The sequence below is a fragment of the Choloepus didactylus genome, chromosome 4 (assembly GCF_015220235.1).
Source record: "Choloepus didactylus isolate mChoDid1 chromosome 4, mChoDid1.pri, whole genome shotgun sequence".
Classification (NCBI taxonomy): domain Eukaryota; kingdom Metazoa; phylum Chordata; class Mammalia; order Pilosa; family Megalonychidae; genus Choloepus; species Choloepus didactylus.
Window position 1 is genome coordinate 75,023,348 of NC_051310.1, and position 72,089 is coordinate 75,095,436.

Sequence of the window (72,089 nt, forward strand, 5' to 3'; positions counted from 1 at the left end):
TCTATTTTAGGTGAGGTTCTGGGATTTTGGAGTGAGGCTCATTCCATAAAATGCTTTGTGCACCTTGACATGGAGGTCCTCACTATCCTGCTTCAGAGAACCTCACCTGATTCTCTGACCCAACTCATCTTGGCATGGATTTTGGGGAATAGGCCAGAGTCACTGCTCCTCACCATGTCTGTAAAGTGTAGCAGCCTTGGCACTGTGAAGAGGATGACAGGTGGTGTAATCCAGCCTTCCATTTTAGTGGCCTGCAGAACAAAAGTGTTAATTTTAATTTATTTTTTCCTTTCACAAAACAGCAGCACCGTTCTTTAACCAAGAAACTTTGCTATCACAGGGAAGATTTGTTTTGTTTTTTAGTTTGTAATATTCTTCAACATTATTTTATGTGTCCAGTTCCTTCCTAATCTTCTTCTCCCCATTCTATTCCTTATCCTACTCATTCTCTTCCTCTTTCTTTTACATCATTGTCATTATTATTGTTATACTCTTGTTCTATACTCTAAATGTTTGTGTTATTCAGTGCCACAACCTAGACTCTCTTCTTCTCTTCTCTTCTCTTCTCTTCTCTTCTCTTCTTTTCTCTTCTCTTCTCTTCTCTTCTCTTCCCTTCTCTTCTCTTATCTTCTCTTCTTCTCTTCTCTTCTCTTCCCTTCTCTTCTCTTCTCTTCCCTTCTCTTCTCTTCTCTTCTTTTTTTCTTCTTTTCTCTTGGTAATTGCACTCATGTCCACATCTGTATTTATTATTGTTATTTGCCAGCAATACCAAAGTCATAGCTGAAGACCATTCCTCACATCCAAACCCCAAACTCATTGATATAACTTTCTAGCTAACATAACACTTGGAATTTTTCTGGGCATTTCATTCAACAGTCTAAATGTACAATTTTACTGTTCTCAACCCCATCTAGTTCTAAGAATCACAATTACTGAAAAATTCTTGAACTATTCCCTAGACTCTTGTATCCAAAATAACCTCAAATTCAATTGATTAAATCTGAACATCTGCATATATGTCACTTCTCCCATCTCTAACACTCACCCAAAGATGCTGTAGCAACCACTTCCACCTAGTCTGCTTACATATATTCTTCTTCCCCCAAGATCAGGTTTCTGTTCTGGATCCAGAGTTACAGATATCACAGTGTATTATAATGAAAGATTTCAAGTATATAACAAAGTTGAAAGAATTTTACAATGAACACTTAAGTCCTCATTACCTAAACTCTACCATTATCTTGTTCCAACAGTTGTTTTATAACTTAGCTATCTACCAGTCCATCCAACAATTCACCTTGTTTTATGAATTTCAAAGCACATTTCAAACATCAGTAACTCTTCTCCTTGAATACTTCATTGTGATTTTCACTAATTAGTATTCAGCTTTTGTTTATAGTTTCTTATATTTTAGGTAAAATTTTCAAATAAATGTTTTAAACAAAGTGCACATTTTTCTGAGTTTTGATAACTGCATACAGCTGCATGACCCAAACTCTCATCAAGATATAGGATACACTTCCTACCCCAGAAGGTTCCCTCTTCCCCTTTTCCCATCAATCTCCACACCACTGCTTGCTGAAGTCATCATTGTTCTGATTTTTCCCCTATAGATCAATTTTTCACATTGTAAAACTTTATATCAATGGAATCATAGAACACATGAGGTTTCTTTCACTTAGGATACTGTTTTTGAGATTCCTTCATTCTGATGCATGTATCATTAGTTTCCCCTTCATAATTTTTATTAGTATGCTGTTGTATGAATACACAACATTTTATTCATCCATTCACCTGCTGATGGACATTTAATTTTTTCTAACCTTTGGCTATTAAGAATAAAACTGCAATGAACTGAGGGCAGGGCAAGATGGCAGAGTGATGAGGCATGGGTTTTAGTTACTCCTCCAGGGAAGTAGGTGGAAAGCCAGGAATTGCATGGACCAGCCACCACAGAGCAATTTGACTTTGAGTATACTTCATACAACACTCATGAACATGTGGAACAGCTGAGATCAGTGAAATCTGTAAGTTCTCATGGCCAGTGGACCCATGCCCCTCCAAGCCAGGCTCAGTCCCATGGGAGGAGGGGCTGTCAGTGCTGGGAACCATGAGGGAGAGCAGCAGTTGCAGCTCTGATTGAAAACTCAGACTGCTGATCAAAATCTTCAAACATAGGTAGACTGAGACCAGACCCCAGGGAATCTGGGAGCAGTCAGCCCAGTGGAGAGGAGATAGGGCTAGCAAAAACAGCAAAGAAAATCCAAAAACAAAAACAGAATTTTTGGACTTCCAGTGAAAATAAAATGGAGAAGGACAGGGATCAAACAGAATCAGGTGCATATGCAAATCCAAAAGGCAAGGACCCTTGTCTGAAGAGCTGGTTTCTCTGCTTTCTTGATTGTTCCTTAATGGCCCTAATCTCCTTGCCTATTAGCATTTCAAGAGCCTATTAAATCTGCAAGGAGAGCTCTTCTTTTCCTTTTTTAAATCTTTTTTCTCTTTTTCTAAAACAATTACTCTAAGAAGCCCATTACAGAAAGCCTTAAACACTTGCAATTTGGACCTAGGCAAGAGCAGAGGTAAGATAGCTCTGAGGGACAAAGTAATAAGTCTAGTGGCTGAGAAAATTTGCTTAACACCACAATTTCCCAAGAAAAGGGGGGCATCCCCTTAGAACCATCTTCCCAGAAGGCTGGGAAAGCTTCTACCTGGCAACATCACTCCAGTACAGAGCAGCCCAAAACAACCCAGAGTAATGGGAAGTGTTTCCAGCAGCATGAACACATGCCACAATATCTTGCATGGACAACAGTCTTTTTTGCACCTACAGCTAATTGTCCCAGAGCTGGGAAGGCAGAGCTGTGTGAAAAGGGGGAAATTAACATGCCCCATTCAGCCATCCTTTCAGCAGGCTGGGAATGCCCCTATATGGCCCTATGGCCCAGAACTTCCCTTGGGGAATGGCAGTCACCTGTGACATAGCCCTGTCTTCTTTCAGCAGAGGCCCTAGGAGGGCAAGTCTTGGAAGATGTATCCACTTGCAAGTCCCAGGGACCATATGCCAATACCAAGGACATGTGGGTCAGTGGCAGAGATAAACTGTGGTGAGACTGAACTAAATTATTAGACTATTGCAACAGCTTTAAATCTCCAAGAACACCCTGGGAGATTTAATTATTAAAGCCCCCCTCTCTACCTAAACACTCAGACCCAAACCCCACATACAGGGCTAGCAAAACCAAATACACATGCAAACTTGGTGCACTAACTGGACCTCCACAAGACTCAGACACCCACTCATCACAAAGGCAAATTTGGGGAGAACTGGCTTGAGGGGAATAGATGGCTCATGGAAGCCACCTGCCAGTTAGTTAGAGAAAGTATACTCCAGAAAGCTGTAGATTTGACAAATTAGAGATAAGGGTTTGAATCAGCCTACATATCCAAAAAGAACCCTATCAAGTTAAGCAAATACCAAGAGGCCAAAAACAATAGAAAATTTTAAAGCATAAGAAAAAACCAGAAGATATGGATAACCCAAACCCAAACACCCAAATCAAAAGATCAGAGGAGATACAATATCTGGAGCAATTAGTCAAAGAACTAAAGACAAACAATGAGAGCATGGCACAGGATGTATAGGACATGAAGAAGACACTAGAAGAGCATAAAGAAAAAAATTGCAAGAGTGAATAAAAAAAGATGATCTTATGGATATAAAAGAATCTGTTGACCAAATTAAAAAGATTCTGGATAGTCATAGTACAAGACTAGAGCAAGCTGAACAGCAAATCACCTACCTTGAGGCTGACTGAACAGAAAATGAAAAACAAAAGACAGAATGGGGAAAAATTGAAAAAATCAAAATGGACCTCAGGGATATGATATATAATAAAAATTTTCCAAATTTAAGACTTATTGGTGTTCCAGAAGGGGAAGGGAAGGTTAAAGGTCTGGAAAGAGTACTCAGAGAAATTGTTGGGGCAAACTTCCCAAAATTTCTAAACACCCAGTGTTTAGATTATAAATGCCCAGTGAACTCCAAATAGAATAAATCAAAATAAACACACTCTGAGACATACTCTGATCAGATTTTCAAATACTGAAGAGAAGGAGCAACTTCTGAAAGCAGCAAGAGAAAGCTATTCACCACTTACAAAGGAAACAACATAAGACTAGGTAGTGACTACTCAGCAGCCATCATGGAGGTGAGAAGGCAGTGTCATGGCGTATTTAAAATTCTGAGAGAGGAAAAGTGCCAACAAAGAATTCTTTACCAGCAAAGCTGTCCTTCAAATTTGTGGAAGGGCTTAAATTTTGCACAAACAAATGCTGAGAGAATTGCTAACACGATACTTACCTTACTTGAGATGCTAAAGGGAGACCTACTGATAGAGATACAGAAAGGAGAGAGAGATATGGAGAAAGTTCAGTACTAAAGAGACTCAGTGTGGGTACATTAAAGGACATTAAGAGAGAGAGGGAAAATATAATCTGACAAACATAAACCAAAGGATAGGATGGCTGATTCAAGAAATGTCCTCACAGTAATAGCATTGAATGTAAATGGATTAAACTCCCCAATTAAAATATATAGATTGGTAGAATAGATAAAAAAAATATGAACCATCAATATATTGCATAAAATAGACTTTAAATGCAAGGATGTTATGAGAGACAAAGAAGGCCACTACCTACAAATAAAAGGGGCAATTCAACAAGAAGAAATAACTATCATAAATGTTTATGCAACCAATCATGGTGCCACAAAATACATGAGAATAACACTGGCAAAACTAAAGGAAGCAATTGATGCTTCCAGAATAATTGTGGGAAATTTCAACACATCACTCTCTCCTGTAGATAGATCAACCAGACAGAAGACCAATAAGGAAATTGAAAACCTAAACAACCTGATAAATGAATTTGAATTAACAGACATATATAGAATGTTACATCCCAAATCACCAGGATACACATTCTTCTCTGGTGCTCATGGAACTTTCTCCAGAATAGATCATATACTGGGACATAAAACAGGCCTCAATAAATTTAAAATTTTGAAATTATTCAAAGCACATTCTCTGACCATAGTGGAATACAATTAGAAGTCAATAACCATCAAAGACCTAGAAAATTCACAAATACCTTGAGGTTAAACAATGCACTCCTAAACAATCAGTGGGTTAAAGAAGAAATAGCAAGAGAAATTGCTAAATATATAGAGATGAATGAAAGTGAGAACACAATGTATCAAAACCTATGGGATGCAGCAAAAGTGGTAGTGAGGGGGAAATTTATAGCACTAAACACATACATCAAAAAACAAGAAAGAGCTAAAATCGAAGAACTAATGGATCAACTGAATAAGCTAGAAAATGAAGAGCAAACCAATCCTAAACCAAGTAGAAGAAAAGAAATAGCAAGGATTAAAGCAAAAATAAATGACATAGAGAACAAAAAGCAATAGAGAGAATAACACCAAAAGTTGGTTCTTTGAGAAGATCAAGATTCAGAAGCCCCTAACTAGACTAACAAAATAAAAGAGAGAAACCCATATAAACAAATGAATGAATGAGAAAGGTGACTTTACTGTGGATCCCAAAGAAATCAGAAAAGTTATAAGAGGTATCATGAACAACTGTATGCCAACAAACTGGATAATGTAGAGGAAATGGACAATTTCCTAGAAACATATGAAAAAACTAGACTGACCAGAGAAGAAGTAGAAGACCTCAACCAATCAATCACAAGCAAAGAGATCCAATCATTCATCAAAATTTTTCCCACACATAAATGCTCAGGGCCAGATGGCTTCATAGGGGAACTCGACCAAACTTTCCAAAAAGAACTGACAATCTTACTTACACTCTTTCAAAACATCAAAGAAAACAGAACATTACCTAACACATTTTATGAAGCTATCATCAATCTAATACCCAAACCTGGCAAAGATGCTCCAAAAAAGGAAAACTATAGGCCAATCTCCCTAATGAATATAGATGCAAAAATTCTCAACAAATTACTTGCAAATAAAATCCAAAGACACATCAGAAAAATCATACACCATGACCAAGTGCAGTTCATTCCAGGCATGCAAGGATTGTTCAACATAAGAAAATCAATGTAATACAACACATTAATAAATCCAAAGAAAAAAATCAAATGGTCATCTCAATGGATGCCGAAAAAGCATTTGATAAAATCCAACATCCCTTTCTGATAAAAACACTTCAAAAGGTAGGAATTGAAGGAAACTTCCTCAATATGATAAAAAGCATATATGGAAAACCCACAGCCAGCATAGTACTCAATGGTGAGAGACTGAAAGCCTTGCCCCTAAGATCAGGAATGAGAAAAGGAGGCCTGCTGTCACCACTGTTATTCAACATTATGCTAGGAGTGCTAGCCAGGGCAATCCAGCAAGACTAACAATAAAAGTTATCCAGATTGGAAAAGAAGATGTAAAACTGTCATTATTTGCAGATGACATGATCTTGTATCTGGAAAACCCTGAGAAGTTGATGATACAGCTAGTAGAGATGGTAAACAAATTTAGCAAAGTAGTGGGATACAAGATTAATACACATAAGTCAGTAATGTTTCCATATGCTAGAAATGAACAAAGTGAAGAGACACTCAAGAAAAAGATACCATTTTCAATAGCTACTAAAAAAATCAAGTACCTAGGAATAAACTGAACCAAAGACGGAAATACCTATACAAAGAAAACTCTACTAAAAGAAATAGAAAGTACCTTAAAAGATGGAAAATTATTCCATGTTCATGGATAGGAAGGTTAAATATCATTAAGATGTCAATTCTACCCAAACTCATCTACAGATTCAATGCAATCCCAATCAATATACCAACAACCTACTTTGCAGACATGAACAGATATCTGCCCACCAATGTTCATAGCAGTATTATTCTCCATTGCCAAGAGATGGAAACAACCTAAATGTCCTTCAACAGATGAGTGGATAAATAAAATGTGGTATATACACATGATGGAATACTACATGGCAGTAAGAAGGAATGATGTCATGAAACATATGACAACATGGAAGAACCTTGAAGACATAATGCTGAGCAAAATAAGCCAGGCACAGAAAGAGAAATATTATATGCTACCACTAATGTGATCATCAAAAAATGTAAAATAAATGGTTTATAATGTAGAATGTAAGGGAACTAGTGATAGAGAGCAATTAATGAAGGGGGAACAATAACCCAATAAGAATAGATAAGCTATCGTGGGTAAATTGAATGTTCTGGAAATGCCCAGGAATGACTATGGTATGTTAATTTCTGGTGGGTGTGGTAGGAACAAGTTCACAGAAGTGTTTCTATGTTAGGTTACTTTCTTGGGGTAGAGTAGAGTAGGTAAAGTGTGAAAGAACGGGAGCATAACTCCGTCCTCACTGTCCATGCAAAAAGAAAGTTTTATTCTACTTATTTCTAGAGGTCTTTATAGCATACAAGGTAGTCTTCTATGTGACTGTCTGCAGGTATATCAGGGAGGGGTACATTGTCTCCAAAGCCATGAGGTGTATTTACATATCTTTAGTCTTAAGGGACAATTTCTTTGGGAGCTAGACAGGAAACAGCAGGGACAGGGGGCAGGAGGCAGGAGACAGGAACACGGAAGGAGCCCAGCAAGAGCTCAGAGATTATTCCCTCATCTAAATTGCTGTCTGCTTTCAGATGTGCAAGGCTTTTGGCCTTTTCCTAGCTCCAGGGTCCACCTTCAGACATCTGTAGCTTTGGGGAGGCCCTGCTCTATAGTTTGTTAAGCCAGGGGGCCTTCTGTGTCTCCACAGTAAAGTAATTATTTTAGGTTAGTTCTCTTTTTCTTTCTCCCTTGTTATGGCTTATTTGAAATGTTTTTTATTGTTTGTTTGTTTGTTTTTAATTTTTTTGATATAGTTAATAGTAAATTAAAAAAAAAGAGTTAAATTAAAAAAACAATGAGGAAAACTGCTATGAACTTTTGCCCACATGTCCTTCTGCAGACATTTTTTTTTCTTGGGTAAATAACTGAGAGTAATTGCTGAGTCTTAGGGAATGTGTATGTTTGCTTTTATAAGAAATAGTCAGTGTCTCTCAGATGTCTCACCAGCAATAAATGAGCTTTCTAGTTCCCCACATCCTTACAAACAATTGGTGCTTTTTCCAGTTTGCTAATGCTGCCATTATGCAAAATATCAGAAATGGGTTAGGCTTTCATAAAGGGGGCTTATTTGGTTATAAATTTGCAGTCTGAAGGCCATGAAAATGTCCAAATTAAGGCATCAACACAAGTATATCTTCACTGAAGGAGGGCCAATGGTGTCCAGAAAACCTCTGTTACCTAGGAAGCCACATGGCTGGCATCTGCTGATTCTGGGTCATGTTCCAGCTCCTCTCTCAGCTCCTGTGTGTTCAAAATGTTGCTTTTGGGGTGTTTTTTCCTCTCTTAGCTTCCCTGGAGCAAAGTGTCAGCAAAAATCTGCTTTCAATGGCCATCTCCAAAATGTCTCTCTTGGCTTTAACAGTGAGCTCCTTCTGACTGAGCTCTTTTATATGATTCCAGTGATTTAATTAAGACCCATCCTAAATGGGTGGGGTAACACCTCCATGTAAACAATTCAATCAAATTCTTGCCCATAGTTTATTGGGTCACATCTCCATGGAAACTCCCAATCATTAGCTTCCAACCTAATCAACCCTAATATTTCTGCCCCTCACAAGATTGCATCAAAGAACATGGTATTTGGTGGGACAAAATGCATCCAAGCTGGTACATTCCACCCCCTGAACTTCAAAAGGACATGATCATAGATTCTGGAAATGGTGTTCTCCAACTGCCTGGAGGTCAGGCAGAATAGGAAGCATGAGACACTATATCTTCCTGGGACAATGTAAGTCACTCTCAGCACTTTCTTTGGGCAGTAGGGTAAAGCAAGGACTGATGTGCATACTTCATTAGGGGCCAGAAAGTGGCATTTTTTGAGTTTGTGGGCCATGCAGTCTCTGTTAAGACTGCTCAACCCTGATGCCACAGTGATGAAGCAGCAGAAGGCAACAGGAAAATAATGAGTAATGTTATGCTCCAATAACAATTTATTTATAGACATGGAAATGTAACTACATATAATTTTCCCATACCTGAGATACCATTATTTTGATTTTTTCAACCATTTACAAACATATTGCCATGGTCCAAGAGGGCTTTTGTAGCCAAAGGACTAAAGAAAGCACCAGACATGTTCTGAGACATGAGCTTTTATTATAGGGTTTACCTACTGGTTTGGGAAGCTGAGCCACATTGCCCTGAAATCAGGAGCTTCTCTGAATGGATACAGGAGCTGCTCTGAATGGTGGTGTGTTCAGAGCACAATGTGGAATCAGTCTGCCCTTTGGGGGGCTGAAAAAGATGGTTAAAAGGGCTCAACATTCCAATGGGTATGAGAGCATGAGAGAGGGAGTGGGGTTGTGCAATGTAGGGAGGAATTGATTGTAATCAAAGGGAGGAGGGGAGGATTACACAGATAACAGTATCTCAGGAAGTCTCAGGGAGGAAGTAGTTTTGGGTGTACATTACAGTTAACATCTGATATTACAAGGAGAATAGGTTAAACCTCAGCTGTCCTATGTCAGGGAAACTGCTGTGTGCAGTTTTCAAGACTCTTGGGGGCCAGGGGCTCCCACACATATAAACATTTTTTAGATAGTTCAACCCTACAAAACAGGTACAGACCAGATTGGGCCATGGCTGTGTTTTCCTACAATTGGCTAAGCAACCAGAATTGAACTATTGTTTTCATTCATTGAAGCCTGGATTAGCTTGCTGTGTGAAGAAAGCAGTTATGGTTGCAAAATACCTAAGAAGTGCCAGCAAAAAGCCAGGCATATGTGACCTTCAGTCCCTCCCTGAAGATGGACTCCAGTGAAGCTGAATTACCTGCTGTTTTAGTTAATGCTACTGGGATGCAAAACACAAGAACTGGATTGGCTTTTAAAAAGGGGGTTTATTTGATCACAAAGTTACAGTATTAAGGCCATAAAGTGTCCAAGGTAAGTCATCAACAAATGGGTACCTTCACTGGAGGATGGCCAGTGGTGTCCAGAAAACCTTTGTTAGCTGAGAAGGCACATGGTTGGTGTCTGCTCCAGGGTTCTGGTTTCAAAATGAATTTCTCCTAGGATGTTCCTCTTTAGACTGCAGATCCCTCAAATATGTCACTCTTAGTTGCTCTTGGGGTGTTTGCCCTCTCTTATCTTCTCCAGAGCAAAAGTCTGCTTTGGATGGCCTTCTTCCAAATGTCTCTGTAAACTGCAGTTCTTCTCTCTCAGCTCCTGTGCATTCTTCAAAGTGTCCCTCTTGGCTGTAGCAAGATCACTCCTGTCTGAGCTTATGTAGTGCCCCAGTGAACCAATCAAGGCCCATGCTGAATGAGCAGAGCCATGCCTCCATGGAAACTATCCAATTAGAGTTATCACCCATGGTTGGGTGGGGTGCATTTCCATGGAAACAATCTAATCCAAACATTCCAACTTAATCCCCACTAACAGGTCTGCCCCCACAAGATTGCATCAAAGAACATGTCATTTTGGGGAATATAATACATCTAAACCAGCACACCTGTCAGTCTGGGCTGCCCAGATGTGCTTCCATCTAAGCATGAGGACTGTGTTTCCCTAGGGAGAATTTCATTGCCATCTCACCAGATGGTTCATCAACTCAGTGCAGTGAGAACCTCAGTGACTGACCTGTGATTCAGGCCATAAATCCTCCTTCTTTAATGATGTTGTGGGACGGCAAGCAGCTGGACATCAGACCTTAATGCACCAACCAACAACCACCTGTTCCAGCCAACAACCACCCACAAGTGTCCAATATGTCATCATTTCTGACTCAGTGGTTAGATCTGTCCCTGAGACATGGTCACCTTCTCCAGTTATGCCTCATTAAGGTACACAGGGTCAGTGCTAATTGAATTCTTGGACCTAGAGCTGACTGAGTTTGCATCTCTGGGGCTACTTCAGGTGATAAAGGGACTCTATCCCCTGACAAAAATATTCTACAGTGATTCTTGGGATTGTAGAGATGGAGTGCAGAATGAGACTAATGAATCAAATTGTTACATAAATCAGGAGATGGGAAGGAAAGAGGCAACATACAGGACTTTGGAAAACCATGTTATGATGACTCTCTAAGGCTAACAGCAAAAAGAAATGCAGGTGGGGCAAGATGGTGGAGTGGTGAGGTGTGGGTTTTATTTAATCCTTCAAGGAAGTTGGTAGAAAACCAGGAACTGCATGGACCAGACAGTATAGAGCAATTTGCAGCCAGGGGACCTGTGCCTTTCCCTGCCAAGCACAGTACCATGGGAGGAGGAGCAATCAGTGCTGGGAACCAGCAGGGAGAACTGCAGTTGAAGCTCTGATTGAAAACTCAGACTGCTGATCAAAAACTCCAAACACAGAAAGACTGAGACCAGACAACAGAGAATCTGGGAGCAGTCAGCCCAGTGGAGATGAGATAGGGCTAGCAAAAACAGCAAAAACAAACAAACAAACAAACAAAACACCAACAATAAAAACAGACTTTTTGGGGTTTCAGTGAACATAATATGAAGAAGGGAAGGGCCCAGACAGAATCAGACACATATGCAAATCCAGAAGGCAAAGACTTTTGTCTGAAGAGCCAGATTCTCTGCTTTCTTGATTGTTCCTTAATGGCCCTCAACTCCTTGTCTCTTAGCATTTCAATAGCTTATTAGATCTGCAAGGATGGTAAATAGCTCATACTGGGCCCTTCTCTTTCTTTTTCTTTTTTTTAAATCTTTTTATCTTTTCCTAAAACAATTATTCTAAGAAGCCATTTACAGAAAGGCTCAAGGATTTGCAATTTGGGCCTAGGCCAGAATAGAGCTAAGATAGCTCTGAGATAAAAAGCAATAAGTTTTGTGGTGGAGAAGACTTGCTAAACACCATAACATCCTCAGAAAAGGGGGGATGGCCAAGCTCCAGTGGCAGCCCTCCTTCTGAGAACTCAACCATCAGGGGCTGGAATTCAGAAACCAGCTTCATTCAGTCACACCCCTGACAGGGTCAGGGACACCAGGAGAACTAAAGACTCCACAGCTCCTTACACTGGTGGGGTAACTACAGGCTGGCAAGTGCCACCTACTGGACAGCATAGGAAAAGGATAAACATTAAAGGTCTCACTGGAGGGTCTCATGCTCAAGGAAACTCCATACCCTCCTCCTGAGACCTGGACCTCTATAGACTGGGAAAACCTGAATGGGTTGACCATATCTGAGGAGACCATCACACAAGAAGGCTGTATAGAGGCAGCACAAGAAATGGAAAAACAAGAGGTGAAAAACTCTAATCAACTAAAGAGAATTTAAGTTAAAGTTCTAGAATAGGTTGAAATGAACACCATGGGTTAGAAAACAAAGCCAACCAACAAGAAACCCTAGGTAAAAGAATGAAAACAAAACACCAGAATAAACTATTTGAGAAAGTCAGATGCCTAGACAGCTTAAGATAATGAGCCATAATAGGAAACAAGAAAATATGGACCAGCTAAAGGAACAAACTAGTAGTTCAATAGAAACACAGGAGTTGAAGCAATTATTGCTAAATCAATTCAATGAAATGAAGGAAGAACTAATTTGAGACATTCAAACAAAGCTAAATTAATTCAAAAATCAAATCAAGGAACTGAGGGAAGACATAGCAAGGGAGATGAAGGATATAAGGAGGACACTGGATGACTATAAGGAAGAATTCATGAACTTAAAAAAGAGAATGACAGAACTTATGGGAATGAAAGGCATAATGGAAGAGATGAAAAAGACAATGGAGGGATACAACAGTAGATTTGAACAGGTATAAGAAAGGATCAGTAATTGGGGAGAATTCACACACATGAAGGAACAGAAGTTGAGAAGAATGGAAAAATATGAGCAGAGTCTTAGGGAGCTGAGTGACAACATGAAGTGCACAAACATATGTGTGATGGGTGTCCCAGAGGGAGAAGAGAGGGGAAAGGGGGCAGAAAGAATAATAGAAGAAGTAATCACTGAAAATTTCCCAACTCTAATGAAAGACAGAAAATTAGAGATTCAAGAAATACAGCACACCCCAAACAGAATAGACCCCAAAAGACCTACTCCAAGACACTTACTGCTCAGATTGTCCAATGTCAAAGACAAAGAGAGAATTCTGAAAGCAGCAAAAGAAAAGCAATCCATCTCATACAAGAGAGGCTCAATAAGGCTATATACAGATTTCTCTGCAGAAACCATGGAAGTGAGAAGACAGCTGTATGATATATTTAAGATACTGAAAGAGAAAAACTGCCAAACAAGAATTCTATATCCAGCAAATCCGTACTTCAAAAGTGAGAGAGAGATTAAAATATTTCCACACAAACACTGAGAGAGTTCATAAATAAGAGACTGATGCTACAAGAAATGCTAAAGGGAATGCTACAGGCTGATAGGAAAAGACAGGAGAAAGTGGCTTGGAGAAGAGTGTAGAAATGAAGATTATCAGGAAGGTTAAAAATAGGGAAAAATAAGGCATGACATATAATCTCCAAAAGACAAAATGATAGATAAAAGTACTGCCCTTACAGTAATAACACTAAATGTTAATGGATTAAACTCCCCAATAAAAAGACACAGACTCATAGAATGGATTAAAAAACAGGACTCATCTATCTCCTATCTACAAGAAACTCACCATAGATACAAGGATAAAAATAGGCTGAAAGTGAAAGGTTGGAGAAAGATATTTCATGCAAACAGCAACCAGAAAAAAGAGGAAGTAGCTATATTAATATCAGACAAAGTAGACTTCAAAAGTAAACCAATTAAAAGAGACAGAAGAATGCTATATATTAATAAAAGGGTCAATTCATCAAGGAAACATAACAATCATAAATATTTTTGCACCAAGCCAGAGTATCCCAAAATTAATTAGGCAAACACTGAGAACTGAAAGGAAAAGTAGATAATTCCACAATAATAGTTGGAGACTTCCATACACTGCTCTCATCAATGGATAGAACATCTAGAAAGAGGATCAACAAGGAAATGGAGATGTTGAATTGTATGATAAATGAACTAGACGTGATGTATTTATAGAACACTACAGTCCACAACAGCAGGATATAGGTTTTTCTCAAGTACTCATGCATCATTCTCTAGGATAGATCACATGCTAGGTCACAAAGCAAGTCTCAACAAGTTGAAAAATATTGATATTATAGAAAACGCTATCTCAGATTATAATGGAATGATGTCAGAAATAAATAACAAGCAGAATATTGTAAAATTCACAAATGAATGGAGATTAAAAACACACTCTTAGAAAATCAGTGAGTAAAGGAAGAAATTACAAGAGAAATTAGTAAATACCTCAAGGCAAATGACAATGAAAACACAACATACCAAAACTTATGGGATGCAGCAAAGGCAGAGCTGAGAGGGAAATTTATTGCCCTAAATGACTATATTAAAAGAGAAGAGAGAGCAAAAACTGAGGAAATAACTAGCCACCTGGAGGAACTTGAGAAAAAACAGCAAATAAACCCCAAAGTTTTATTCTTATTATTTTTATTTGTGTGGTAATGAAAATGTTCAAAAATTAATTCTGGTGATGAACACACAACTATTAATGGTACTGTGAACAATTGGATGTACACTTTGTATGACTGCATGGTATGTAAATATATCTCAATCAAAATGGATTAAAAAAAAAACCCCAAAGGAAAGAGAAGGAAAGAAATAGTGAAGATTAGAGCAGAAATAAATGAAACTGAGAACAGGAAAACAATATAGAGAATCAACAAAACCAGAAGCTGGTTCTTCAAGAAAATGAACAAAATTGATGGACCCCTAGCTAGGATAACAAAGAGAGAGAGAGAGAGAGAGACAGAGACAGAGACAGAGACAGACAGAGAGAGAGACAGAGAGGATGCAAACAAATGCAATCAGAAATGGGATAGGAAACATAACTACTGACCCTGTGGAAATAAAGGAGATAATGAGAAGATACGATGAGCAACTATATGCTAATAAACAGTACAACTTACACAAAATGGACAAATTCCTAGAAAAGCATAAATAACTAACATTGACCCAAGAAGAAATAGAGGACCTCAACAAAACAATCACAAGCAAAGAGATTGAGTCAGTAATCAAAAAGCTCCCCCCCAAAAAAAGCCCAGGACCAGATGGCTTCACATGTGAAGTCTACCAAGCATTCAGGAAAGAATTATTATCAATCCTGCTCAAAATATTCAAAAAAATTGAAGAGGAGTGAAATCTACCCTTCTCATACTTTGAAGCCAACAATACCATACTACCAAAATCAAAGATACTACAAAAAATAAAATAGCCCAAACTTTTAATGAATAGAGATACAAAAATCCTCAACAAAATACTCACAAATAGAATCAAAAAGCATATTAAAAGAATTATACACCAAGACCAAGTGGTGTTTGTTCCAGGCATGCAAGGTTGTTTCAACACAAGAAAATCAATTAAAGTAATGCACCTGTACTGGTTTGTATATATTATGTCCCCAAGAAAAAGCCATCTTCTTTGATGCAATCTTGTGGGGGCACACATATTAGTGAGGATTAAGTTGGAATGTTTGGATTAGATTGCATGGAAATGCCCCCATCCAACTGTGGGTGATGACTCTGGATAGTTTCCATGAAGGTTTGGCTCCACCCATTCAGCATGGGCCTTGATTAGATAATGGGGCACTATATAAGCTCAGACAGAAAGAGTGAGCTTGCACAACCAAGAGGGACACTTTGAAGAATGTACAGGAGATGAGAGATCAGCTTACAAAGACATTTTGGAGATGGCTGCTGAAAGCAGACTTTTGCTGTGGAGAAACTAAGGGAGGACAAACACTGCAAGAGCAATTGAGAGTGACATTTTGAAGAGGAGCTGTGGCCTAGAGAGGAATGTCCTGTGAGAAAGCCATTTTGAAATGAGAACTTGGAGCATACACCAGACATGTGCCTTCTCAACTGTTTTCCAGACACCATTGGTCATCCCCCACTGAAGGTACCCAATTGTTCATGTGTAACTTTTGACATTTTATGGCCTCAAGACTGTAACATTGTAAGCAAATAAACCCCCTTTATAAAAGCCAATCCATCTCTGGTGTCTTGTATTCTGGCAGCATTAGCAAACTACAACCAATTTTGGTACCAGAGAAGTGAGGTGCTGCTGAGATTGCAAATGCCAAACATGTTGGAATGGCTTTTTAAATGGATAAGGGGAATATTCTGGAAGAATTGTGAGAAGCTTGATAAAAAAGGCCAAAACTGAAGAGACTGTGGAAATATGGACTCTAAACATACTTCTGATGAGGCCTTGAGCAGAAATGATGAATGTGTTGTTGCAAACTGGAAGGAAGGCTATCCTTGTTTTAAAGTGGCAGAGAATTTGGCAAAAGTGAATCATGTTGGATGGAAGGTAGAATTTGAAAGCAATAATGTGGAATATTTAGCTGATGAGATCTCCAAACAAAATATAGAAGAAGTAGTCTGGCTTTCACTTGCAGTTTATAGTAAAACATGAGAGGACAGAGATAAGCTGAGAAATGAATTCTTTGTTTCAAAGAAACAAGAAATTGCTGTCCTGAAAAACTCTGGGCTTCCAGTGGGTGAAACAACAGAAGCTACAGCCCAACATGAGGATGTAACCAACATGGAACCCAGCCACCATTTCAGTACAAGCCAAGATTGGAGAAGGAGTTAAGCAGAAAGGATTTGTGGAAAGTCCTATTATCTGATGGCTTTGATCTCTGTGTGCTTCATTAGAAGCCAACAGAACTTTTGTGAGCTCTTTATAGACAGAGCTGCTGTTGGTTGCAACTGGAGGAGACAGATGAGGAACAAATTAAAGGAAAAATTTCTTCAAAGAGAGAGCTATGGAGGTTGAGGTCTGGAATCAAGTGGTCTCAAGCTGGGAGAGCAGAGTGGCCCACATGCATCAAAAGGGTGAGTTTGCCCTGGAGGTCGAGGGTGGGCCTTCCACCTGAATATTCAGGAAAGGTGTTGCCACTTCATGTCTCAGAGAGGGTGGAGTGCATTCCCAGTAGACTGAGAAGTGGCTGGCCACCAGTCCTCTCTTCTGAAGGGGTTGTGCATGTACCCCAGATATGGAAGAGAATCCAGGTGCAGCCCCAATATTTGAGAGGGGGGACAGAAAAGGTGGTCTCCTCAATGTGTAGGTATTTTGGAACACTCACCCCAGCATTTGGAGAGAAAAGGGATGCCACAAAAGCCCTTAGGAAGGGTTATACTCCCACTTTCTCAAGCCCCAAGGATACAACATCATTCTCTTAATGACTCTCAGACTTTGAAATCTAATGGTATTTGTCCTGTGGGTTTTAGGAATTATTTTGGTCCCTTAAATCCTGTTTTCCTTTCAGTTTCTCCTTATGGCAATGGGAATGTTTACCCTATGACTGTCTCTCCTTTGTATATTGGAAGTACATAACTTGTTCTCTGTTTCACGGGTCCACAGCTAGAGGGGAATTATGCCTTAGGAATGACCATGCCTATAGTTAATTTTGATGAGATCTTCTACTTAAGTATTGTTACCGAAGTGATTTAAGTTTCTGTGATATTGTGATAGGATGATTATATTTTGCATATGAACAGATCATGTTTTCTGGGGTACAGGAAGTGGAATATACTGGTTTGTATAAAATAGGTCCCTCAGGAAAAGCCATGTTCTTTGATGCAACCTTGTGGGGGCACACATAGTGGGGATTAAGTTGGAATGTTTGGATTTCGTTGTTTGCATGGAAATGCACCCCACCCAACTGTGGATGATGACTCTGGATAGTTTCCATGAAGATGTGGCCCTTCCCATTCAGCATGGGCCTTGATTAGTTTACTGTGGCACTATATAAGCTCAGACAGAAAGAGTGAGCTTGCTACAGCCAAGAAGGACACTTTGAAGAATGTACAGGAGATGAGAGAGGAGTTTCAGCTTAAAGAGACATTTTGGAGATGGCTGCTGAAAGCAGACTTTTGCTCTGGAGAAGCTAAGGGAGGACAAACACCCCAAGAGCAACTGAAAGTGACATTTTGAAGAGGAGCTGTGGCCTAGAGAGGAATATCCTAGGTGAAAGCCATTTTGAAATGAGAACTCAGAGCAGACACCAGACATGTGCCTTCCCAGATAACAGGTTTTCTGGACACCATTGGCCATTCCCAGTGAAGTTACCTGATTGCTGATGTGTTACCATGGACAGTTTATGTCCTCAAGACAGTAACTTTGTAACCAAATAAACCCCATTAATAAAAGCCAATCCATCTCTGGTGTTTTGCATTCCAGCAGCATTAGCAAACTAGGACAGATTTTGGTACCAGAGAAGTGGGGTGCTGCTGAGATTGCAAATGCCAAACATGTTGGAATGGCTTTTTAAATGGATAAGGGGAAGATTCTGGAAGAATCTTCCAGAAAAGACCTAAACTTCTTTGAAGAGACTGTGGAAATATGGACTCTAAAGATACTTCTGATGAGGCCTTGAGCAGAAATGATGAATGTGTTGCTGCAAACTGGAAGGAAGGTGATCCTTGTTTTCAAGTGGTGGAGAATTTGCCAAAAGTGAGTCCTGGTGTTGGATGGAAGGAAGAATTTGAAAGCAACGACCTGGAATATTTAGCTGATGTGACCTCCAAGCAAAATATGGAAGAAATAGCCTGGCTTTTCTTGCAGCTTATAGTAAAATGTGGGAGGACAGAGATAAGCTGAGAAATGAACCCTTGGTTTCAAAATAAGCAGAAATTGATGACCTGAAAAACTCTGGGCTTCCAGGGGCTGAAACCCCAGAAGCTACGGCCCAATGTAAGAATGTAACGAAACATGGAACCCAGCCACCATTTCAGTAGAGACCAAGATTGGAGAAGGAGTTAAGCCAAAAGTATTTGTGGAAAGTCCTATTGTGTGATGGTTTTGATATCTGTGTGCTTCATGAGAAGCCAACAGAAATTTTGCAAACTCTTTACAGACAGAGCCACTGCCAGTTGCAACTGGAGAAGACAGGCAAGAAACAAATTGAAGGAAAACTTTCTACCTGATTGTTTATATGTTACCTTGGACACTTTATGGCCTCAAGACTGTAACTTTGTAACCAAATATACCCCCTTTATAAAAGCCAATCCATCCCAGGTGTTTTGCATTCTGGCAGCATTAGCAAACTGGAACACACCACATCAAACTCTCAAAGCAAAAGAAGCACATGATCATCACAATTGATGCAGAAAAGGCATTTGACAAAATTCAACATCCTTTCTTGATGAAAACACTTCAGAGGATAAGAACAGAAGGGAATTTTCTCAGTATGACAAATGCAATATACAAAAAACCCACAGTTAACATCATACTTGATGCGGAGAGATTGAAAGCTTTCCCTCTAAGATCAGGAACAAGACATGGATGCCAAGTGTCACCATTGTGATTCAGCATTGTGCTGGAAGATCTAGCTAGAGATATTAGGCAAGACAAAGAAATAAAAGTCACCCAAATTGAAGAGGAACTAATAAAACTTTCACTGTTTGCAGATGACATAATTCAATAGGTAGAAAACAGAAAAATTTACAACAAAGCTGTTAGAACTGATCAATGAATACAGCAAAGTCAAAGGCTACAAGATGAACATGCAAAAATCTGTAGTGGTCTTAAACACAAGTAATGTGCAAGAAGAGGAAGAAATAAAGAAATCCATTTACAACTGGAACCAAAAATTCAACTATTTAGGAATAAACTTAACAAAGGCCACAATGAAGTCTGAAATGAAAACTACAAGAAACTGCTAAAAGAAATTGAATGGGACCTAGAAAAATGGAAGAAGATACCCTGTTCATGGATTTGAAGACTAAATATAATTCAGATATCAACTCTACCTAAACTGATTTATAGATTCAATGCAATGTGAATTAAAATCCCAACAATTTAATTTGCATAAATAGAAAAATGAATAACCAAATTTATTTGGAAGGGTAAGGGCCCTGAATATCCAAAATTATCTTGAGAAAGAGTAATGAAGTGGGAGATCTCACAGTACCTGACTTTGATGCATATTACAAAGGTACATCTCTCAAAACAGCATGGTACTGGCATAAGAACAGAGATACCAACCAATGTAATGGAATTGAGTGTTCAGAAATATACTCTGGCATCTATGGACAATTGATCTTTGATAAGACAGTCAAGCCAAAGCAGCTGGGACAGAGCAGCCTCTTCAATAAATGGTGTTTAGAGAAATGGATATCCATTTCCAAAAGAATGAAAGAGGACTCCTACCTCACACTTTATACAAAAATTAACCCCAAGTGGATCAAAGACCTAAACATAACTGCTAAGAATGTAAGACTCTTAGAAGGAAATATAGGGCAATGTCTTAAAGATCTTGTGATAGGAGGTGGTTTCCCAGATCTTAAACCCAAAATGTAAGCAACCAAAGAACAAATAGATAAATGGGACTTCCTCAAAATCAAAAACTTTTGCACATCAAAGGACTTTGTTAAAAAAGTAAAAAGACATCCTACACAATGGGAGACAACATTTGGAAACCACATAACAGATAAGGGTTTAATATCCCAAATATATAAAGCAATGCAACAACTCAACAACAGAAAGACAAAACACCCCAATAAAAATTGGCAATAGTCATGCACAGACACTTTTCTGAAGAGGAAATACAAATGGTTCAAAAACATATGAAAAAATGCTCAACTTCACTGGCTATTAGGGAAATGTAAATCAAAACCACAATGAGCTATCATCTCACACCTACCAGAATGGCCACTATCCAAAAAACAGAAAATGTCAAGTGTAGAAAGGATGTGGAGAAGGAGGCACACTGATTCACACTGCTAGTGGTAATTTAGGATGGTGCAACCACTCTGTGGAGTTTCCTCAGGAATCTAAGGGTAGATCTGCCATATGACCCAGCTATTCCATTGCTAGGTATATACTCAAATGAACTGAAAGTTAAGACACAAACAGACATTTGTAAACCAATGTTTACTGTGGCATTATTCATGATTGCCAAGAGATAGAAGCAGCCCAAATGTCCATCAATGGATGTGTGGATAAAGAAACTGTGGTATATGCACATGATGGAATGTTATGCAGCCACAGGACAGAACAAAGACATGGAACGTAATAATGTGGATGAATCTTGAGGACATTTTGTTAAGTGAAGCTAGCCACAAACATAAGGACAAATACTGTATGGTCTCTCTAATATGAACTAACATTAGTGATCAAACTTTGAGAGTTAAAAGCTGATAACACAGGATACCAGGAGAGAGAAGGAGGGTTGAGATCAGGCATTCAATGCTGAAGGAATACAGAATGTTCAGCAGGATTGACTGTATAGATCCAGAAATAGATAGCATAATAACATGTGATGGTAGCAAAATATTGAAAGTACACTGAACAAATATGTCTGTGAGCAAAACTGAAAGAGGTGGGATAGGGGATATATGCCACCAGAGGTAAAGATTGATGATGAAGACTGGGACTGTACAACTTGCAAAACTGGAGTGGACAATGACTGTTACTAAATGTACAAATATAAGAATGTTCTCATATGTGGGAGAACAAATGAATGTCAACCATGCAAACTGTTGAAAAAGGGATGGTATTTGAGAAAAAAACATAATCAAAGCAAACTGGAGTCTATGTTCAACAGTAACATTGTAATATGTTTCCTTTAAATGTAAAAAAGGCAATATACTGAAGTTAAATGTTTATGACAATGGGATATAAGGAAAGGATATGATATTCTTGGTAGTGGTGTTGTTTTCTGTCCTTACTAATATATTGTATTGTAAGACAATTTTTTCTTTTTATTATCTTTTTTATTATTCACCAAAAAACCTTTTTCATAGTAATTGATATGTTCATTTGCTGCCTGTGGTGATAAATGTACAAACATATGATGATATCATGAACAACTGATTACACACAGTGGATAATTGTATGTTATGTGAATATATCTCTATAAAATTGTAGGAAAAAAGTATAAATAGTGATAAAAGTGCTGGAGAAAATGTGGAGAGAGGGATGTACCTATTTACTGCTGATGAGGTGGCAGAATGGTGTAGCCTTTCTGGAGGTCACTGTGGTTGTTCCACAAGAAGCTAAGTATGTGGGGGCCATAATGTCCTGCAACCTCATTATGGTGTATGTACTTGGAAGATCTGAGAGCAGAAACATGAATGGACACTTTCACATTGGTGTTTCTGGAGGCAGTATTCATGATTTGCAGTGGGTGGAGGTGTCCTAAGGGTATGTTAACTGAGGAACAGAATGGTGAACTGTGGTGTGTGCATGTAATGGAATACTGAGCAACTATGAGAAAGAGTGAAGTTGTGAGACACACAAGGAGGTGAATGGATCCTGTAGACAGCATTTTGAGTGAAGTTCACCAGAAACAAAGGCAAACACTATAATTCCTCACCAATATGGACTAAGTATAATGAGTAAACTCAGAATTGAATCTTAGAGCACAGCCTAACAGGTAAATGATTATTGTAATGGTCCCTAGATTGTAAGCTCTTACAGCAGTCAAATCTATTACTGAATTGTAATGGCTATCTCCAAACTTTGAGTTTTTAATCCCTTGGTGTATAACCTGATTGGTCTCTGGAACATTGGTTTTCTGTGTGACACCTGAAACTCAGAGCTAGAGCTCAGCAGATATGAATGTCAGTATTAATGCATAGAGCAACTGTTTTAAAAAAAAGCTGAGAAACAGCCCAGACTTCAATTAGAGATATGAATGAAGCAGATCTGGTTAAGACTAGGGCAAATTGGGCAAAAGGGAAAGTTTGAAACTGACTGTGTGTTAAAACTTCAACTTCTATGTGAGACCAAGGGAAGAAATGTTTATTTGGTGTAGGATCTATATTTTCTAAACAATATAACTCCTACAGTCAGTTTGTTCAAACACCACAATTACATGGAACTTTGAATAGGAAGTGAGATATGGTAGGTTTGTGTAGGTTAGAGTGAAATAGCAACACATCCCAAAGTAAGTTGGCAGAGAATAAAAATACATATTTGGGGACCCCCTGAGGAGCTGGGGGAGGATGAGAAGGTGTTGGACTTCCTCCCCTGGATTGTTGCTGATGTTCTCACAAACACTGGGGACTAACAGCTTGATATGCTGAGCCCTCTGTCTTGTGACTTACCCCTGTGAAGCTTGTTACTGGAAAGGAGAGGCTAAACCTGCTTATAAGTTTTCCTTGGAGTCTCCCCCTGAGTGCTTCTCTGTTACTCAGCTATGGCCTCTCTCTCTAACTAAGCCACCTTGGCAGGTGATCTCACTGCCCTCCCCCTTATGTGGGACCTGACTCCCAGAGGTGTACATCTCCATGGCAACACAGGATATGACTCCCTGGGATGAATCTGGACCCAGCATCATGGGATTGAGAACATATTCTTGACCAAAATGGGGATGCAAAATGAAATGAAATAAAGCTTCAGTTGATGAGAGGTTTCCAATGGAGTCAAGAGCTCACTCTGGTGGACATTCTCATGCACTATATAGACAACAATTTTTAGGTTTTAATGTATTGGAGTCACTAGAAGTAAATACCTGAAACTACCAAACTCCAATGCAGTAGACTTGACTCCTGAAGATGACTGTATAACAATGTAGATTATAGGGAGTGACAGAGTGACTATGACAAACTTGTGGATCATACTCCCTTTATCCAGTGTATGGATGGATGAGTAGATAAATGGGGACAAAAACTAAATGAATAATAGGGTGTGATGGGGTGGATGATTTGGGTGTTCTTTTTTATTTTTTATTCTTATTCTTATCCTTTCTGGTGTAAGGAATATACTCAAAAATAGATTGGTGTGATGAATGCCCAACTGTATGATGTATTGTGAACAGCTGATTGTACACCATGAATGATTATATGGTATGTGAACATATCTCAATAAAACTGGATTTGAAAAAAAGGACAGCATACACAATACTCCAGTTGGTAAATTTGCTTCTCACTGAGGTACAAGGTAGCAATCAGCAGCTGCTTTTATTTTATTTGAGGGTGGAAAATTTTAAATGCATTGTAGGCAATCAAAACTGGATTTTTCACATTTTGGAGAAATAAACTACACATGGGCCTGGGGGAACAGAATAAACCCTGTAGGGTTGGATTGGCATTGGAGCTATCAATATGGGCAACTTTAAAAAAAATTTGCTTTGATAGATACAGTAATAACTATACTTATATGCTTTATGCCTGGGTTTATAAGCATATATACTAGCCCTGGCAACTGCAGAGACCTGAAGCAGGGATACCTCAATATCAGTGGACAAACCTAACTTCAGATTTAGGTTTGTAAAAAAACTCTCCAATAAAAGGTACCAATGTTCCTTGAAGAGTCATTTGTACAGGGCTAGGACAGTGAAAACGCAAAATAAGCCAGAGAATCTATTGAGAGAGAACACAAGAAAATGTTGCTGTTCTGTCTGATTGTGAGTCACAGCACAGTGCTGACACTATCTACATGCCAGGCCATGGAGCTGCACTCCGAGGGGTACCATGTCTTCCTAAGGTTATATCACAAGGCTGAGGCTTCTCTCTTTAACCTGGATTTTCTGAGTCATATCTAGACTTAAGAGCAGGAAGATCACACCATGCAGGAGCCTGTTTGGTGTGGGAGAGGACCATGCTTTGCCCAGCATCAAATATACTGACACTTGTTCTCCCTCTGCTGGGTAAATCCATATTGAGATCATGGGAACTTCCTCCAGCCACTCAAGAACTGAATTGCTTAGGAGATTATCTGAAATATTTTGCATATTTAAAGGAGGTCTTTACTGCTCATGGTGCAATTTCTGATGTCCAGTCTGCAAGTGAGGAGCTTCAAAACCAACACTCACATCCTAACATCCAGGAAAAGCTGAAAAAACTGAAAAACAACTCCTCTTAGATTCCCTAAGACAATTGAGGACTCAGCTCAAACCAATGTCCCCCAAAATATGAAAGAGGTGGACTAAGAAAATCAACAGTATTCCCAGAGAAGGACAGGAAAAAAATTATCAGCTACAGTCAGTACTAGTAGGAATAAAGCAAGGACAAGTTCCATGGATGTTCCTTGTCTAATTTGTCCAAAAGCACAAAGGCCAAGTGTATGCCCAACACCCAAACAGCTTTAAAATCTGGGTGTTTATGCAAGTTCCTCACAAGACCAGTGTCTTTGGGTGTTCCAAAGAAAGCCACTGTGGAAAGGTGCTAATTGTACCCTGTGGGGGATTTGGAGATACCATGCTCCAAACCCCTCCCTCCAAACAAGATTTGGAACCTGTGGGGATTTGGAGCAACCACAACCTAAGCCACTACCCACAACCAAAGACTTGGATTAGATAGGTGGAGCCCATGATATGAAAAGGGTCAGGGTGAGCCAGCAGAGAGATCATGGGGATTGCAGCCACCAAAGCCTGTAGTTTGGAGAAAAGTCTCTGAAGGGAGAGTATCACTCTGGAGCTCAAGTTCCCCACATGGAAGCCTTGTGACCTTTATTCCCAGAGACATGGAGGCTCATTCTCTCCTCTGGGTAGGTGAGTCTCTCTTCCATGTGTTTCCCAAGCCCAAACTTCCTCATGGAACTGCAGCCATTGTCCAAGTCCATCATGTACCCTCTCCAGCTGACAAGATTCTGACATTAACAGAGACAAACAATGATATGCAGGAGGGATCTGCACTTGTGGCTTCAGAGCTTCCTTGTGCAGAGAAACTGTGCATGAGCTGGAAGAGACATCACAGCATCAGGGAGGGAATCCAGACCATGGGGCAACTCCTGCTACTTCAATGTAGCCTGCAGTGCCTGATCTACAGGCCTCCCCTCACCAGATATCTGCTCTCCCAGGAGAATTCCCAGTCCTGTGGGAAGTAGAGACTATGAATCACATGCACCATGTGAGCACACATTGGGTGGGCCTTCCATCATCATGCACATTCACCTGCACTGGATAGAGGCTGAAATACACAGCTGCAGGAATATGCTGAGGATTTTCTCATGCTCACTCTGGATGCCATGCAGAAAGCATGGTTGTGAGGACATGGGCAGTTAGACCACCACTCTGCACAAAACTCCCCCATCCATCAAATATTTGGAAGGTACTGGATAACTCAAATCAACAGTATCCACTGCCAGGCAGTCTTGGACACCTTTGACTCTTATCTAGGCATTCTCCTGGATATTCAGAAGGCTCAGAGTGTAAGCCAAGTTCTGGAAGTGTTGGTGAAGCCCAAAGAGCTGGATGATGAAGATGCCTATCTTTGCAGCTCCTGTGAACAGAAGGTGTGAGCATCCAAGGTATTGATTTTGCACACCTCACCAAAGACCCTGATCCTGGTCCTGAAATGTTCTCAGATAACACAGGTGACAAAATTATGAAGCATGTGCGATACCTGGAGTGTCTTGACATGTGACAATATAAGTTTGAACCCAATGGCACCTCTCAGGTTTGTGGTCTCCATGCCACACTGGTCCATGCGGGGTTGAGTTATCACACTGGATACTATCTGTGCTACATCAAATCCAGGAGGGGCAAGTGGCATAAAATGGATGATGCTAATGTGGCAGCCTGTGACAATACTTGTGTCCTGAACCAGCAAGCCTACATCCTCTTTTAAACCCAGAAGGAGGTATTGAACAGAGACAGTGAGTGTGTGTTGCAAGACATGGAAACAAAGGACATAAGGGCACAGATTGCAGAGGAGAGTGTGAAGCAAGAGGTGCCTGATGGAGACTCCTTGAAAGTTGCTAGGCTGGAGGGGCACCTGCAAGAGAGAGCCAGCCAAGAATTCAGGTTGGACAATTGGAAATTCCTCCAAGAACAGAAAAAATTGAAGCCTGAATTCAACCTCAGGAAGATTGAATCTGCCCTGCTTCCCAATGCCTTGGTCATTCACCAGCCAAACACAGAAGCAAAAGACAAGAGAACAACCATGAATGGTAAACACATTCACAAAATAACCCAGATGGGGGCATTCCTCCTTAGGTGGTTACAGACTTTGACCAACCACTTGTCCAGGGTGGGGATACAGAGGTAGCAAGAAGAACAAGAAAGGCAAGAGTGTGCTCGATGTCCTGTGGTGGTCTCAGCAGACATACTGTCCAACACAGCCTCATAGGCTGAACCATGTGTGTGTGTCTACCAATGCACACTGAGACACAGAGAAGTGTGGGAGCACACAGACAAACACAATCACATGCACTGAGGCCCATGTGGTGAAATAAAGTAACTGGTTTCAGCAGTGTGTGGACAGTGCTGCTGTCAGACCTGAAGCCCCTTCACCTGATCCAGGGATGGGAGTTCATTGGCCACTCTCATGCCCAGAGACAGAGAAGGGTGAGAGCTCCAAGGCAGCTGAAGGGATTTTCCTTTGCCAGAACACCTCAGGGGGTGACAGGAACCTCTCCTGGATTGGATGCAAGAAGGGCAGTGTGGAAGAGATGTGCCCAGCCAATGTAGGGCACAAGGTACACAACCAAAAAGAGAGCAGATGCACCGAACTGCTGGACAAAGACTCAGATCCCTGGCTGATGGCAGAAGTCCTGTGGGGGCCAAGAATATGGTATCCCAAGGCACTTTCAGAGAGGGAAAGTGGGAGTGTTACACCAGACTGCCCTAGGGTTTTGGTGAACAGGAGGATCCCCTACTGCTGGCAAGCATCCTCCTCTCCTATCCGACACTGTGAGATTCAGATAAGAAAGGATCCAAAGACACTGTCAGGCAGTTCCCCAGCAACAGGCACCGAGGGCAGTGGGACCCATCTGGATCACACTGTGGCAGGGTTGCACCCCCCCGCCATCAATTGCTGGTCCAGCTTAATCTGTGCTAACCTCAGGCAACACAGTTGTGCTGGTTTGAATGTATTAAGAGCCCCAGAAAAAGCCATATTCTTTGATGCAATCTTGTGGGGCAGATCTATGAGTGGGGATTAAGTTGGAATGTTTGGATGAGGTTGTTTGCATGGAAATGTGCCCCTCCCAACTGTGGGTGAAGACTCTAATTGCATAATTACCATGGAGACATTACCCCACCAATTCAGGATGGGTCTAAATTAAATCACTGGAGCCATAGGAATGAGCTGACAAATAGAAGAAACTCAGTGCAGCTGAGAGTGGCATTTTGAAGAGGCAGTACGGCCAAGAAGGACGCTTTGAAGATTATTCACAGAAGCTGAGAGAGGAGCTGCAGATGAGAGACAGTTTGAAAACGGCAGTTGAAAGCAGACTCTTAAGCAGACTCTTGCTCCGGTGAAGCTAAGAGAGGGCAAAAACCCCAAGAGCAACTAAGAGTGACATTTGTGAGGAACTGTAGCCTACAGAGGAAATGTCCTGGGAGAAAGCAATTCTGAAACCAGAACTTTGGGGCAGACACCAGCCATGTGCATTCCCAGCTTACAGATGTTTTTCCCACACCATCCTCCAGTGAAGGTACCCTTTTGTTGATGACTTACCTTGCACACTTTATGACCTCATGACAGTAAGTTTGCAACCAAATAACATCCCCCCCCTTATAAAAGCTGATCCATTTCTGACGCTTTGCATAACAGCAGCATTTGCAGACTAGGACAGATTTTGTTACCGAGAGTGGGGTGATTTTGCTGCTGAGTTTGCAAATACCAAACATGTTGGAGCGGCTATTGAAATCGATACGGGGAAGTTTCTGGAAGAATTGTGAGGAGCCTGATAGAAAAGGCCTAAACTGCTTTGAGGAGACTGTTTGTGGAAATATGGACTCTAAATATAATTCTGATGAGGCCTGGAGCAGAAATGATGAGTGAGATTTTGCAAACTGGAAGGAAGGTGATCCTGGTTTTGAAGGGGCAGAGAATTTGGCAAAACTGAGTCCTGGTGTTGGATGGAAGGTGGAATTTGAAAGCAATGACCTGGAATGTTTTGCTAATGAGATCTCCAAGCAAAGTGTAGAAGAAGCAGTCTGGCTTTTACTTGTGGCTTAGAGTAAAATGTGAGAGGACAGAGATAAGCTGAGAAACCAATACTTGGTTCCTGAAAAACCCTGAGCTTCCAGGGGATGAAACCCCAGAAGCTGCAGCCCAAAATGATGATTTAACAAATCATGTAACATGACTGCCATTCCAGTACAAGCCAAGATTGGAGAAGAAATTATACAGAAAGGATTTGTGGAAGGTCCTGTTGTCTGATGGCTTCAACCCCTTTGTTCTTCATGCAAAGCCAACAGAGTTTTTGTGAGATCTTTATAGACAGAGATGCTGCCGGTCTGGACTGGAGGAGACAGACAAGGAACAAATTCAAGGAAAAATGTCTTCAAAGGCAGAGCCATGGGGGTTGAGGTCTGGAGTCCAGAGTTCCTGGGCTTGGAGAGCAGAGCAAGCCCACATTCTTGGAAAGGGAGAGTTTTCCCTGGAGGTTGAGGGTGGGTCTTCCACTTGGATATTCAGGTAATGTTCTGTGACCCCAATCCTCAAAGAGGGTGGAGCACATTCCCGAGGAATAGGGGAGACCCTGGCTGCCAACACCCTGTTCTGAAGGGGTCGAGCATGTGCCACAGAGATGGAAGGGAATCCTGGTGCTGTGCTGATGTTTGAGGAGTGTGTGGCCAAGAAGACGGTCTCCCCAATGTGTGGATATGTTGGAGCACTCACCCCAGTGTTTGGAGAGGAAAGAGCAGCCTCAGAGGCCCTTCAGATGGTTTAGACGCCCACTCACTCATGCCCCGAGGATGCAACGTCATTCTGTAAATGACTCTCAGACTTTGAAAAGTAATGGAGTTTGTCCTGCAGGTTTGAGGAACTGTTTTGGTCCTGTGTACCCTGTTTTCCTATCAGTTTCTCCTTATGGCAATGGGAATCTTTATCCTAAGAATGCCCCTCCTGTGTATATTGGAAGGACATAACTTGTTCTAAGTTTACAGGTCCAGCATCAGAGGGGAATTTTGCTTTTGTACAGACCGCTACAGAAACTGATTTAAAGGGATCTTGTGTTTAACTACTGTTAATGAAATGATTTAAGTTTTTGTGATATTGTGATGGGATGAATGTAATCTGTGTTTGGAAAGGATATGTTTTTCTGGGATGCAGTGGGTGGAATGTGTGAGTTTGAATGTGTTACATTCCCCAGAAAAAGCCATATTTGATGCAATCTTGTGAGGCAGACATATCAGTGGTGATTAAGTTGGAATGTTTCGGTTAGTTGGCTTGCATGAAACTGTGCCCCACCCAGCTGTGGCTGATGACTGGAATTGGATAATTACCATGGAGGTCTTACCCGACCCTTTCAGGGTGGGTCTAAATTAAATCACTGGAGCCATAGAAATGAGCTGACAAACAGAAGGATCTCAGTGTAGCTGAGAGGGACATTTTAAAGAGGAGCTACAGACCAGAGGGATGCTTTGAAGAATATGCACAGAAGCTGAGAGAGTAGCTGCAGATGAGAGACAGTTTGAAGACAGCCGTTGAATGCATACCCCTGCTCTGGAGAAGCTGAGAGAGGGCAAACAACCCAAGAGCAACCAAGAGTGACATTTTTGAAGAACTGTAGCCTAGAGAGGACATCCTTGGAGAAAGCTGTTCTGAAAACACACCTTTAGAGCAGACGCCAACCACGTGCCTTCCAAACTAACAGAGGTTTTCCGGACAATGTGGCCATCCTCCAGTGAATGTACCCAGTTGTCGATTACTCACCTCTGACACTTGATGGCCTTATGAATACAAATTTGTAACCAAATAAAACCCCCGTATAAAAGCCGATCCATTTCTGTCGTTTTGCATTCTGGTAGAATTAGGAAACTAGAAAAACAGTTTAAGGGGGAAGGTGGGAGGTCTCGACCTGTGGAAGGCACCCTTCTTTTGGCTCCATGGCATTCCAGACAGCTCAGCTGAATGCTGCAGGGGAATTTGGATAAGATCCCCAGGGCTCCCCCACTGAGGAGCAGGCTCCATGGGGACTACAGCCAGGCTGGTCTTGCTCTCCCCAAGTCTGCACCATGTTGACTTTTTCATCCTTGGTGTGGGTCACGAAAAGACAGGGTGGCTGAATGTACCAGGTTGGGGAGACTGTGCATGGGGTGGCTGTGCATGGGGTGAAACTCCCCTGCCCAGGCATGTAGTTCCAGTAAGTTGCTGCTCAGTTGTGCTATTCTGGCCTGCGGAATGGCTCCAGGGAAGGCCCTGGAGTGTGTTCTGCTCACCCTCATCATTGGGCTGCTGCAGCCCACTCCAGAGAATGTCTTCGGAGCGTATGACCGGCCGATGCCCTGAACACCCTACCCTCACCACTAAACCCCCAGACCACTCTGGCTGGAGAGCCTGGGAAATGATATCTAGGCAACTGACCACCTGGTGCTGCCAGGCAAGCATCAAGCCAGGGCTCAGAAAGGACCCAGGTGAGTCTCCAGGTGGCCAGGGTGCCGGGCTTGCCACCAGGGTGCCCAGCCCCATGTCCATCAATCTGGGCCACACTTCCTGGTGCGGAACTTTCAGAGTCCATCTGGAAAGGTTCCAGGCCTTCCTTTGGGAAGCTCCTCAGCCAGCGGGCCCAACCCCTGCCCTTGAAGCAGGAAGCAGCATGGAATTTTTCTCCAAAATGCCTGGGAATTCCTCAGCCAGGTAAGGCATGTCTGTCTCCTTGATACAGGGCAGTCCTGGTCTGAATCAGGGGTGACTGGTATGTCTCTCATTTGCCACATTCAAATCATGGGAGGTGAAAGATCAGAATGAGTCTTTCTCAAGGGTGACGGGGCCCTCGGGACTCCTGTAGGGGTCGGGTGGTAGTCAGCTTCAGGGGTGGGTGGACAGCTGTTCATTGCCTGGAGGGCAGGTAGGGGGTTTCTAGTTCTATAGAGGAAGCTTGGTCATCCTTTTCCTTAAAGCGACCACTCCTCATGGGTAGAGAAACCTACAGCAAAACTGTGTGACAAAGAAATGTAAAAAAGCACAATGGCAAGAAATAAGAAGAATAGCTGTGATGACTTACAGGAGTCCCAATGGCAGTGCTGCCGGTAACACTAACAGGAAACCAAAGGAGATGAAAGAATCGAGCACAGACCCCAGCGTGTGAAGTCCTGGACGGGCCCCGCGTCTCTGGGTGGTTAGCAGGCCCTATGGTAACTAGGAGGAGGAGAACACAGGAAATTGTGCAAACACAGAGGGAGTGTAATTGGAGGAGAAGTTGTTGGGGGTGGGGTTGGAACCTGAAGATTGGGGGTTTAAAGCCTCACGGGTTCAAGGTGTCTCTCTGCAGAGATGGGAAGCTTTGAGTAATGGAGGGCGGTGAGGGACCTGCAACATTTCAAATTGGCATCATCTCACTGCATGCCCTCAACGGGATAATTTGGGATCATTGGGTGTGGCTCAGGTGGGAAATATCATCTGGCAGAGCTGCCCCATGATTGGAAAAACAGAACGGGCAAGCTGAAGATGCAATCGTCACAGCCTGGAGGACAGGGTCTCTGAAGGGAAGTGCAGTGGCTGAAAAGGATGGAACTGGGACACATGGCCAATCAGAGAATGGATGCGAAGACTTCCATGGCTGTTAGGCTCCTTGACATTGTTAACTGAACTCAAGGTGGTTAGCCAATTGAATGTCTGTGATTGCTGAAAACGTGGGCAAGAGTATCGATTCTTCAAGGGCAGAGGTGTCGACATGTCCAGAAAATCATCTGAGCAAGAGATAAAGCCACAAGGGGCAGATGTGACTGGTTATACGAGGGAGTTAGGGCATGCAAATGGCCTGACAGAAAGCAGAGTACAGGTTACCAGGGCTGGGGGAAGGGGGAAGGGGGAATGGGGAGACCATGTAAAGTGGGTGTAGGGCTTCTGGTTGGAGTGCTGGGAAGGTTCTGGTGGTGGACGTTGGTGAGTAGAAGGCAGCACTGTGAAGGTGTTCAGTCTCCTTGAATATGGGAGGCTTGGGAGCAGTTGCCATAGCAATGTTTATGTTGTTTACCGTGTTTTCCCAACCTAACAAAGAAGAAGAGCAACTAATGCTATGGGGTCAGTGACACCGGAAAGGTGGTGCAGAAACCTGGCTGGCACCTACGAAGGGGAGTGGAAAGGCTGAATGGGACAAGCTTCGGACACAAGAAACCCCCCGGAATAGAGCCTCCAAGCTTATGCCAATGTCTCCTTTCTGGAACTTGATAAGTGTGCTTGAGGTACATGCCTAAGTGAATACGTTTGCTCTCAGGAAATGTACCCGCACGCATTTTTCTTGGAAGGATGGGATGCAATACAGCATGCTCTCCAGTGTTCAGAGGAGAAATTGTTAGAGAGACAGAGGAACAGACCATTGCTAGACAGATAAGAAGATACAGAGATAATTGGAGGGTGTGGTTGGGGAGGGGGAGAAAAGGCTAGAGAAATAACAAAAATGTCTGGATCTGTGTATGGCAGGGTATGCTGGAGTTCTCCCTCCAGGGGTTTTTTTTGGCTGCATCTATCCTGGTAGGTTTGAAATGATTTCCAATGGGGAAGCTTTTGGAAATAAGCCCACGAGCGAAGCAAAGTAAATGAAAAGTCTTCCGTCTGTGTTTTGACACTTCCTGCCAGCAGAATGCATCTCAGAAAACTTTCAGGGTTTTATGTTGGCTGAATTGAGAATTTCCACAAGCCGGGTGGTACGATGGCTCCGGAGGAGTTACACGGAAGGCGTCCAATCAGAAAGGCAGTGGGGAGTGCTAGGCAGATTGAACACCCAAGACAATGAGGGTCACCTAGCACCTTCCTGAAAGGGCAAAATGTCTTTTGCTCAACCCACAAAGGTCACCCAGAGGGCATCACTGAAGCAGAGAGAAACAGCATCGGCGGAGGACTTTATGCACACAGCAGGTCAAGTCAGAGCTCCCTTTCACCTGGAACATCTGTCTTCATTGTACCAGTTTGGAAAGAATAGGTCCCTCCCAGAAGACAAGTTTTAATTCAAACCTGTGGGATATTTGGATTAGGTGGATTCCATGGGCGTGTGACTCATCCATCTGTAGGTGATCATTTTGATTAGATGATTTCCATGGGGGTGTGGCCCTGCCCTTTCAGCCTGGGTCTCCATTAAGTTGACTGGAGTCCTTTCAAAAGAGCCATCCCAGGCCCAGGCTGCTGCAGCTGAGAGAGACCTATCTTGGAGATGGCCATTGAAAGCAGACTTCTGCTAGGCCCGAGTCTGCCTAGGAGACTCTAATGGAACATCCACCCACAGATGCCTAGAGAGAAACGTCCTGGGAGAAAGCCAGTTTGACACCGGAACCCTGCAGCAGATGCCAGCCACTTGCCTTCCCAGCTAACAGAGGTTTGCCGGCCACCGTCCGCCGTTCTTCACTGAAGTACGCCACGGTTGATAGGCCTTGGTTTGGATAGTTTTGTTCCCTTAGGTCTGTAACTTTGTAACCAAATAAACCCCAAGCCCCATACACCGGCCAGCCCATTTCTGGTAGTTTTACGTAACGGCAGCATTAGCAAACTGGAACGTTCATTTGCCGGTACTAAGTGGCCATCGTTCGCTGAAGCTGGCGCCAAAGTTCCTTGCAATAATTAAATAGTACCGCAAAGGAAACCCCACTTCTACTAATCATGCAAGTGGACAATGCCCCCGCAGAGGGCCATCCCGGATAACGGGGGCTATTCCTCAAACACAGCTGTGCTTATGGCCCAGAGCTCCCTCTGTCCCGTGTCACCCAACCCATAGGGCAAGGGTAAGTGCCATGGACTTTCCTCATCTGATCTGTCCAGGAGCGCTAAGGCCAAATGTATGCCCCGCACACAAACTCAGCCTCAGCGTCTGTGTGTCTGCGCCTTGATGCAAGTTCCTCACAAGCCAAGCGGCTCTGGGTGTTCCAAAGAGAGCCACTGTGGAGAGGTGCTAATTGGACCCTGTGGGGACTTGGAGCAACCACGCCCTAAGCCCCTCCCTCCAACTCAGTGCTTGCAGTTGATTGGTGGAGTCCACGCCACGACAAGGGGGTGGGGCAAGCCAGGAGAGCGCTCATGGGCATTGCAGCCGCCAAAGTCCGTCATTTGTAGAACAGTCCCCGAAGGGGAAGCATCGCACTGGAGCTCGTGTTCCTCGCACCGAAGCCTTGCGACCTTTCTTCCCAGAGACATGGAGGCTCCTTCTCTCCTCGGGGGAGGCGAGTCTCCCTTCAAATTGTTTCCCAAGCCCAAGCTTCCTCCCGCACCCGCAGCCGGAGTCCACGTCCATCGTCTTCCCTCTCCAGCTGACAAAACTCTGATGTCACCACAGACCCACGGCGATGTGCAGGAGGGATTCGCACCGGTGGCTGTCGAGCTTCCGCACGCAGAGGAACTGTGCCTGAGCTGGCACAGACCTCATGGCATCGGAGCTGGGCTCCAGAACCTGGGAAACTCCTGCTACTTGAATGCGGCCCTGCAGTGTCTGACCTACACGCCTCCCCTCGCCAGCTATCTGCTCTCCGAGAAGCACTGTGGGTCCTGTGTGGAGCAGGGACTCTGCATCACGTGCACCATGAGTGCACACATCCGGCGGGCCCTCCATCATCCTGGGGACGTGCTCAAGCCCTCACCTGCACTGGCTATGGGCTTCCACACACAGCGGCAGGAGGATGCTCACGAATTTCTCATGCTCACTCTGAACGCCATGCAGAAAGCGTGGTTGCCTGGGCGTGGGCAGTTAGACCAAGGCTCCGCAGACACCTCCCCCATCCGTCAAATCTTTGGAGGGTACTGGAGATCTCAAATCAAGTGTCTACACTGCCAGGCCGTCTCGGACACCTCTGACCCTTACCTGGACATTGCCTTGGATATTCGGGAGGCTCAGAGTGTGAGCCAAGCTCTGGAAGTTTTGGTGGAGCCTGAAGAACTGGATGGTGAAGATTCCTATCTTTGCAGCTCCTGTGAACAGAAGGTGCGAGCGACCAAGACATTGACTTTGCACACCTCACCAAAGGCCCTGATCCTGGTCCTGAAGCGCTTCTCAGATTTCACAGGTGACAAAATTTCAAAGCATGTGCGATACCCAGAGTGTCTTGACATGCGAAAATATATGTCTGAAACCAACGGCAGCCCTCTGGTTTATGGTCTCCACGCCGTGCTGGTCCATTCTGGGTCGACTTGTCACACTGGACACTACCTGTGTTACGTCAAAGCCGGGAATGGCGAGTGGCATAAAATGGATGATGCTAAGGTCACGGCCTGTGAAACTACTTGCGTCCTGAAACAGGAAGCCTACGTCCTCTTTTACACTCAGATGGAGGAATTGCACAGAGACAGGGAGAGTGTGATGCAAGGGATGGAGACAAGACACATGAGGGCCCAGGACGCAGAGGAGAGCGTGACACAAGCAGTGACTGACAGCGACTCCTCCTTGAAAGTCGCTGAGAACGAGGGGCACTGGCAAGAGAGAGCTGCCCAAGAATTCAGCTTGGAAGAGTGGAAAATCCTCCAAGGACAGAAGCAATTGAAACCTGCATTCAGCCTCAGGAAGATCGAATCTGCCCTGCCTCCCAATGCCTTCGTGATTCACCGGGCAAAACACAGAGGCCAAAGAGAAGAGAATCACCGGGAATGGGAAACACACTCGCTGAATAACCCAGCCGGGTGCATTCAACCTCAGGTGGTGGCAGACTTTGGCCAGACCCCTTGCCCCGGGAAGGGCTGCAGAGGTAGCAAGAAGAAGAACAAGAAAGGCAAGAGGGTGCTCGATGTGCTGCGGTGGTCTCAGTAGAAACACTGTCCTACACAGCCTCCTAGGCTGAACCATGTGTGCCTTTGTGCCAATGCACACTGAGACACAGAGGCGTGCGGGAGCACGCAGACAAACACAATCGCATGCACTGGGGCCCGTGTGGTGAAATGAAGTGACTGGTTTCAGCTGTGTGCGGACACTGCTGCCACCAGCCCCTGAAGCCCCTTCACCCGATCCAGGGCTGGGAGTTCATTGGCCACTCTCATGCCCAGAGACAGAGAAGGGTGAGCGCTCCAAGGGGGCTGAAGAGACTTTCCCTCACCAGATCACCTCCGGGTCTGGCAGAAACCTCTCCTGGATTGGATGCAAGAAGGGCACCATGTGAAGTCACATGCCCGGCCCATGCAGGGCCCAAGGCACCCAGCCACAAAGAGTGGTCATGGACCTAAGTGCTGCACAAAATCCCAGATCCCTGGCTGCTGGCTGAGGCCCTGTGGCAGTGGAGACTCTGGTATACCAAGGCACCTTCAGAGAGGCAAAGTGGGAGTGTTCCTCACTAGACAGCCCCAGGGTTTTGGTGATCAGGAGGATCCCCTACTGCTGCCAAGCATCCTCCTCTCCTATCCGACACTGTGAGATCCAGATAAGAAAGGATCCAAAGACACTGTCAGGCAGTTCCCCAGCAACAGGCACCGAGGGCAGTGGGACCCACCTGGATCACACTGTGGCATGGGTGCACCCCCCCATCAATTGCTGGTCCAGCTTAATCTGTGCTAACCTCAGGCAACACAGTTGTGCTGGTTTGAATGTATTAAGAGCCCCAGAAAAAGCCATATTCTTTGATGCAATCTTGTGGGGCAGATCTATGAGTGGGGATTAAGTTGGAATGTTTGGATGAGGTTGTTTGCATGGAAATGTGCCCCTCCCAACTGTGGGTGAAGACTCTAATTGCATAATTACCATGGAGACATTACCCCACCAATTCAGGATGGGTCTAAATTAAATCACTGGAGCCATAGGAATGAGCTGACAAATAGAAGAAACTCAGTGCAGCTGAGAGTGGCATTTTGAAGAGGCAGTACGGCCAAGAAGGACGCTTTGAAGATTATGCACAGAAGCTGAGAGAGGAGCTGCAGATGAGAGACAGTTTGAAAACGGCAGTTGAAAGCAGACTCTTGCTCCGGTGAAGCTAAGAGAGGGCAAAAACCCCAAGAGCAACTAAGAGTGACATTTGTGAGGAACTGTAGCCTACAGAGGAAATGTCCTGGGAGAAAGCAATTCTGAAACCAGAACTTTGGGGCAGACACCAGCCATGTGCATTCCCAGCTTACAGATGTTTTTCCCACACCACTGGCTATCCTCCAGTGAAGGTACCCTTTTGTTGATGACTTACCTTGCACACTTTATGGCCTCATGACAGTAAGTTTGCAACCAAATAACATCCTCCCCCTTAAAAAAGCTGATCCATTTCTGACGCTTTGCATAACAGCAGCATTTGCAGACTAGGACAGATTTTGTTACCGAGAGTGGGGTGATTTTGCTGCTGAGTTTGCAAATACCAAACATGTTGGAGCGGCTATTGAAATCGATACGGGGAAATTTCTGGAAGAATTGTGAGGAGCCTGATAGAAAAGGCCTAAACTGCTTTGAGGAGACTGTTTGTGGAAATATGGACTCTAAATATAATTCTGATGAGGCCTGGAGCAGAAATGATGAGTGAGATTTTGCAAACTGGAAGGAAGGTGATCCTGGTTTTGAAGGGGCAGAGAATTTGGCAAAACTGAGTCCTGGTGTTGGATGGAAGGTGGAATTTGAAAGCAATGACCTGGAATGTTTTGCTAATGAGATCTCCAAGCAAAATGTAGAAGAAGCATTCTGGCTTTTACTTGTGGCTTAGAGTAAAATGTGAGAGGACAGAGATAAGCTGAAACCAACACTTGGTGCCTGAAAGACCCTGAGCTTCCAGGGGGTGAAACCCCAGAAGCTGCAGCCCAAAATGATGATTTAACCAAACATGTAACCTGACTGCCATTCCAGTACAAGCCAAAATTGGAGAAGAAATTATACAGAAAGGATTTGTGGAAAGTCCTATTGTCTGATGGCTTTGACCCCTATGTTCTTCATGCAAAGCCAACAGAGTTTTTGTGAGATCTTTATAGACAGAGGTGCTGCCGGTCTGGACTGGAGGAGACAGACAAGGAACAAATTCAAGGAAAACTGTCTTCAAAGGCAGAGCCATGGGGGTTGAGGTCTGGAGTCAAGAATTCCTGGGCTTGGAGAGCAGAGCAAGCCCACATTCTTGGAAAGGGGGAGACTTCCCTGGAGGTCGAGGGTGGGTCTTCCACTTGGATACTCAGGAAATGTTCTGTGACCCCAATCCCCAAAGAGGGTGGAGCACATTCCCAGGGAATAGGGGAGACCCTGTCTGCCAACACACTGTTCTGAAGGGGTCGAGCATGTGCCATGGAGATGGAAGGGAATCCTGGTGCTGTGCTGATGTTTGAGGAGGGTGTGGCCAGGAAGACGGTCTCCCCAATGTGTGGATATTTTGGAGCACTCACCCCAGTGTTTGGAGAGGAAAGAGCAGCCTCAGAGGCCCTTCAGATGGTTTAGACGCCCACTCACTCATGCCCCGAGGATGCAACGTCGTTCTGTAAATGACTCTCAGACTTTGAAAAGTAATGGAGTTTGTCCTGCAGGTTTGAGGAACTGTTTTGGTCCTGTGTACCCTGTTTTCCTATCAGTTTCTCCTTATGGCAATGGGAATCTTTATCCTAAGAATGCACCTCCTTTGTATATTGGAAGGACATAACTTGTTCTAAGTTTACAGGTCCAGCATCAGAGGGGAATTTTGCTTTTGGACAGACTGCAACAGAAACTGATTTAAAGGGATCTTGTGCTTAACTACTGTTAATGAAATGATTTAAGTTTTTGTGATATTGTGATGGGATGAATGTAATCTGTGTTTGGAAAGGATATGTTTTTCTGGGATGCAGTGGGTGGAATGTGTGAGTTTGAATGTGTTACATTCCCCAGAAAAAGCCATATTTGATGCAATCTTGTGGGGCAGACATATCAGTGGTGATTAAGTTGGAATGTTTGGATTAGTTGGCTTGCATGAAACTGTGCCCCACCCAGCTGTGGCTGATGACTGGAATTGGATAATTACCATGGTGGTGTTACCCCACCCTTTCAGGGTGGGTCTAAATTAAATCACTGGAGCCATAGAAATGAGCTGACAAACAGAAGGATCTCAGTGTAGCTGAGAGGGACATTTTAAAGAGGAGCTACAGACCAGAGGGATGCTTTGAAGAATATGCACAGAAGCTGAGAGAGTAGCTGCAGATGAGAGACAGTTTGAAGACAGCCGTTGAATGCATACCCCTGCTCTGGAGAAGCTGAGAGAGGGCAAACAACCCAAGAGCAACCAAGAGTGACATTTTTGAAGAACTGTAGCCTAGAGAGGACATCCTTGGAGAAAGCCGTTCTGAAAACACACCTTTAGAGCAGATGCCAACCACGTGCCTTCCCAACTAACAGAGGTTTTCCGGACACCGTTGGCCATCCTCCAGTGAAGGTACCCAGTTGTCGATTACTCACCTCTGACACTTGATGGCCTTATGAATGTAAATTTGTAACCAAATAAAACCCCCGTATAAAAGCTGATCCATTTCTGGTGTTTTGCATTCCAGCAGCAATTACAAACTAGAACAGATTTTGTTACCGAGAGTGGGGTGCTTTTGCTGCTGAGTTTGCAAATACCAAACATGTTGGAACAGCTTTTTTAATGGATAATGGGAAGATTTGGAAGATTGTGAGGAGCCTGATAGAAAAGGCCTAAACTGTTTTAAATAGACTGTGGAAATATGGACTCTAAATATAGTTCTGATGAGGCCCTTGAGCAGAAATGATGAATGTGATTTTGCAAACTGGAAGGAAGGCAATCCTTGTTTTAAAGTGGCAGAGAATTTGGCAAAATTTACTCCTGGTTTTGGATGGATGGTGGAATTTGAAAGTGATGACTTGGAATATTTAGCTAATGAGATCTCCAAGCAATATATAGAAGAAGCAGTTTGTCTTTTTCTTGTGCCTTAGATTAAAATACTGTTCTACACAGCCTCACAGGCTGAACCATATGTTTGTATGCCCCAGTGTGCACTGAGACACAGAGGTGTGTGGGAACAACTCTATACAAACATGAACACACACACATGCACACACTGACAAACACAGTTTCACCTACTGAAGCCCACATGGTGAAATGAAGGTTGGTTTCAGCTGTCTGCAGGCACTGCTGCCCTCAGCCCCTGAAGCCCCTTCACCCAATGCAGGACTGGGAGTTGATTGGCCACTTTTGCTCCTGGAGACAGGGCAGGGTGAGGGCTCCAAGAAGGCTATTGGAATTTTCAGTGGCCAAAACTCCTAGGGGCTGGGAAGATGCTCTCCTGTATAGGATGCAAGAGGAGTATAGTGTGCCAAGTTACGTGCTCAGCCCTCACTGTACCCTAGGCTCCCAGCCACAAAGCAGTGGAAATGGACCTAAGTGCTGCACAAAGACTCATCCCAGGCTGCTGGCTGGGATCCTGTGGGGTCCAGTGCTCTGGTATCTCAAGGCCTCTTTCAGTGAGGAATAGAAGGATTCTTTCTCACCAGACCACCCCAAGCTCTTGGTGATCAGGAAGATACCCTTCCTTACTATTGGCAAGCATCTGCCTCTCCTATCAGCCACTAGCAGCTCCAGATAAAAAGGATCCAAAGACACCCTTGGGAATTGCCCCAGCAACGGGCACAAAAGGCAGTGGGACAGATCTTTATCACACAGCAGCAGGATGCACCTTCCTCTACTTGCTGGTCCAGCTTAATCTGGGTTAACCTCAGGCAACACATTATAAGGCAGAGTGAGGCAGCTCTGGACATGTCAGAGATGCCCTCCTTTTGACTCCCTTGCTTTCCTGTCAGCTCACCTGAACCCCACAGTGGTATTTGGAAATGTTCCCAGAGGAACCCCTCCTTATGAGCAGGACCCCCAGGGACTGCAGCCAGGCTGGTCTCATTCTCCCTAAATCCATTCCATGTTGACTTCTCCTTTCTTGGTGTGGGTCATAGAAAATCATGTTGACTGAATGTTACTGGCCCAGGAGACTTCAGGAATATAGCCGGACATTGGGTGACACTTCCCCACTCATGTGATCCAGGGTGTTCCTGGCTGGTTGTGAGTCTGGCATTTGACTTACTTCCCCTGGTCTCACACCTGTTCCCCCCCCCATCTCATGCCAGCACAGTGAAACCCCCTCACAACTCAGTGTTAGGAGTCATGGGCCACACTGTGTAAAGGGTGCCACTTGACCCCTCTCCCATATGGCCATCAGATACCTCTCACTAAAGGGAAACTCTACCTACATGTTCCAATGGGCTACTCAGGAAGGATGGGCACTTGCTGGGTGCATAGTACCCCTAGGCACCCTCACAAATATCTAAATAAGGACTTATTACTGTGGGCATGTCACCCCCACAATCACCCCCATCATGGCTTTCAAAGTGCTTAGAGACACCACTGGATGGGCAGAGGATGGGGTTTCTGTGTTATGCTTAAGGCATGAATTTTCCAATTGCAATCCCTGTTAGTCAGAGCCAGAACCTGCTGCCTTCCTCTCATGCCCATGTCTTTCCTGTCTACCTTACATGCCTCCTGTTTTCCTGTTGGTCTTTCTCACTACAATTAAACTTTCTCCTGCCATGAGAGAGTGCAGACTCTGCAGCAGCACCCAAGACCCAAGGGAAAAGCATGCCTCTTGGTGTCAACATGGTCCCCCAAATATATTCATATTTTGGCTGCTGACTCTAATGCTTAACAATAGGAACATCCTTCAGGCAGGCACAGCCTCCTGTTCCAGTAATGCTGCTAACCTCTCATATTCAGCATGAGGAAGGCCATTCCTTGACTCCCCACAAAGACCACTCCACCCAATGCAGGGTGTGCTCAATCACCATAAAAACACTCCCAGAGCGCCCTCCCAGCACCCACTGATACCACACACAGACCCACATGCCCTCATGCACTCAAGATAGAAGAATTCTGCAAACAGGTTTGTATTGGGAAGGGCATTGCAGCCCCCTCCTCCAAACTTTGCAAAACAGAAGGGCCCTCACAGAAGGTCAAAAGCTGGCCAGGGTGCCAGCCAGAGTGCACAGGGGCATCCTCCAGCAGGAAGTGCCTCTTTCTGCCTGGACCCCTACTCCTCCAGCACACACCAGAGCACTTGCCATGGCAGCCAGAGGTGATGGTGAGAAGTAGATGACATCACTGTTCAATCTCAGGTGCCTAAGGGATGACATGGAGCACTCCAGAGATGCCACAAGGAGCAATGAGGCAAGTTTGAAACCATTGCAGCAAAACAGAGAAGCCAAATATGAAAGAAAGTTAGAAATGGCAAGCAAGAGATGACCACTGTGTTGGAGAAGCCCCACAGCATCTGGTTCAGTGAGACAGCAGACACCCACATGGGATCAGGCTGGATCTACATCCCTTCCTGCCTCACACCAATGGCAGCATAGAAGAGGTGAGGCTCTCATGAACAATGCAAGGAGAGTGGTTCTGTTTGCCATGAACATCCATCCCTCACCTGGCATGGCTTAGTCCCAGCCAGGAGAACACAAAATCACCACATCAATCTCCTGACACACAGGCTTGGCATGCTCTGGCACAGTCAGCAATCAGAGGCACATGACTCAGAAGACATGCCACTGACAGGGAAATGGCAACCAACAGTCCCAGGAAATAGACACTTGACAGGGAGCACCAACCTGAGGAGCAGAGGCATCATGCCATGACCATTCTCAGTGCCTGCAGCCTGGAGCACCAGGGTTGAAAGACCCCACACTGCTTTATCCTTGCCATGATCTAGTCTTGGGAGAATAAAAGTGACCCAGACCAGACAAATGGCTAAAAACCCAGAGCCCTATACAGGTGGCATCCGGAGTCCCCACAGCTCCCTTCCCAGCAGTGGGTGCCACAGAGAGACAGCATGTCTGCACCCATCTGGTGGCTCAAAATGCCGTTTTTGTGACAAATGTATTGAGCCCAGGAGCGGGGCTGAGCTGCTTGTCACACTACCCTCCCAGAACTGCCACATGGCCACCAGCCCAAATAATACTCCCGTCACCACATCCACCCGAGCTGCAGTGGCCATCTGGTCGACCCTAGTAGCAAGGGTGTCAGTGGTTTCACAAACCTCGGAGTGAGGTGCCTGGAAGCTGCCGCCAGGGGCCGTCCCACATCGGTCTCATGCGGCACCGGGAGTATCCGGTTCCGTGGGACCACCAGCCATGTCTCGCTCCAGGCTCTGACCCAAGTTCTGAACAGGGAGGACAGACTCAAGGCAGGGGCGGTACCCGGATCACCCACCCTCCACGGTGCTCTCCGGGTGTCTCAGAGCGATCCCCACCTCCACAATGGGACTTGGGACGGTTTCCCGGGAGGCCTGCCGGCCAACCGGGACCCACGCAGGCCCGCAGCCGGGCCGGAATCGACCTCCACGGGCCTCATCCAGGAACCGGAGACCGATGCCCACCTCCAGAGCTGGACTTCGACATTTTTCGGGAGACCCACCCGCCAACCGGGACACACGCGGGCCGGCGACTGAGCGTGAGACGACCTCTCCCGGTCAGTTGCGATGGACAGCCTGTGTGTGGGGGTGGGGGTGGGGGGCGCTAGGTTGGGGGTCGTATCGGCAGTGACTGCGAAGACCGGTGGGTCCCGGTCGACGGGCCTGGGCAGCCAGGAGAGCTCTCCGGGTGGAGCGGCGACGAACACCCTCCCCCGGGTCTGAAAGTTCAATCTCCGGGCGATGAATTTACTGCCATCGTCGGCAGCGACGCGGGACAATCTGACCAACGTACCGATGTCCTGGAACTGTGTCCCGTTTGCGGTGGCCGGATCACCTCCCATGCAGGTTTTGCAGGCGCTCCGGAGAAAACTATATAAAAGCGGCCACCGGGTGGCACCTGACAACAGGCACAGGTGACAGCGGGAAGGATGAGTCGCAGGGCCCGTACTCTGTCCTGGTCCACTTACAAGTGCAAATCTTTCCGGGTGGGCCAGAGCTCATCCCGACCGGCCGCGAGTCATCTCCCCTCCACTTCCCAGGGGATAGGGCTCCCCGACTCGGCAAGAATCTTACCGCAGAAGGGGACTTGGGACATTTTTCCAGGGGACTTTGGAGATCCCAGGCTCCAGCTCCCGCCTGGGCTTGGGGCTCCGGTTCGGGCTTGGTCAGGGGACAGGGATTGAAAATTTCCCGGAGTCTCGGGCGATGCAGCAAGGACACTCTAACGGACCCAGAAACCTTCTGCTGGGGGGACAGACCAGTGGGGACGCCGTCCTCTAGCCCTTCAGGCCATCAGGAGCATTTGCCTAGCGAAAGTGGTTCCCGGTCTCCCAAGGAGGGGACTCACCGCCAAGGGGCCCTCAGGGGGATGGGCAGACACAAAGGAAAAGTCTCTCCTCTAGAAGGTCTCAGGCCTCTGTCAGGGAAGATAGCTTTTCAAGAGGTGAGCCCTTCTCACAAAGACAAGAAGAAGCGGAAAAAGCAGGAAAGAGAATCGATTGTAAGAGAAGAGACAATGTCAGCTAACAGAGCCACGGGGACCCTGATGTCAGAATCATGAGAGAGGCATCAGCATCAAGAATCCAGGAGGTTACTAGGAGGGTGAAGGAAAGAGGGAGACACCAAGCATTCAGAGCCAAGTCATGGTGGACCAGAAAGAAAACACTGGGGCACGGTGTTCACTAAATCTCCAGGTCATCCAGGAGAGGATGCAGCAATAACATACAGATGACAGGTTTAAAGAAGGGGACCTTTTGGGGCACCAGGCCCAAGACATTGCAGTAGCCTGGGAGATAACTTTCTTTAATACAGTTATTTGACATATATTCACATACATACAGTCATCCATGGTGTACAGTCAACTGTTCACAGTACCATCATACAGTGGTGCATTCATCATCCCAATCTATTTTTGAAAATTTTCCTTACACAGAAAGAATAAAAATAAGAATAAAAAACAATAAAAGAACACCCAAATAATCTTCTCCCATCCCACCCTATTTTTAACTTACTTTTTGTCTCCATTTTTCTACTCACCCATCCATACACTGGATAAAGGGAATGTGATCAACATGATTTTCACAATCACACTGTAACCCCATGTAAGCTACATGGTTATACAATCATCTTCAAGAATCAAGGCTACTGGGTTGCAGCATGATGGTTTCAGGTATTTACTTCCAGTTGTTCCAATACACTAAAATCTAAAAAGGGATACCTATATAGGGCATAAGAATGCCCACCAGAGTGACTGCCCAACTCAATTTGAAATTGCCAAGCCACTGAAATTTTATTTTGTTTCATTTCTTTTTCCCCTTTTGGTCAAAATATGTTTTCAATCCCATGATGCCGGATCCAGGTTCATCCACAGGAGTCTTATGCTGTGTTGCCAGAGAGATTTATAACCCTGGGAATCAGGTCCCATGTAGGGGATGGCAGTGAGTTCACCTGCCAAGCTGGGTTACCTAGAGAGAGAGGGCCACATCTGAGCAACAAAGAGGTACTCTTGGGGAGGCTCTTAGGAATAATTATAAGTAGGCTTAGTCTGTCCTTTGTAGTAAGAAGCTTCATAACGGTAAGCCCCAAGAGAGAAGGCTTGACATACCAAACTGTCCATCCTCAATGTCTGTAAAAACACCCACCAAAAACCAGGTGGGGACATCCAACATTTCCAGATTTTCTACCAGATCCTCAGGGGCACCCTGCATGTATCTTTTTATTCTGTACCCAAATTACTTTTGGATGTTTAACTATTTCACACTAACCTGTACAAACCTACCAGATCTCACTTCTATTCAAAGTTCCATGTAATTATGGTGTGCTGGTTTGAATGTATTGTGTCCCCCAAATGCCATTATCTTTGGTGTAGTCTTGTGGAGCGGACGTTTTGGTGCTGATTAGATTTGCTTGGAATGTGCCCCACCCAGCTGTGGGTGATGACTCTGATGAGATATTCCCATGGAGGCATGGCCCCACCCATTCAGGATGGGACTTGATCAGTGGAGACATATAAATGAGCTGACTCAAAGAGAAGGAACTCAGTGAAGCTGTGAGTGACATTTTGAAGAGGAGCAAGCTTGCTAGAGAGGAACGTCCTGGGAGAAAGCCATTTTTGAAACCAGAACTTTGGAGCAGATGCCAGCCACATGCTTTCCCAGCTAACAGAGGTTTTCGGGACACCATTGGCCATCCTCCAGTGAAGGTACCCGATTACTGATGTGTTACCTTGGACACTTTATGGCCTTAAGACTGTAACTGTGTAGCCAAATAAACCCCCTTTTCATAAAGGCCAATCCGTCTCTGGTGTTTTGCATTCTGCAGCATTAGCAAACTAGAACAGATTTTGGTACCAGAGAAGTGGGGTGCTTTTGCTGCTGAGTTTGCAAATGCCAAACATGTTGGAATGGCTTTTTAAATGGATAAGGGGAAGATTCTGGAAGAATTGTGAGGAGCTTGATAGAAAAGGCCTAAAGTGCTTTGAAGAGACTGTTTGTGGAAATATGGACTCTAAAGATACTTCTGATGAGACCTTGAACAGAGATGAATCAATGTGTTGTTGTGAACAGGAAGAAAGGTGATCCTTGTTTTAAAATGGCAGAGAATTTAGCAAAATTGAGTCCTGGTGTCAGATGGAAGGAAAAATTTGAAAACAACAATCTGGAATACTTTGCTGAGGAGATCTCCAGACTATGTATGGGGGATGTACCCTGGCTTCTTGTTGCAGCTTATAGTAAAATGCGAGTGGATAGAGATAAACTTAGAACTGAACTCTTGGGTTCAAAGAAACCAGAGGCTGATGGCTTGGAAAATTACAGGCTTCTAGGGGGTGGAATTCCAGAAGCTACAGCCCAATGTGAGGATGTAACCAAACATGGGACCCAGCCGCCATTTCAGTACAAGCCAAGATTGGAGATGGAATTATCCAGAAAGGATTTGTGGAAAGTCCTATTGTCTGATGGCTTTGACCCCTGCATGCTTCATGCGAAGCCAACAGAATTTTTGCAAGATCTTTACAGACAGAGCCACTGCCAGTCGGGACTGGAGAAGAAAGACAAGGAACAAACTGAAGGCAAAATTTCTTCAAAGACAGAGCCATAGAGGTTGAGGTCTGGAGTCAAAAGGCCTTGGGCTGGGAGAGTGGAGCAGCCCACATGCATGGAAAGGATGAGTTTGCCCCAGAGGTCGACGGTGGGCATTCCACCTCGATACTCTGGAAGAGTTTTGCCACCCAAGGTCCCAAAGAGGGTGGAACACTTTCGCAGGGAACTGGGGAGAGCCTGGCTGCCACCACACTGTTCTGAAGGGGTTGAGCATGTGCCCCAGAGATGGAAGGGAATCCAGAAGCTGCCCCAATGTTTGAGGAGGGTGGGGCCGAGAAGGTGGTCTCCCCAATGTGTGGATATGTTGGAGCACTCACCTAAGCATTTGGAGAGGAAAGGGCTGCCACAAAGGCCCTTAGGAAGGGTTAGATTCTCACTCTCTCAAGCCCCAAGGATGCAACGTTGTTCTGTAAATGACTCTCAGACTGAAATCTAATGAAGTTTGTCCTGCAGGTTTTAGGAACTGTTTCGGTCCTGTTAACCCTGTTTTCCTTACTCTTTCTCCTTATGGCAATGGGAATGTTTATCCTATGAATGTCCCTCCTTTGTATATTGGAAGCACATAACTTGTTCTATGTCCACAGATCCAAAGCTAAAGGAGAATTATGCCTTAGGATCCACCATGCCTGTAATTGATTTTGATAGGATCTTGTACTTAACTTTTGTTACTGAAATGATTTAAGTGTTTGTGATATTGTGATGGAATGAATGTATTTTGTACCTGGAAAGATAATGTCATTTTGGGGTTCAGGGGGTGGAATGTGCTGCTTTGAATGTATTGTGTCCCCCAAATGCCATTATCTTTGGTGTAGTCTTGTGGGGTGGACGTTTTGGTGCTGATTAGATTTGCTTGCAATGAGCCCCACCCAGCTGTGGGTGATGACTCTGATGAGATATTCCCATGAAGGCATGGCCCCACCCATTCAGGATGGGACTTGATCAGTGGAGACATATAAATGAGCTGACTCAAAGAGAAGGAACTCAGTGAAGCTGTGAGTGACATTTTGAAGAGGAGCAAGCTTGCTAGAGAGGAACGTCCTGGGAGAAAGCCATTTTTGAAACCAGAACTTTGGAGCAGATGCCAGCCACATGCCTTCCCAGCTAACAGAGGTTTTCCGGACACCATTGGCCATCCTCCAGTGAAGGTACCCGATTACTGATGTGTTACCTTGGACACTTTATGGCCTTAAGACTGTAACTGTGTAGCCAAATAAACCCCGTTTTCATAAAGGCCAATCCATCTCTGGTGTTTTGCATTCTGCAGCATTAGCAAACTAGAACATATGGTGTTTGAATAAACTGACCAAACAAGTTAAATTATTCAGCATACTACAGAAAATATAGATCCTGCAATAAACAAACATCTCTTTCCTTGGTCTTACATGGAAGATGAAGTTTTAAAAGACAGTCAGTATTGTCTTTTACTCTTTGGCCTGATTTGCCTTAGTCCAAACCAGATCTGCTTCATTCCTTTCTCTAATTGAAGTCTGCACTATTTTTCAGCTAATCAAACAGCTGCTGTAGGTGCTAACACTGGCATTCATACCTTCTGAGCCCTAGCTCTGAGCTTCAGGTGTCACACTGATATCCAAAGTCCCAGAGACTGACAAAAGGGATCAACATCTCAGAATTTGGAGATAGCCATTACAATTCAGGAATAGATGTTGCTGCTGTAAGAGCTTACAATCTAGGAATCATTACAGTAAGTTCTCCCCCTGACAAGTTGTGCTCTAAGATTCAATTCTGAGTTTTTACATTGTAGTTAGTCCATATTGATGAGGCATTATAATGTTTGTCTTTTCATTTCTGGCATACTTCACTCAAAATCCTGTCTACAGGATCCATTCACCTCATTGTGTGTCTCACAGCTTCACTCTCACAGTTGCTCAATGTTCCATTGTATGCATACACCACAGTTTAACATTCTCTTCCTCAGTCAATGTACCCATAGGTCACCTCCACCCATTGCAAATTATGAATACTGCCTCCAAAAACACCAGTGTTCAAATGTCCATTGAAATCCCTGCCCTCAGATCTTCCAAGTATATACTCCATAATGGGGTTGCAGGACCTTCTGGCACCCACATACTTTGTTTCTTTTGAAACTGCCACACTATCCTCCAGATAGCTACATCATTCTGCCTCCCCATCAACAGTAAATAGGTACATCCATCTTTCCATGTTTTCTCCAGCACTTTTACCCTATTTAAATTTTTCCTACAATTTTAGAGAGATATATTCATTTACCATACAATTATCCAGAGTGTACAAATAATTGTTCATGGTATCATCATATAGTTATTCATTTATCATCACAATCAGCATGTGAACATATTGATTACTACAAAAATTTGTAAAGAATAATAAAAAGGATAATAAAAGTATCATACAATACAATATAATAGTAAGGTCAGACAACACCACCACTACCAAGAATCCCATATCCCTCCCTTATAACCACCTCTCATGCACATTTAGCTTTGATATATTGCCTTTGGTACATTTAGTGGAAGCATATTACAATGTTACTGCTGACCATAGACTCTAGTTTTCTTTGATTATATTTCTTCCCTAATATCATCCCCTTTTCAACACTTTGCATGGTTGACAATCATTTCTTCTCCCATGTGTAAATTTTTTTTTATTTTTGCACATTTATTCACAATCATTGACAACTCTAGTTTTTGTTAAGTTACATACTCCCAGTATTTATTGTCAATCTTTACTTCTGATGTCACACATGCCCCTATCCCTCCTCTTTTAGCTTTACTCACAAACATCTTTGTTTAGTGTACTTATACTATTGTGATACCATCACACAGTATTAGGCTATGTATTTCTGGGTCTATACAATCAATCCTGTAGAACATTTTGTAGTCCTTCAGCATCAAATGCTAGATCCCTACCCTCTTTCTATCCCCTGATAACCTGTGATATCAGTTTTAAACTCTCAAAGTTTGCTCATTAATATGTTCATATTACTGAGACCATAGAGATTTGTCCTTTTGTTTCTGGATAACTTCACTCAACTTAACATCCTCAAGGTACATCCACATTACTATATGTTCCATGCCAGTGTTCCGTCTTACAGCTGTGTAATATTCCATCATATCTGTATACCACAGTTTTTTGTTGTTGTTGTTTTGTTTTTTACCTCTCTTCCATTGATGGACATTTGGGCTGTTTCCATCTTCTGGCAATCATAAATAATGCCAGTATAAACATCAGTTTACAGTTTACATATGCCCATTCATGTCTTAACTTTCACTTCCTCTGATGATATACCTAGTAATGGAATAGTTGGGATATATGGCAAATCTATACTTAGCATCCTGAAGAAACACCACATGACCTTCCAGAGTGGTTGCACCATTGTACATTCCCATCAACTGTGAATAAGTTTGCCTCTTTCTCCACATCCACTCCAGCACTTGTAATTTTTTTTTATTTTTTTATTGTTTTTTGGTTAATAGCCATGCAAATAGCTGTGAGATGTGATCTCACTGAGATTTTCATTTTCATTTCCCTAATAGCCAGTGAAGTTGAGCTTTTGCTTATATGTGTTTGAGCCACTTGTATTTCCTCTTCAGAATAGTATATGTCCATGTCTTTTGCCATTTTTTAATTGGGTTGTTTGTCTTTCTATTGTTGTGTTGTGGGAACATTTTATATATTTATAAGTGCGGGACACTGTTATCGAGTTCCGACTTGGCGGGCCTGGGCCAGGGGAACTGATCAGCCCCTAGGAAAGGTAGTGGGGCATGGGTGGTAGCACCCTCCACGGCCCCCCGGGCCTGAGAAAGTGGAGCCGAATGCAGGCCCCATTTCCTCACCCCAAAGTACAACCGTTGGGGAGGGCTTGCCGGAGAAACCCCCCCCCCCGTGCCTTACCCGCACCCTCCACCCTCTTCGTTACCGGAGCAACTCCCGCCCCTTTTCAAACAACCTCCGCGCCCTCTCAGAACCAATCCAAGCCTTTAACCTCTACAGCTACCCCGCCCTCTAAACCGCCCGATATAAGCTTGTACTCTCCCCTAATAAACTCTCTCTCGGCTTCCTCACCCAAAAAGAAATGTGTCCCGCCTGTTCCTTCTCGCCGCCCTCCACACCTTGCACGCCACCGCCGGGAACCGGGCCCAGTCCCCCGCCTCGCCCTCGCCTCCGGGAAAGAGCCCCCGCCGCCGGTACCCTCCGAGCAATCCCGAGAGCCTAGGAATTAGCAACCGGCCTCCACCCCCCCCCCAGAAGAGTCAACTGCGACCGCAACTGGCGCCCAACGTGGGGCTAGTCTTCTCCACGCAGCGGTCCAGTGAAACCACCCGCTCACCCGGACGCCTCTCCAACTCCCCTTCTCCTCGCCTGCAAGGTAAGGGCCGCCTCTCCCTCGCCGCCCCGCGGAGCCGCCTCTCCCTCGCTGCTCCACGTCCGGAGCTGCCTCTCCCACGCCGCTCCGCGCCCGGGCCGCTCTTCCTTTCCCGCATTAATCTGGCTTTTGCCCCCGACTACCTTTCGTCTTCTCTTCCTATGTCCCCCCATTCCTCCTAACACTCTTCCTCCAGCAGCTTTCCCTCTTCCCCTCCATTACTTTGCTGTGGTCCTTTTTGTCTTTGTTTCTTTGTTTGGCGCCGTGTGCCTCTTTGCAACCGCCCCCCCCCCCCAAACTACTCTCGCTACCAGAGGGTCCTGCTTTCTATTCTCGCCGTCTCCTTCGGCCTCACGGCCATGGTTTACCTCATTTTCTTTACTCAATAATCAACCCCCCCTTTTTTTTCTCCCTCCGCTATGGGTAATTGTCTATCTGCACGCCAAGCACCTCAAGTTCGCGCTCTAGCGGGTCTCCTAGACACACATCGCTGTAAGGTGTCTGTCCGGCAGCTGCAAGTATACTGGGACCTCCTGCTGCCCTTTAACCCATGGCTCACCACTTGCCATCTTTGGGACCCTGTTACTTATAATCGCCTTATTGATCGGGTCACCAACGCCATGGAACATGAGAGCAAGCGCTTCCCTCCCGGCTTGCTCCCCACCTTAATAACCGTCCGCTCCTGCCTTCAAGGCTCCCTCCCCCCTGATCGAGGCCCCATTAAATCCAAGGAGGCCCTATCAACCCAGTCAACAGATTCAGACAGCGATACTAATGTGGACCACGATTCGGACACAGAATCCTTAGTCGAGCAGATTAACAACGCGCTCGAAGTTGCCCCCCAAAAACAAAGCAATACTAAGCCTCTCCAAAATGGCGAACCTCCTCCTCCTTCTTCCACTGAGGGGAGGAAGTGCTCTAGTGATGACGTCAGCCCTAAGCTGGGCCGGAAACCGCATGCGCTTTACCCCGCCCTTTCACAGGGCGGAGCTAGTCCGCCATCTTATGCCTTAGGCCCCGCCCTTTCACAGGGCGGAGCTAGTCCGCCATCTTATGCCTTAGGCCTCGCCCTTTCATAGGGCGGAGCTAGTACGCCATCTTGTGTCTTAGCCACGCCCACCGTGCCGCCATCTTGCGACGCTTGGGGCCTCCCACTTCCGCCTCCCCCTTCGACAAGCTCCCCCTCGGAGCCTCTACCGGCAGCTGCCGCCGCTCCTCCCACCCTGCCGACTAACAACCCCTGGCTGCCTTCTACACCTCAAGGCAACCCTTGGGGCAACACTGCCCCTACCCCCACTCCCGCGCCAGGCCCTCTGGAAATTTAGACTCCTCCATGATCTGCGGGAGATCAATAAGCATATTCTTCCCATGGGTTCCCCGCAGCCTGCACAATCCCCCTCCTTTGTTTTTAATGCCACTGATCTGTTCCCCCCTCCTAATTCAAAACCTATTGGTTATCCAGGCAGCCTAAATATACAAAATTATTATATGTGTCCATTTTCAAATCCTGGAAAATCATACTGCAATTCCCCCTATGAGTACTACTGTGCATACTGGGGGTGTGAAACATTAGCCACTGGCTGGAAACCTTCTGTCCCTGACAAATTTCTAAATTTTACAGTAATCCCTTATACTTGCCTAAACTCAGGCAATCGCTATTTCGACAGGTACCTTTGTCCTAAAAGGCTAATGCTCACCGTACAAAACCCTACCGATACGTCTTGGCTCATGGGTCGAACCTGGGGCTTCCGAATTTATCTAGCAGGGTCCGATCCGGGATCCCTTATTCTCATAAAAAAGGAAGCAGCTCAACATTCATCTTCGGGCATTGGCCCCAATAAAGTCATTAACTCTCTTTTTCCATAGCTCTCCAGCCGCACCTCAGCTCCAACCAGCCGCACCTCAGCTGCAAACAACGCATCGCCAACACCACCACCCCAACCTTTTCTGCCCCCCTCTCATTACTCCTCTCCCCTCCTCGACCTTATCCAAGCAACCTTCACCTCACTAAATGTCTCCTACCCCAATCTTACCTCCTCTTGTTGGCTTTGCCTCTCCACCTCTTCCTCACTGTATGAGCCCGTCGCCTCCAACCTCTCCTTTTCAGAAAACACAGAGGACAGCCCCTCGGAATGCAATTGGAATACCTCTGCCGTCCCCCTAACCTTTCATTCAGTCTCCTTTACAGGAAAGTGCATCCGCCCTCGCTCAAGTAACTCTCCCAACCTCACAGCTTGTGCCAACTACTCATCTCCCAGCAGCTCTGCCAAGTTTCTTATTCCCCACAACTCCTCCCAATGGCTCTGCTCCTCTACAGGACTTACCCCCTGCCTTAATGTGCAAACCCTCAATACAACTAATGAAACTTGCCTCCTAATTGTCCTTATCCCTAGGGTCCTATACCACAGCGAGGAAGACTTCTTCCTCCGCCTGGAAAGAACTGCAGCTCCTGCCACTCTGCAAAAGCGAGAACCCATCACCGCCCTCACAATTGCCTCCCTCCTAGGTCTTGCAGGCGCTGGCACCGGAATCGCTGCATTAGCCAGTCAAGGCTCCGCCCTAACTCACCTCCGGGCGGCTGTTGACGAGGACATTCGTCACCTACAAAACGCTATTTCCCATCTTAAAAATTCTGTTAACTCCCTCTCTGAGGTCATGCTCCAAAACCGCCGAGGTCTCAACCTTCTTCTCCTCAAAGAAGGAGGCCTTTGCGCCACCCTAGGATATATGCCAATTCCACAGGTCTCGCCGAGGACAGCCTAAAGAAGGTCCGAGAGGGACTAGAACAACGCAAAAGGGACCGTGAAACCACCAACTATTGGTCCCACATCTTTACCCCCCTCCTCCCATACCTCCTCCCTCTCATCGGCCCCTACTAATGATTATTCTAGCTCTCACCCTAGGGCCCTGCATTATCCGCAGAATTGTCCAGCTTGCTAAGAACCAAGCCAATGCTGTCTTTTCATCATTTGTGCAAGTCCAGTATCAACAACTTGCCTCCACTGAAGAAGCTGACCCTCCGCAGCGTTGCCACCCTCGTCCATCCCGCAAACAGCGAGGCCCCTCTCGAACGCCCGGGCGCCACACCAACGTCGAGCTCCAGCCTCTCTAACTACCATCTACCCCTATCCCTTCCCCCACCTCCCCTTTCCCTCATCCCTTGGCGGATCTCTCCGGTAAGCTTCTTCCTCTAAATAGAAAAGAAGGGGGAAATGCAGGACACTGTTATCGAATTCCGACTTGGCGGCCTGGGCCAGGGGAACTGATCAGCCCCTAGGAAAGGTAGTGGGGCACGGGTGGTAGTGCCCTCCACGGCCCCCCGGGCCTGAGAAAGTGGAGCCGAATGCAGGCCCCATTTCCTCACCCCAAAGTACAACCGTTGGGGAGGGCTTGCCGGAGAAAACCCACCCCCGTGCCTTACCCGCACCCTCCACCCTCTTCGTTACCGGAGCAACTCCCGCCCCTTTTCAAACAACCTCCGCGCCCTCTCAGAACCAATCCAAGCCTTTAACCTCTACAGCTACCCCGCCCTCTAAACCGCCCGATATAAGCTTGTACTCTCCCCTAATAAACTCTCTCTCGGCTTCCTCACCCAAAAAGAAACGTGTCCTGCCTGTTCCTTCTCGCCGCCCTCCACACCTTGCACGCCACCGCCGGGAACCGGGCCCAGTCCCCCGCCTCGCCCTCGCCTCCGGGAAAGAGCCCCCGCCGCCGGTACCCTCCGAGCAATCCCGAGAGCCTAGGATTTAGCAACCGGCCGCCACCCCCCCCCAGAAGAGTCAACTGCGACCGCATATAAGTTCCCTTATATTCCTATCTTGGAATTGCATAGGCTGCATTTTTACTTTCCAAACAAAATCCTTTGATGTACAAAAGTGTTTAACTTTGAAGAGGTCCCATTTATCTATTTCTTCTTTGGTTGTTTCTGAATTGGCAGTAAGTTCTAGGAAATGGCCTCCTATCCCAAGATCTTTAAAATTATTACCCCATATATTCTTCCTAGAGTCTTATGGTCTTAGCCCTAATGTTTATGTCTTTGATCAATTTTGAGTTAATTTTTGTATAAGGAGTGAGATAGGAATCCTCTTTCATTCTTTTGGAAATGGATATCCAGTTCTTCAAACACCATTTATTGAAGAGACTGCTCTGTCCCAGTTACTTTGGCTTGACAGGCTTATCAAAGATCAGTTGTCTGCAGATGTGAAGGTTTATTTCTGAACACTTAATTTGATTCCATTACTCTGTATATTTATTCTTATTCCAGTACCATGCTGTTTTAATGACTGTAGCTTTGTGATATGTTTCAAAGTCAGATAGTGTGAGACCTCCCACTTCTTTCCTCTTTCTCAAGTTATTTTTGGCTACTCTGGGCACCTTGCCCTTCCAAATAAGTTTGATTATTGTTTTCTCCATTTCTGCAAAGTAGGTTGTTGGGATTTTAATTGGTATTGCATTGAATCTATAAATCAGTTTATGCAGAATTGACATCTTAACTATATTTGCTCTTCCAATCCATGAGCATGATATGTTCTTCCATTTTTTTAGGTCCTGTTTGAATTTGTTTAGCAGTTTCTTGTAGTTTTCTCTGTATAGGTCTTTTGTGGCCATGGGTAAGTTTTTTCCTACATACTGGATTCTTTTGGTTGCTAATGTAAATGGAATATTTTTTTTTGCTTTCTTCCTCCTGTTGCACATTATTTATGTATAGCAACACTACAGATTTTTGCATGTTTGTCTTGCAGCCTGACATTTTGTTGTTTTAATTGATTAGTTCTAGTAGCTTTGCTGTAGATTTTTCTGGATTTTCTACATATAGAATCCCGTCACTTGCAAACAGTAAAAGTTTTACTTCTTCCTCTCCAATTTGGATGCATTTTATTTCTTTTTCTTGCCTAATTGCTCTAGCAAGAACTTCCAGCACAGTGCTGAATAACAATGGTGACAGTGGGCATTCATATCTTGTAACTGATCTTAGAGGGAAAGCTTTCAGTCTTTCCCCATTGAGTATGATGTTAGCTGTGGGTTTTTCATATATTGCCTTTATCGTAATGAGGAAGTTCCCTTATATTCCTATCCTGTGAATTGTTTTCATCAAGAAAGGATATTTTATGTTGTCAAATGCCTTTTCTGCACTGAGTGAGATGATCCTTTGATTCTTCTTCTTTGATTTATTGATGTGGTGTTTTACATTAATTGATTTTCTTGTGTTGAAACAGCTTTGAATACCTGGAATAAATCCAAACTTGTTGTGGTATGTAATTCTTTTAATGTGCTGCTGGATTAAATTTGTGAGTATTTTGTTGAGGATTTATGCATTTATAGTCATTAAAGAGATGGATCTATAATTTTATTTCTTTGTAATATCTTTGTCTAACTTGAATATCAGGGTGATGTTGGCTTCACAGAATGGGTTAGGTATCTCTCACCCTTCTTCAACTTTTCTGAAGCATTTGAGAAAGATTTGTACTAATTCTTTCTTGAATGCTTGGTAGAATTCACATGTGAAACCATCTAGTCCTGGGCTTTCTTCTTTGGGAGATTTTTGATGACTAACTCCATCTCTTTACTTGTGATCGGTTTGTTGAGGTTGTCTATTTCTTCTTCAGTCAATGTTTCTTGTTTATGAATTTGTAGGAAGTTGTCCATTTCATCTAAGTTGTCTAGTTTATTTTCATGTATTTGCTGATAGTATCCTCTCATTATCTCCTTTATGTCTGCAGTGCCAGTAGTTGTTTCTCCTTTACTATTTCTGACTATATTTATTTGCATCCACTCTCTTTTTTTGTTAACCTAGCTTAAGGTCCATCAGTTTTATTGATTTCTCATTGAACCCACTTCTTGTTTTGTCAATTCTCTCTATTGTTTTCCTTTTCTCAATTTCATTGATTTCTGCTCTAATCTTTGTTACTTCTTTCCTTCTGATTGCTTTGAAGTTATTTTGCTATTCTTTTTCTAGTTCCTTGAAGGGATCAGATAATTCCTTGATTTTGGCTCTCTCTTCTCTTTGAATATAGTCATTTAGGGCAGCAAATTTCTCTCTCAGTGCCACCTTTGCTGCATCCCATAAGTTTTCATATGTTGTGTTTCCATTGTCCTTTGTTTTGAGGTGTTTACTAATATTGAGGTGTAAAAAGATAAGGAATCAGACAGCATGAAAAGGGGAAAAAAGTAAAAAAAATTCCTTTTTGGAGCCACTGAATGAAAGCCTGAATGGGTGCCTGCTTCTATGTGCCCTCTCTTCCCAGAGCTCAGCACTACTCCAGCACCATGAACACCCCCAAATCAAAAGTTAATTAATTAATTTTTGTTCATTAGTTCTGCAATTGAGGCTGGGTTAAGCCTCTCTTTTTGCTCCTAGCACAGATTGCTTCTTTTTCCCTTGTGGACCACGCTCCAAGCCAGTCCATCATGTCTGGGGGTGGCTTCAGCCCCATAGCTGGGGAAACTTACAGGTTTTGTTGCAATCACAGCCTTTCCATCTGTTCCTGACTAGTTTATAAAGTTTGATTTTCATTGAAGGCCTTGGAAATGGTGTTTCATGGGAGATGTCTTTTTACAGCCCAGAAACTGGATGTTCCCTTGAGGGAATTAAGGATTTGGTGGGCTTGTGTTGGAGTACACTCTTCCTCCATGGAGGCCCACAGTGCACACAGGATAGAACAGGGATGCCATATGGAAGTGCCAGCAGCCCTCCCACAATCGCAGGGGCTCATGAGAACAAGGCAGAGAAGGACAGTGGGCCATATGAGCTGGAAACAGATGCAAGATCTGCAGCCCTAAAGTGCTCCACCCACAGACCCATGAACTGCCAGGGCCATTGGGTCCTGGAGCAGACTCCCAGCCAAAATGCACAGGGCACGCCAACCACCCATAGGACTGGCAGCCCACAGTGCACATGGAAAATAGGTACACTGATTGAATCCCCATGTGGTTTGGATTCCCACTCAGTACATAAATGAATTTGAGTAGACCTGGCTTAATGGTAAAAGGTGGCTCAGAGCACCATCTGATGGTAGTTCAGGAAAGTGCACTCCACCAATTTGGAACTCTGTTAATTATAGGTGGATGTTCAAAGATTCCTGCATACTGTTAAAAAACCCTATCAAGATAAGTAAATGTCAAGAGACCAAAAACAACAGAAAATTACAAAACATATGAAGAAACTAGAAGATATGGATAACCCAGGTGACAAGCGTGCACCAGGGAAGTATTCCACAGTGGTGGAGAACCAGCAGTCCCAATGGCAGAAAGGATAAACAACCTGGTGGGAGAGAGGGGTGATTAAGTGAATACTGTGGGACATGTGCCTGGATCCTGGAAGGGAAGGCCACCTGGGCAGAGGGAGAAAGTCCTGCTCATATCTGGTCAGGATGGGGCAGCCTGGTTTGAGATGCAGCCTTGCTTGGAGGCTGTGAGCTTCCTGGACAGCCAGCCTTGGACTGTTCCTACCATGTCCCCTCCCACTGCCTCTCCTAACTCTCATTGCAGGCCCAGACCAAGGCAGATCAAATCACATTCAGAGTCCCTGCAGCTCATGGCTCCCTCCTCCATGTTGTTCAACAACCCCCACCCCTGCACACAGCTTCTCTCAGCCCCCCTAAGCTCACATCCCCTGCTATGGCCTCCCAAAACTCCAGCCACAGCAAACATGGAAAAGCAATCTGTAAGGTAAACAAGGAGAAATTATGACTTGCCTATTAAAATGACAAAAATGGAAAATTCTGATAATACCCATTGCCATTGACAATGAAGAACCCCCAAAGCTGGTAAGAATGCCAAAGCCCAAAAACTGGTAAGAAAGCTGGTAAGAATGCAAAATGGTACAACCAGTGTGGAAGACTGTTTAATAAGATTTTGTCAAGGTAAATGTAGTCAAACCACAAGACACCAGTGAATACACCCCTAGTTATTTGCCCATGTTATTTCAGAGCTTATGTCCACACAAAGATCAGCATGTAAATATCTATAGCAGCTTTATTCATAATTGCCAAAGGCAGGGCCCTTTACTATGGCAATATCCTTCAGTAGATAAGCATAGAACCAAACTGGGGTAATGCAAGCATGGAATACTGGGGCCCAAGTAAATGAGCTGTCATGCCTCAAATATGGAGGACTCTTTAATTCATACTTCTGAATGAAAGAAGGCAGCCTGAGAAGAATACACAGAGGACAAAGCACAGTTTCCTTAAGCCTGATGCTTATATCCCACCCACTCTTTCTCCAAAGTCAGGGAAGGAAGAGAAGTTGCACCCCAAGTGCACAGAGGCCTCACCAGGCTCAAATAATAAATGGTAAAGGCTGTAAGGTGAATGAGACCAGAACCAGACTTGGACACTTGTCACCCCATATCTGCAGGATATCTCTCCTAAATGAACAACATGGGAATGTAAAAACAACCATCTGACAACCATAAAAACAAAGAAAATTCATATGGAATGTGGAATAATTATATTCTATAAAAGGAATAATCCTTAACACTAGGTCAATCTGAAAGGAAGCACAAAAGTAGAGAAAATGAAATGAAAATAAGTCAGTTAAATGATGAACAAATGGAATAAAGTTCCAGGTATAAATCACCCACCTTAGCAACTGCCTGAAATGCAAATTGACTAAATACTATAAGTAGAAGTCTGGGCATTGTCAGAACTATGAGCAAAAACAAAACACATAAGGGGGACAGAAAAAGTTGTTTAAAGAAAAAAAATTGAGGTAAATGTAGACCACAGGAAACATAAATCAAGGAAAGCTGAGGCAGCTCTAGTAACTTCTGACAAGGGAGACTTCAAACAGGAAGAAAATCCCCAGATGTAAGGAGGTGTGGTTAATCAAGACAGAGAGGGAACTGAGTCAGTATCTGGTTGGCCTGCTTTGTTGTGTGGGGCCTGTGGGGAGGCCATTGGACATCTGGTCTACCCAACTCCCAGCCAAAAAGAAAAAAAAAATTCATTAATTGTATGGAAGTTCAAGATCTAGACCATGAGAACTTTTGCTGCTCACAAGGATAGATTCCTGTTTTTTCTAGTATACCTGGAACAATGCTGACATTGCCCATGTGCCAGGTTCAAACAATTTTTCACCTATTTCAAATAACTCAAGTCATTTAGAGTATATTCTTAGAAAAACATTGAATTAAACTAGAAATAAATAGGAAGGAAATCAATCCCCAAACATTATTTTGGACAAAAAAAGCAGATTTTAAAGAGTCAATTCTGATTTTTATGAATTGTATTAAATTCAGGAAATGACAAAAATGATGTATGGAGATGGAAATCAGATCAGAGAGTGCTTAGGTTGGGGTTGCTGTTGATGGAAAGGAGACAGATTTCTTTCTGGGCTAACAGACATGATTCATATCTTGATGAGGTTGTTAGAACCATGGGAGAGGGATGTAAAGTTTAAAATTGAAGCAAGTTATTCTGTTAAGATTGGCGCATTTCAATGCATTTCAAATTTACATCCATTAGAAAGACAATAAGAGAGAAAGAATGATCACTAAAATTTAATGGGGACAAGCATATTTTATTGTCTGAATCCTCCCAGACTGCCTCACCAATGATCTGTCCAGGCTGTCCATTGCTGCTGGGTTCCATCCAGACTGAATGATGGGGGCTTCTCTCAATTTTTGTGGTTGGTTGATCTACAGAATGCTGTTGTAGCTTTAGTCCCATGGAGGGATTGATCTTTTGTGGAATTTGGCTGTGTCTGATCCTTGGGAAGCTGTGAGACATGGTGATGAACCCGCTGCCAAATGGCAAGGAACTTGATGTCTCATGCTCCTCAGTCTGTATTGGGGGACAGTGGTGTGTCCATCTTACATTGGCTTCTTGGTGGGTCTGTTATAGTTGTTCAAACTTGTGCAGTCTATTGGAAGCTGTCAATGTTTAAGATTGGGAAAGCAGCTTACAGACACCCTCGCTGAATTTAAAGTTAACTCCTTGACAAGCTTAGTGCTGTTCACAGGGGATAAACAGAGACTGAGTCCTCATTGGAGAATGCCAGGCTGGAGAAACTCTTTAATTGGACCCAGCCTTAAAGACACCCACAGAAAGATGAAAAGAATGAGAATGATGCAGATGGAGGAATTGACTTCCCTGGTCCAGGAACTAAAGAAAGAGAAATCCAAATCTCCAAAGAAAAAGAGCTAGTGGTGGGGATGTTAAAAACATGGGAATCTCCCATGGAGGTTGGAGAACAATGACAGCACAGGAAATCCCCACACATGGCCCACACCCATCCCCAGATTGTCCCTCCTCCAGGTGGGACCCAGTTCCTAACAAACTATCAACCATACACTCCACTCAGTCTCCCACCCACCAGGGTCATTCCCCACCCCAACTTCCAGCTGTAGGTCACTAAGGACAAAGGACACAGGAGATCTAATGTTGGCTGAAGTTCCTCCACCTTCAATTCCTGGGCCCCAGGAGTGAGTTCCTCCATAGTCAATTCCCCCTTCAGATGAGCCTAATATCAGCTTCCAGGAACATACCCAGAAATGAAGGTCTTTCTCTTCAGCATGAAAGAAACTGAGGCTCCTTAAGGGCCTAGCCTTTCATGTTTACACGATCAAAGTATGTTTCTCAAGTCAATATTTGTTTATTTATGTATTAATCTATGTCATTTTTCCATTTTGTTGTTCTCTCTATATTATACTTATTATTGTTTGAAACTGTGTGTAATTTACTAAGAAGTGACTTTTAAAAGTCAATGGTAATAATCATTTGCCAGAGTGTATTACCAGCAGTCATAAGTCATAAGTAAAAGTAACTTTTTACCTAAGTATGGATTAATTGAAAATTTTAAAAATATAAAAACTATATATATATATATAGCATTTATATATATCATTTCATAATATATGGTAAAGTAATAAATGCTAAAAAATTTTTTAAAAAGTGATAAATCCACAGAGAGATGTTTTCCTTCCACTAAAAGAGTGATGCAGTATGAGTTTTCTGAGCAAGAAGAAATCCTCCTGAACAATTAGGGGAAACCTCCACATCTTGCCCACCATCCCTCTCTTGCACATGAGCCAGCCCACATCAGAGGAATACTGAGGTAGCAGCAGGGTTTCTCTTCCAAAAAAACAGCCAGCACCCCCAGAATTAGTCATTTTATTAACTACTATTGAGCTAATCACAAATGATAGTCCCATGATGGACAATAAGCTCAACCTGAGGGTTATAAATGATGATGGAAGGAAAGCAGCAACACTCTGATATGAAGGGGGCTCCACCCTATGAGATAAATGGCAGAGAAAGTATCACAATAAGGAAAATGATTCCTTCTCAAAAGACAGAAGGATAACCAGGCTGGATCTGGAGACAGAGCAGTGAAAATGAGAAATTCCCTGATCTCATGGAGCTGATATCTGGGGTGAGGATGAGAGCAGATCCAAAACAGAAAAATTAAAGAGATATGGGATATCTGGGGAGGAGAAGTTTATGGAGAAGAATGAGCAGGGGAGGGCAAGAGCAATGGGTGATGGGTGTGGTTAAGGGTTCTCTCTCAGGAAGAAAGGTCAGGGGAGGCCTTGCTGAGGAGAAGACATCTGATCAGTGAGGAAACTGGGGACAAGCATTGCAGGAGGAGGGGACAGAGCAGGCAGTGGTCCAGATGTGGGCATGAGCATGGTGGGTATGAGGACCAGCCAGAGGCCAGAGTGGCTGGAAGTCAGTGAGTGACATCCAGACTGAGGGGGCTGAATCTTGGACCTCCAGCCATCTGCCAGGCCCTTTTGGGGCTCAGCTCTGCACATCACTGCCTTGTGTTCTGTCAGTCCTTCCTTCTCCAAAGCAGGAGGGTGGATACCTCCTGAACTCTCCTCTTGGGGAATCTCCATCTTCACCCTCCACGTGGCACTCAGTTTTGACTGAGCACCACTCCAGAGACAGAGAAAAACCCTGCTACATTTAGTCTCTCAGGGAGGATGCAGTAATTACCTGTTTTTGGCAGAGCATTCTACTCTTTGGGTCTGAGGTTGGCATGCATACCCCCATTCCCATGTGAAGGGAGATTAGCAATGGAAACACTTTCTACATCACTGAACAAATGGCTTCATTCTGCAATCAGTCTCTCTTTCCTTTAAAAGATGACTATGGGTTTTTATTCAGATCTAAGTGAGACAATTGCATTGTTGTTTGCTGGTGAGCTGTGGCTCTCTAGGACTAACCTGAAATTTAACCAGACTACACTAAGCCAGCAGAGGAGGACAAAAACAGTGACCACTTCATACAGGGTAGAAAGTGAAGGGCAGCTCTCACAGGATGCTCTTATTGGGGGCATCTGCCTAGGTATCTGCTTGATCCTCCTTTTCTTAGTTGCTTGGGTTCAGGAACAGAGCATATGGTGTAATTGGCTGCAATCATGGATGCTTGGCAAAATGTATTGGAGAAGGAAGATCAAGAGATTCGGTGGAGACCTTTAAGGCAAAAGATCTAATAATAACACCAGCCACCAATTTAAAAGAGAAACCTGGCCCAAATACTTTGAGTTTTGGAACATCATGGATCACATGTTGACAGTGGAATGGTCCTCAGAGTTTGGATGGGAGAAACCTCACATCAACCCTCTTCAAAACCTGTCATTGCACCCTGGCTCATCAACTTTTCACTATGCAGTGGAATTATTTGAAGGTTTGAAGGCATCTAGAGGAGTAGATAATAAAATTCAACTATTTTGGCCAAACCTAAACATGGATAGAATGCATCAATCTGTAGTGAGGACAACTTTGCCAATATTTGATAAAGAAGAGCTTTTATAATGTATTCAGCAGCTTGTGATATTGGATCAAGAATGGGTCTTGTTTTCAACATCTTCTAGTATATGTATTCATCCTACATTCATTGGAACTGAGCCTTCTCTTAGAGTCAAAAAGCCAACCAAAGCTTGGCTCTTTGTAATCTTGAGTCTGGTGGGACCTTATTTTTCCAGTGGGAGCTTTAATCCAGAGTTCTTGTGGGTCAACCTGAAGTGTGTAAGAGCCTGGAAAGGTGGAACCAGGGACTGCAAAATGGGAAGAATTTATGGCTCATTTCTCTTTGCCCAATGTGAAACATTGGAGAATGGGTGACAGCAGGTTCTGTGGCTCTGTGTAGAGAATACCAAAATAACTGAAGTTGGAACTATGAACCTTTTTCTTTAGTGGATAAATGAAGATAAAGAAGAACTGGTACCTCCTATGTTAGATGGTATCATTCTGCCAGGAGTGATGTGGCAGAACATTTTAGTCCTGGCATGCATGTGGAGTCAATTTAAGATGTCTGAAAGGTACCTCACTATGGATGACTTGACACTTGCCCTAGAGGGGAACTGAGTGAGGGAGATGTTTGGCTCTGGTACAGCTTGTGCCCTCTGCCCAGTTTCTAATGTACTGTACAAGGGAGAAACTATACACATTCCAACTCTGGAGAATGGTCCTAAGATTGCAAGCCACATCTTGGACAAGTTGACTGACATCCAATATGGAAGAGAAGACAGTGACTGGACAATCACAGTCTCCTGAGTGAAAAACTCAAAATATCATCTGTATGTCATTAGTATATCATGTTCCACTTGAATTATGATAGATATTTTTGGTTTCTTGTTTGTATTTGTGCATCATGTAGTCTTTGTATTATCAATGTGTTACCAGGGTGATTGTTTCCTCATGCCAGAGAATATGAATTGCAATCATAAAGTGGTGTCTCTTAAACTTGGTTGTAGAACTTTATGTGCTCTTAGAAAGATGATAATGTAAGCTTTATAGCATAGAATTTTCTTCAATAATTTGCTGCCTCACTTAGTATTTTACTTGGATACAAAATTGTGTATTAATTCATTCTTTACCTTAATTGTGTTCTGCTCTTCAACTAAATGAGATTCTTTTTAATGTTCAAAGCTGATGTAAGTAAATATCATAGGCATCATTTCCTGTGATACATCTTCTACCCAGAAGGTGTTTTCTGCTTGTTTTTTTATTTTCTATTTGCATATTCCAATCTTCTTTTTAAATCAAGATTTTGAGAAACTAGTTTTCTTTACTTCACATTTTTCACAAGCCTCATGGAAGGCCATCCTATGGTGACACTAACTTCTTCCTGATCTCACAGTCTGATTCCAGCTCATCCTGGAAACCAGTAAGACCTAGACACATTTTCCCCATTGACCTTCCATATTGTATTGTACCTGGCTATTAGGCTCCACTACAAGTCTAAGGGTCTTGTGCTTTATAGATACTTGTTTCCCTATGACACATAGTTAAGTACTCAATAAATGTTTTGTGTAATGAATGAATGAGCATTTAGCTTCTATAGAAGTGTACCTTTGTTGTTTCTATATTATGAAAACTCTTAATTGGAATTTGTGATTTATTCTAATGTTGCATATATTTACCTCATATTGTCTTTATTTTCTATGGACTAATAAATCATTACAGATGCTCAGAGACATAATTGGATGAATTTTTTCATATTTGAAGACTCTTGGAATTGAAGGCCTAGTTCTAGAGAGGTCATGTTATTATACAAGCCGAAGGTAAGTGGCAAAATTCTATGTTAAATAAAAATAGACACATTTAGATTTTTGGAAGAAAACTAAAGAGATGTGCTCTGGTTTTTGTACTCTGGTTTTAAAGGTGCATTTTTTTGTTGAATGGAGATTGAATGGGTGAGTGGTTAGGGTACATGGAGAGCCATTATGCATGATACTTTCTTCATTTAGGAAATGAGTTAAAATTGTATCTTTCCTAGTTTATCTAGGGGAATGTCAAATTTTGATAAAAACATTTACATTTGCAAGGTCAACTATCAGACATACTATTTTTGGTTTCCCACAGTCCTAATGACATTCATCTTTCTGATCATATTTCATTCTCTTTTTAGAGCAAGGGGATAAAAGCACTTTGAAAATTTGATGTTTTGGAAAAATTTCCTTAAGGCATTTAGCAAAACTTATCAAATATTGCATTGATTCTTTTCTAAGACTTTTAGCCCTAGAGTCTTTTAAGATAGGAATGGTAAAATGAAAATTAGGGAAGTAAAAGATGAAATGAATGGTAAAAATATCTTTTAGGGATTTTGTAATTGGTGATCTGAAATCTTGGAATTGTCTGCTCCTTTCAGGACTTGGGTGCTTCTGACTCTCCTCTGCCCATGTTGGCCAAGTAGAATTTTAAAGGTTTGCTTTTGCTTTGGCTAAATCCTTTGAACTCATTTTTAATATAGTGGTCTAGAAAAGATTTCCAGGTAATTTTAACCTGTCATGTAGTGCATAGACAGAGCTAAATTCCTATGACAAATGGAAATTATTTACTTGCCATAAAGACTTTCTATCCTTTGCATCTCTAGATTTCATATGGCAAGATACATCCATTGTAAATGTTAGAGAACAACCATAATATGTATTGTCATTATTCTGAATGATTTCTTTCATAAAGAAATGAGGGATATGCATTTTTTAAAAGCAGCAGTTCACCTAATACAGATATCACAATCTTCTATTTTTAAGTAATAGGACAGGAAAAAATGTCCTAAATACTAATTAGTTAAATAGATTTAAAAGGAACATCTGCACATCTTTTTCTCCTTGTGCAGTGTTTGTTCAATTGCAGTGGATTCACACACCAAAAGTGGCACATTATAAATAGGCAATTATCCATTCTTCAGGACTTAGTTGTCATAACATTAATTGATCATTTAAGGCATAAGATAGTCCAGCTTCAGGAACATGTGAGGCTAATCTGCTCAAAGAGGTCAACAAATTAATATTGTTGCTGATATTTTCATAATTGGGTGCAATTACTTCATGTTTAATTGGGTTGATCAAATGAGATTCAGCACTTCACATGTGCATGAATAGAAACAGAAGGGTGGCACTTAAAATGATAATGATTAACTTATTTTGCATGTTACCTTCTTCCCACTGTATTCAATTATTACATTTAAGATTGAATTTTGTCAGTTTTTTTATGAAACACATAAGGAGAAACCAAGATTTTGAAATGAAGTGCTCAGAACTAGACAAAGCCTGAGCATATGATAGTTATCCATTGTTAGACATTTTTATTTTTACAGTCATTAATTAAATATCTCACTCATGAAATACCAAAACAAGAGCAAACTTCAGGGAAGTGTACCATGCTGTCTTGTACAATGCAGCTGGCAGCAATGAATAAATTAGTAATACCTGCTTTAACCTTTGTTTTCAAAAGCACATAGGAAAGTAAAAGGCAAAGAGAAATAGAGGACAGAGAAACCTTATTAGGAAATCATGTTTTTTATTTCCTACCCCATAAGCATTCTCTATTCTTCTTTTCTCAAAAAATAACTAGAAGGGGAAAAATCAGAGACAGCCACAAGAAAGCAGAATGTAACACTGACTCTATGGGACTTGAATGTAGCCATCCTGAAGACATGAGAAGCTTACATTATATGCCCAGGTTTCAATACACTACCATATTACCATTGATGCTTGATATAATCATACCTAAACAAGTGGCCTTACTTTCCTCAAATCAGGGAACCCTTGGGCAGTTGAAGGCAATTATTGAGTATGTCTCAGTCAGAGGTAATATAAGGGCCTTTTATTAAAGCCACAGTTTCAGCTATGCTTTAGGAGGATTTTGCTATGAAACCAACTGCCTATAAAGCCTATTTATTTTTCCCATTCCTACTCAGTGCTCAATCACTGTATTATTTTCCCTTAAAATGCTCCCTTTTATAACTATATGTTCAGTTTACCTCTGTTATTGGGAAAGTGTATTATAAGTAGAGAACAGCAAGATTTGTTCACTTTCCATGAAGTAAATACACTGAAAATGGAATTTTCTGAAATATTTAGAGGAGTACATCTTCATTGGCTGCACTAAGGCCAACAGCTTAGGCAAGGATTGCAGAAATATTGTAAGGCTCTTTATCTCATGTCCTGATTCTAAACAAAATTGAAGAACTCTGGCAACATGGATTTCTTATGTGAGTATGCAAAAAACTCAAATTATTAATACTAATACTAGCAAGTAATTTTTTAATTAGACAAGCTGTTGGTATGCAGATCAATCCTGTATAAAAGACAGGATTTCCATACACCATCCTATTATCCATATCTTGTGTTGTTGTAGTACATTTGTTACAATTGATGAAAGCATTTTTTATAATTGTACTAGTAATTATAGTCCTTGGTTTAACTTAGGATTCATTGTGTAGTGTAGTTCCATGGATTTTTTAAAATTTTTATTGTTACCATATATACAATCTAACATTTCCACTTGTAATCACATTCAGATATATTTTTATTACTGTTAATTTCATTCACAATGTTGTGCTACCATCACCATCATCATTAACAAAACATTTCAATCATTCCAAATACAAACCTGTACATTTGAATATGCATATGGAATGTGAAGCCTTAACTTCCCATTCCCTATTCCCACCTTGTCCCCTGATAACCTGGACTCTAGATTCTGGCTCTGAGTTAGTGTATTCTAATTATTTCTAGTACATATATAAAACCTAAAATTTCCCCCCTTTAACCACATTCAAATGTATAATTCATTGCAATCAATCACATTCACAATGCTGTGACAACACCAACATCAATTACTGAAACTTTCCCATCATCATTCCAAACAGAAATTCTGCACATTTTATTAACTCTGACTTTCCTATTCTTCATTTTTCATCCTTTCTTTGCTACCTGGGCCCTTGTGGAAGAAATGGTCTAAATAAAACTGCTGAGTGTCATGTTGAAGGTCCAGGAATACTCTTGGATCATCAAAGTGGATCAAGTGACCTTCTGATCCCCATTTCCTATTCTGTATATTGGGGGTGATGATGCTCAGCCCTTTTGTCTTTTCTGAAGGTTTAATGCAGTGACCCACAGAAGTTTCTTAGGACATAGACATCAATGATATTAATCAAACAAAACCCTTATATGAGACTTTAGGAAAGTATATCAAAAGAAGAGTGTGGATGTGAAATAGTTAACAACTGCTTGCAGTGTGTCTCCCACATCAGAGAGAATGGGAGGGGCTGTGGGGTCAGAGGCACAGGGACCAAATCCAGCACTTTGGTAATTATGGTTGAATAAAAGTGCACTGGAATATCAATAGGAAAAAATTCATGAGAGTATATATTGACATTTCCTCTTTAAATTGAGTTATAGATATAAATTTTAAGTAATTTGCCTGATAAGTTAGTCAAAAATATTTGTTGGTAGAACATAAAGAGGATTTTCAATACATGTGTTCCTGGAATGTGGTTCTTAAAATGTGAAATTTGCATAGAGACTATTAAGAAATGATGGTGTCAACCACGAAGAGGCATAGAGAAAAGCCAGTCATAAAGAGGAATGAGCAAGTGGAAATGCCCTGAGGCAGAAACAAGCCAAGCAGCACCCAGAAATAAGTGGGTCCAGGCATCAGAACAGTTAGAGTGACAGTAAAACACCAGCAACTTCAGTTAACATCCTGGGCTTTGCTAATTATCACAGATCTGGTTTTAGTTCTTGAAAATGAAAAATGAAACAGACATACAGAAGTATCCAGGTGGAAGCCTTCTTCTTAAGGAGAGATGGAGCAAGGCCTTAAGACATTAGGGAAACTGATTTTTCTATATGTCCAACAGCTAAATTCTATATGAGTGGGGCAGAGATGATGAAAAGTAGTCAATAATCTAAAGCAGAATCTGTCAAGGCCTTTCCCCCAAAACTGACCCTGGCTTGCAACACAGTTTGCTAAATGTGTTGGTTCCTTCTATCAAGTTAGCAGCAAAAAAGGGAGTGAGTTTATCCAAAGTGGTACATACTTTATCTCTAGGATTTTTATCATGTAAGATATGTATTTTACTGCATATAAATGCACTTATATACAACACATATTTGTGTGTATTTAAATTATGTTTCAAATGAATCAATAAGATAATATTCAATAACAATGCTGTCAGTTCTTGGCAAATACATGCAAAAGGGGTTCAGATCTCAGTGTCCTGAGCTCATGAAGGGCTCTGAGCTGGGAGTGGTGTGCACTGAGAGGGGTCCAAAGCAAGGTGGGGCTGCAGCAGGGGGTGTAAGCTAGGGTAGGGGGCCTGTGCCAAGGGAGGGACCCTGGGCTCGAAGTCTTAACCAAATTCCTGAGGAAGAGGCCCATGTTCTGCTCCACCTCAATAAGGTCCAAAGTAGAAATCACATGCAAGATTCCCTAGCCACAAGCCCTAAGGCATCCAATAAAGTATAATGGCTGCCCAACTGAAACTAAGACCCTAGCATCACATACAGACTACTGAATAAATCTTAGTGACAAGAGAGTTAACCTACTGCCCAAAATGTTTATTGGCTCAAAGAAAAGAAAATATTCAATGACAGAAAATTCCAAAATTTCAGTGTGAACATAAGATTTTGAGGTTTGGAGCTGCCTCATGATAAATCATGTTTCTGCTCAACAGAGGGCATGGAATAGGAATATAGGTAGAGCAATGGGCAGCCCAGAGCCTGTGGACAATGGCATGAAGGGTGACCCACAGGCAAGCCCAAGGGGGCCTGCAAAGGATGAGTGGGGAATGCAGTGGGCATGTCATGGCAGCTGTGAAATGCTGGGAGGGTGTGAAGGACAAAGGCAGCCACAGTGGTATTCCATCAATGTCTTGCTGAACTTGGAAAAGATGGAGGTGCAGGCCCAGGAAACAATGTCATGTCACACAGTCATGGACGAAACTCATGACTGGAAAGCTGAATGGACCAGAATGGCAGAGGAAGGGGTTTAGGACTGGAGGCACAGAAAGAACAGGACTCAGCAGGCCCACGGGGATGGTGAGTAGAAGGATT

General features: G+C 43.4%; 1 protein-coding gene across 1 annotated transcript; it reads left to right on the top strand.

Moving 5' to 3' along the window:
* Positions 1-31,386: 31,386 nt before the first annotated feature.
* LOC119532701 (ubiquitin carboxyl-terminal hydrolase 17-like protein 6) lies at positions 31,387-36,765 on the top strand. Its single transcript, XM_037835058.1, has 2 exons — positions 31,387-31,679; positions 34,794-36,765. Exons 1-2 carry the CDS (start codon positions 31,387-31,389, stop codon positions 36,763-36,765), a joined length of 2,265 nt encoding a protein of 754 aa, XP_037690986.1.
* Positions 36,766-72,089: the final 35,324 nt, after the last annotated feature.

Excerpts from the sequence above, each read along its gene's own strand:
- LOC119532701 (XM_037835058.1), top strand. The coding sequence starts at position 31,387 with ATGATATCTAGGCAACTGACCACCTGGTGCTGCCAGGCAAGCATCAAG. Across the intron at positions 31,680-34,793 it reads CCTGGGAATTCCTCAGCCAG|GAGCGCTAAGGCCAAATGTA; the intron begins GTAAGGCATGTC and ends TGATCTGTCCAG.